The sequence below is a fragment of the Panicum virgatum genome, chromosome 6K (assembly GCF_016808335.1).
Source record: "Panicum virgatum strain AP13 chromosome 6K, P.virgatum_v5, whole genome shotgun sequence".
Lineage (NCBI taxonomy): Eukaryota > Viridiplantae > Streptophyta > Magnoliopsida > Poales > Poaceae > Panicum > Panicum virgatum.
The window spans coordinates 40967125-41035629 of NC_053141.1; the positions used below are offsets into that span (position 1 = coordinate 40967125).

General features: G+C 47.8%; 7 protein-coding genes, 1 long non-coding RNA gene and 1 pseudogene across 21 annotated transcripts in view; 7 read left to right on the top strand and 2 right to left on the bottom strand.

The window, feature by feature from the left end:
* The first annotated feature begins 10389 nt into the window (after window positions 1-10389).
* LOC120712684 (U-box domain-containing protein 15-like) lies at window positions 10390-12868 on the top strand. Its single transcript, XM_039998526.1, has 4 exons — window positions 10390-10866; window positions 10967-11083; window positions 11162-11590; window positions 11701-12868. The coding sequence occupies exons 1-4, from the start codon at window positions 10537-10539 to the stop codon at window positions 12742-12744; spliced, it is 1920 nt and encodes a 639-aa protein (XP_039854460.1). The 5' UTR covers window positions 10390-10536; the 3' UTR covers window positions 12745-12868.
* Window positions 12869-13155: 287 nt separating this feature from the next.
* LOC120712685 (pentatricopeptide repeat-containing protein At1g09410, mitochondrial-like) lies at window positions 13156-25493 on the top strand. Of its 2 annotated transcripts, XM_039998527.1 has the most exons (4): window positions 13156-13930; window positions 23363-24598; window positions 24685-24743; window positions 25355-25492. In XM_039998527.1, exons 1-2 carry the CDS (start codon window positions 13204-13206, stop codon window positions 24313-24315), a joined length of 1680 nt encoding a protein of 559 aa, XP_039854461.1. In that variant the 5' UTR covers window positions 13156-13203; the 3' UTR covers window positions 24316-24598; window positions 24685-24743; window positions 25355-25492. The 2 variants fall into 2 exon arrangements, with proteins under 2 accessions (XP_039854461.1, XP_039854462.1); XM_039998528.1 differs by lacking the exon at window positions 24685-24743 and having other exon boundaries at window positions 25355-25493.
* LOC120712686 (WEB family protein At4g27595, chloroplastic-like) lies at window positions 24981-27106 on the bottom strand. The gene is made up of 2 exons (XM_039998529.1): window positions 26768-27106; window positions 24981-26574 (listed from the first exon to the last, which is right to left on the bottom strand). Exons 1-2 carry the CDS (start codon window positions 26785-26787, stop codon window positions 25275-25277), a joined length of 1320 nt encoding a protein of 439 aa, XP_039854463.1. The 5' UTR covers window positions 26788-27106; the 3' UTR covers window positions 24981-25274.
* LOC120712688 lies at window positions 26968-27554 on the top strand. The gene is made up of 2 exons (XR_005690980.1): window positions 26968-27114; window positions 27227-27554. It is a non-coding gene; the product is annotated as an uncharacterized LOC120712688 (long non-coding RNA).
* A 1323-nt stretch (window positions 27555-28877) lies between these two features.
* Window positions 28878-31231, bottom strand: LOC120712689 (14-3-3-like protein GF14-A). Its single transcript, XM_039998530.1, has 4 exons — window positions 30521-31231; window positions 30297-30419; window positions 29297-29413; window positions 28878-29219 (listed from the first exon to the last, which is right to left on the bottom strand). The coding sequence occupies exons 1-4, from the start codon at window positions 31004-31006 to the stop codon at window positions 29166-29168; spliced, it is 780 nt and encodes a 259-aa protein (XP_039854464.1). The 5' UTR covers window positions 31007-31231; the 3' UTR covers window positions 28878-29165.
* Window positions 31232-33950: 2719 nt separating this feature from the next.
* Window positions 33951-35446, top strand: LOC120639234 (plant cysteine oxidase 1-like). Its single transcript, XM_039915218.1, has 5 exons — window positions 33951-34224; window positions 34309-34469; window positions 34599-34746; window positions 34833-35039; window positions 35135-35446. Exons 1-5 carry the CDS (start codon window positions 34080-34082, stop codon window positions 35260-35262), a joined length of 789 nt encoding a protein of 262 aa, XP_039771152.1. The 5' UTR covers window positions 33951-34079; the 3' UTR covers window positions 35263-35446.
* A 7633-nt stretch (window positions 35447-43079) lies between these two features.
* On the top strand, window positions 43080-46498 carry LOC120712690 (wall-associated receptor kinase 2-like). The gene is made up of 2 exons (XM_039998531.1): window positions 43080-44334; window positions 46130-46498. The coding sequence occupies exons 1-2, from the start codon at window positions 43437-43439 to the stop codon at window positions 46360-46362; spliced, it is 1131 nt and encodes a 376-aa protein (XP_039854465.1). The 5' UTR covers window positions 43080-43436; the 3' UTR covers window positions 46363-46498.
* A 12061-nt stretch (window positions 46499-58559) lies between these two features.
* On the top strand, window positions 58560-60083 carry LOC120712691 (annotated as a pseudogene).
* A 2955-nt stretch (window positions 60084-63038) lies between these two features.
* LOC120712692 overlaps window positions 63039-68505 on the top strand; it is a 14070-nt gene continuing 8603 nt past the window's right edge. Inside the window, exons 1-11 of one of the 13 annotated variants that reach the window (XM_039998534.1) lie at window positions 63039-63195; window positions 63272-63371; window positions 63431-63500; window positions 63580-63796; window positions 64687-64750; window positions 65119-65175; window positions 65561-65603; window positions 65634-66022; window positions 66120-66213; window positions 66331-66400; window positions 67042-67178. The gene's annotated coding sequence lies outside the window, so the exon portion shown is untranslated. Of the gene's footprint in view, window positions 63196-63254; window positions 63501-63579; window positions 63797-64312; window positions 64751-65118; window positions 65176-65560; window positions 66023-66119; window positions 66214-66330; window positions 66401-67041; window positions 67179-68505 lie in introns of those variants that run through there. The other 12 variants (XM_039998533.1, XM_039998542.1, XM_039998536.1 and 9 more) reach the window with 12 other exon arrangements.

The following is a 68505-nucleotide window of genomic DNA, read 5'->3' on the forward strand; positions in this document are numbered from 1 at the left end:
CATTTTCTTACCCGTATGCGGGTACGGGTAACCCGACGGGTAAAATTTAATCCTAACGGGTACGGGTATGGGTGGCCACTACCCGACGGGTATATACCCGTTGCCATCCCTAGTCTCCCCCCGCTGCCGCTAGAATATTTTGCTCGGCCTCGCTCCAACTGGCGTGGCGTGGGTGCGCTCGGGCTCCCCGCTTTCTCCGATCCTTTTGGGCTTGGCATCGTGCTCGTGCCCCAAGCCCCCAACCCCAAACCTGGAAGGTCCTCTCTCGCACCCTCTCGAACCCGCTACAGTTGAGAGAGGCGGAGAAGGGAGTGACACCGTTTTTGATGGCGATTCCGCCGGTCTCCGTATGCTCCGACGGCCGCTCTGGCGTCGGAGAGGGAGAGGGACCGCGGGGATCACCGTGCGGATGTATATAGGGTAGGTAGTTGTCTTTCTAGATCTAGATGGTGCTCGCCGTCACTCGTCGCCGGTGGAGATAGGGTTTGCCGGGGGATGTTCCTCTGCGGCGTGCTTTTCCTGGCGGCGGCGTCGAGGCGGAGGCGACGGCGGTGCAGGGGAATAACTTTTCCCGACCTCTTCTTCGCCCCGGTGGGGTCTTCCTCCGGCGTCAGCGGCGAGGACTGGGAGACCTGATTAGGAGTTCGTGGCTGCTATGTCCTCGCAACGGCTCATTCTTTCTTTCTTTCTTTTTTCTTTCTTTCTTTCTTTATTCATTCGCTCATTTGTTCTTTCTTTTCTTTCTTTCTTTTTTCTTTCTTTCTTCATGCATTCACTCATTTGTTCTATTCTCGTAGCTTGTCAGCGTTCATTGTTTTTTTATGTCTATGATGAAGTCTATATGATACTTTGTTATGTTCATGGTAATATATATTCTTTGCTAATCGATTTATTTATTAGGAATTTTTCATGTGAACAATTTCTCAGAACAACCTGAAATACTTTTTTTTTAGATCACACAGTACAACTTCGACACTCACAATGCACGCATACTCACGCCCCTATGAACACACGTACACAAACCCTACTTCTATAAGCATCTTTAAAGACCGAGCCGGCAAATCCTCGAGATTGACGAAGTCACCACAGGCACCTCGCTGTCAACGGAAACGTCGCCTACCACTGAATGCATAACGTCGTTAAATCCCAGAATATTCGCTCACATGGGGAGTCGAACCCAGGACCTCAGGTGCTACCGAGACTCTTGTAACCACTAGACTACAGGCCCTTTCGCGACAACCTGAAATACTTGTTCGAAACAAATCTGAAATGTTTTAAACATTCCAAACTTTCCAAAGTGTTTAACAAAATTTTATTGAGAACTTTTCGTTTTTCAGCACACTCTGAGATGTTCCCAAACAAATCTAAATGCTTCGGAACACTCTGAAATATTTCCAAACAAATATAAATATTTCAGAAGTAAAAAAGATTCCAAACGAATGGGTTTCAATGATATAGAACATTTTATTAGGAACTATGTAAACAATTTTCTCAAAACACTTTAAAAATTTTCCAAACAAATCTAAAATGTTTTAATCATTCAGAAACATTATGAAGTGTTTAACAACATTGATTGGGAATTTTGCAGATATAAATGTTTCGAAACAAATATAAATATTTCAGATATAAGTGTTTCAGAAACAAATATAAATATTTCCAAACAAATATAAATGTTTCAGAACAAATGATTCCAAACAAATAGGAATTGTTTTAATTTTCCCAGAACATTATGAATTGTTTCTGAAACAATTCAGAAATGTTTCAATCATTCAGAACATCATGAAATATTTACCAACATTTATTGGGAATTGTTTCTTGTAAAATATTTTTTCAGAACATTCTGAATTATTTAACAACATTTAGAAAAGTTTAAAAAAAATTCAGAACTTTTTTGAAAAATGTTGAATTGCTTTTTCGAAACAAATAGTTCAAAACATTCTGAACGATTTATTATTGAGAACTTCTGACACAAATAATTTTTTTAATACACTTTAAAATGTTTCCAAATTTGTTTTGGTAATTTTTTGGTTACCAATTTCTTCCGAACAATTTGAAATACTTTTGAAACATTAGGAACATTCTAAAGTGTTCAACATTTAAAAACCGAAGCAAATGCTACTTCTAAATCAAATGGCAGGCCTAAAATCCAATTAGCTTAATGGGCCGGGCCCGCTGCCGCTCGCCTGTGCTGGCGCGCATGGCGCACATCCCCACGCCCATGCTACCGCGATGCTATAGCCGAAATGGCACCGCTACAGTGCTCGGTGACATGCCTTCAGCAGGGGGCTCCTATTTGTCGCTTTAAGCGACTTCCGGCTATAGCATCGCGGAAGCATGGGCGTGCGGACGCACGCCGTGCGCGCCAGCACAGGCGAGCGGCAGCGGGCCCGGACCATTAAGCTAATTGGATTTTAGGCCTGCCATTTGCTTTAGAAGTAGCATTTGCTTCAGTTTTTAAATGTTGAACACTTTAGAATGTTCCTAACGTTTCAAAAGTATTTCAAATTGTTCGAAAGAAATTGGTAACCAAAAAGTTACCAAAACAAATTTAGAAACATTTTAAAGTGTATTAAAAAAATTATTTGCGTCAGAAGTTCTCAATAATAAATCGTTCAGAATGTTTTGAACGATTTGTTTCGAAAAAGCAATTCAACATTTTTCAAAGAAGTTCTGATTTTTTTTAAACTTTTCTAAATGTTTTTAAATAATTCAGAATGTTCTGAAAAAATATTTTACAAGAAACAATTCCCAATAGATGTTAGTAAATATTTCATAATGTTCTGAATGATTGAAACATTTCTAAATTGTTTCAGAAACAATTCATAATGTTCTGGGAAAATTGAAACAATTCATAATGTTCTGGGAAAATTGAAACAATTTCTATTTGTTCGGAATCATTTGTTCTGAAGCATTTATATTTGTTTGGAAATATTTATATTTGTTTCTGAAACACTTATATCTGAAATATTTATATTTGTTTCGAAACATTTATATCTGCAAAATTCCAAATCAATGTTGTTAAACACTTCATAATGTTTCTGAATAATTAAAACATTTTAGATTTGTTTGGAAAATTTTCAAAGTGTTTTGAGAAAATTGTTTACACAGTTCCCAATAAAATGTTCTATATCATTGAAACCCATTCGTTTGGAATCTTTTTTACTTCTGAAACATTTATATTTGTTTGGAAACATTTCAGAGTGTTCTTAAACATTTAGATATGTTTGGGAACATCTCAGAGTGTGCTCAAAAACGAAAAGTTCTCAATAAATTTTGTTAAACACTTTGGAAAGTTTGGAATGTTTGAAACATTTCAAATTTGTTTCGAACAAGTATTTCAGGTTGTTGCGAAAGGGCCTATAGTCTAGTGGTTACAAGAGCCTCGGTAGCACCTGAGGTCCTGGGTTCGACTCCCCATGGGAGCGAATATTCTGGGATTTAACGGTGTTATGCATTCAGTGGTAGGCGACGTTCCCGTCGACAGCGAGGTGCCTGTGGTGACTTCGTTAATCTCGAGGATTTGTCGGCTCAGTCTTCAAAGATGCTCATAGGAGTAGGGTTTGCGTACGTGTGTTCATAGGGGTGCGAGTATACGTGCATTGTGAGTGTAGGAGTTGTACTGTGTGATCTAAAAAAAGGTATTTCAGGTTGTTCTGAGAAATTGTTCACATGAAAAATTCCTAATAAATAAATCGATTAGCAAAGAATATATATTACTATGAACATAACAAAGTATCATATAGATTTCATCGTAGACATAAAAAAACAATGAACGCTGACAAGCTACGAGAATAGAACAAATGAGTGAATGCATGAAGAAAAAAAGAAAAAAAGAAAGAAAGAAAGGAAAGAAAGAACAAATGAGGGAATGAATAAAGAAAGAAAGAAAGAAAGAATGAGCCGTTGCGAGCAAACGTGAAAAGAAGGAATGAGCGAATGAAACGAAATAAGGAATGAACGTGAAAAGAAGGCGGAGGAATAGATTTTTTTTTTTTTGAGAGGAGCCGGAGGAATAGATAAGAGAGGAAAAAACATGACCAGTCTAAATGGGCCCGCGGGCTAAATGGGTCTCGGAAACGAAATGAAGAGCGGAACGCGGGGAACGAAAGGCTTCTGCGACGAATCGTCGCACAGTAACGCGCGCGATGAATAAACACGCCGCTTGACCATGTCACCGAATCTGAGTCCCGTGACAAAACGTCGGCGTTGGATGGGATGGGTGCCGGCCCGGCTTGCGAGCGACACGGCAATGGACGTTGCTGCCTTGTTGGTTGGGAGTAGTACGTTTTTTTTTTAAAAAAAAGGAAGAGTATGTGGATGTAGCTTTGGGCAGGCGGAGAGATGATGGAACTCGTGGAGCTTACGGTGCTCCTTTTGTTTCATATATCCAGCAGAAACATGCTTGTTAACTTTTTTCTTCTTCTTTTGGGCAGGATCTATCTTTGTCGATGAATCCAAGGGAAATTCAGACACATCTCTTGCAGAGATTCGTGCAATTACTATTTTGAATTCACGTTTACTGTATGTCTTTGAATTCAAGCACTTCTATGCGGGCCGGTCGTCGTTTCCAGAAACTATGCTTATCAATTTCGAATTCGTGCACGCCTTTGAACTTTGCAAGAAATTTCCGTTGTAAACGGAAAAGTAGGGGAAAAAACATAAAAGTGGAAGGCAACATGAGCCTAGGTTCTATGTGGGCCAGTCAATAGGCTAACACCGGTCCAATCTTAAAAGTTCATTGGGCTCGTAGGAAAAGGCGGTTTTTTCTTTTTTATATTTAAAAAAAATTAAAATTTCAAAAATATATGTCGGTTTTGGAAAATTTCAAAAATATACCCCGGTCGCCCTATGGGGGGCGACAGGGCTCAAATGTAATTTTTTTCCTTCAAATTTGCAAAGAAGTCCCTGGAGAAAAAAAAAATTGGGGGGGCCTGTCGCCCCCCCCACGGGCGACAGGCCCCTGTCGCCCATCCCAGGGGCGACAGGGGCCTGTCGCCCGTTGGGGGGGCGACAGGGTCCCCGCCATTCCCTTTGTCATTTGAGCCTAAAAATTCAGAAAAAAAAGAGAGGGGTGAGGAGAAGAAAAGCGGCGAAGCTCTGCCGAATTATACACCTAGATGATTTCATGCCATGATCTATAACATATGATGTTCATCGGTTTAAGATGTATTCGCATTTAGTATTGTTAATCTTGTATTATGCTTGTATGTATGTCTCGTACCAAACTTGCATTCACTGGACATGTACATAATGTCGAGTTTGAATCGTACTTAGTCGTAATGGAGCATCGAAGTATAAACATATCATCTATTGATTGTAATGGAAAATACGAGAGTGATCAGAGACGAACGTTGAAGTGTATAAATAAGCGGTCCACAGCTATCTCATTACAAATAAACATCAGAGATACAAACATCAGATATGTCTAACCACCCCAATGGCGTCGGACCCTCTTAGGCCTCTGCTGGGCACGGACATGGCCCTCGGAGCTTTTAATGTCACTAGAATATTAAAAAGCACACATGTAATTAATATAACGATAAGAAATAAGAACTAAGAAATGCATTACGTAATGTGAACCACCAAATTTTACATCATAATACAACGATAATGAAACACACATCACACATGCAGTGGCATGTCAGAACCCGTTGCAAACTACGGTAAACAGATTCCGGACTAACCTAACATGCCTTAGGTAATTTAAAAAAAACAGAACAAACACAATGATGCAGCATGTCACTAGCACTAGGGTAGTCCTAGTAGCCGTACCCCCACGTAGCAAACTGCGTTGAGCCTTCTCCGCAGTATCCACCCATTGCAAGTGGTGCAGGCGGTGGTGCCGGAGGCGCATGGCCCTTCTTCTTGTGACAAGGGCAGTTGCAGTAAGGAATAGTGCATGGTTCATCCTGTGAACCGGCTGCATTGCTGGTATCATCATATTCGTCGTCTTTGTTACCCTCGCTCACTTTCTCATAATGGTTCACCTTACATTCCAGATCAAAGATCTTTATCTGGAGGTACTCGATGAACTCCTGAACAGAATCAATTGGTGCAGGATCTACCCACCTAGTAAAACCACAGTTTTCTGGAGCATCGGAAGACTGCAAAACAAATTTCATGTAAGGTGTCTCATTGAAGATAAAGAAATGAAACAACCGAGTATTACCCATGCGTGTGGACATTTAAAGAAACGCCGACCGCCATCCATCCCGTCGGTGCACATCTGCACTAAGCAGTCTGCACCATGTCTGCATTTTGGCCACGATTCTCTACGGTTATCGTATTGTCGAAGAGGAGTTTCATTGGTAAATTCACTCTTGTGCTGTGGCGGAAACTCAAACACTGGTTCCGGAAAGGAATCAGGTCCAAGAGGCCCCTCCCATATTATGGGGTCTCCCTTTCTTCCCCCTTTTCCTTTCCCAAAACCATAGTAATTCTTCCCGCTAGACCCACCTCTAGACATTGGGTATACAATGAGGTTTGGTGTTTGAGCTGTGCTGGGAGTTCACAAACTTGGGAGTATTTATAGGCGCACAAAGGTCTGATACCCGGAGTGTGGAGTGTAAATGCACCTAAAAAATCTACATGACAACACAGTGAAGAGGCTAGCTGACCTAACACTGAAAAGGCTAGATTCGATGCTCGAAATGACTACTCGATGCATCTCTGTGCATGCAGACTCACAGCACTGCATTGCTGCCGCTCGGTCGATCGCGCCTAGATGCCGCCTTCCCCACTACACGCCACAGACCTTCGCTGTAGAATGACAGGTCCGTCGTCCTCGCCAGAGAGACTGCTTTGAAGGTGAGCTGGTGTGGTTGCCGTCTTGTCACATCTTTTTGAAATGGTGGAAGAGCACTGCTATTGGGTTGTCGTCTTTTGTCACGTATGTCTGGGCAAAGAATGCGACATTTGGGAAACCCGTGATCGCCGTGCTGAGCAGTGGCAACCTGTGATCTCGTACTCGCAGCTAGATACACTATGGTTCCTATTTTGAGCTATTCGAGCTTTTTAGCAGCAGACCCTGATGTATTTCTTAGTTCTTAATTCTTATCGTTATATTAATGTGTGTTTTTTAGTATTCTAGTGACATGAAAAGCTCCGAAAATATTAAGGAAAAGTTTAAAGATTTCATAGACTCCCGGCTACAACTGCAAATTAATGGTAAAGGCTACAACACACAGAGTTAAGCTCTCAACTTAAAACATAAACAACTAATTGCAGTGGCATGTGCACGCGACAAGATAATTTCTTGTTGCATCTAAACCTACCATGCCTTATGGAATGTAAAATGCCGGGATTACATGGTACTACTCTATTGAGTGCACCTAGGTTATTTGCCCTTCCTAATTGCTTCGGGCTCGGCTTCCTTCGCACGGCGTGCCCTCTCTCGCTTTCTCTCCCTGTCAGCTTCACGTTCGGCCGCCGCCTTACGATCCACCTCCTCCATCCTCTTGCGGATCTCTTCTTGCTCTTTGTTGCGCTTCTCCTCTTGCTGTTCCTCGTGCTTCATTCGGCGCCAACGTTCTGCAGCCCATCTTGCTTTTTGTTCCACAATGTCCTTTGCCTGCTGCGACTGCACGGTGTCGAACCACTGCATAAAATCACAAAGAGGCGGAGGAGACTTTGTCCAACACAAGTTAGAATCATAACTCAATGTTAGGTCATATAGAAAAATAGCGTATGTTGTCCGCTACCTTGGCCCGGTCTTTGCCATATCGCTTATGTGGATCATATTCGTAGTTCTCACACATAAATAACATCATGCCGTAGTCATCTCCTAAAACCTCAGATTGCATGAACTTGCATAACGAACCGCAGAAGCACATTGGCACATCAAATTCTTTGGGTACGGTGGTTTTACACTTGCTCCACGGAATGTAGGTTGATCCTGACGAAGACATTGGCGCTATAGTGTGGTGCGCCAAATAACAAACAATAATTTAAGCAATGCACATATCGTATACCAAATCGATGCGTGAAAATATAGGTACTGATATAATTCTATTGTCTTATACTGCAATATCAATAAGGTACTATCATAATTCTATTCTAATGTATAATTATTTTATTTGAAAAAGTCTGTAATAGTACTCAAATTGTAATACTAAACCAGTGTTCTAAAGCACCAAATCTAATTCAGCTAATCTGCTAATTAAATCAAATTGTTATACAATATCAACGAATTTATACGGAAGTTACCGGTAGATCACAAGTGCAGAATTCGACAGAGCTTCGCCGCTTCCCTTCTTCTCACCCCTCTCTTTTTTCTGAATTTTTTTGGATTTTTTGAGGTCAAATGAGAGGAGGGAATGAGGGGGAGGCCTTATATAGGCGGCCTGACCCGGTCGGCCGTGGGGGGGGGGGGGGGGGCGACACCCCCTGTCGCCCGCAGGAGGGGCGACCGGCCCCCCTGGCGCCTGTAGGCCAGGCCCACCGGCTGGTGGTCCCCCCTGGGATGGGCGACAGGGGCCTGTCGCCCGTTAGGGGGGGGCGACAGGCCCCCCCCAATTTTTTTTTCTCCAGGGACTTCTTTGCAAATTTGAAGAAAAAAAATTACATTTGAGGCCTGTCGCCCCCTATAGGGCGACCGGGGTATATTTTTGAAATTTTCCAAAACCGACATATATTTTTGAAATTTTATTTTTTTTAAATATAAAAAAGAAAAAACCGCTAGGAAAAGGATACGGGCTGACTTAGCTTACTTTCATTTTAGGCCCAGTTCTCTCGATAACGCAGACAAACATCCGGCCTCTGGTTAAGGCCCTTGTTCTCCCTAGTGCAACTTACACTACAAAGGAATTACATGCATCGAGTATTAAATGGAATTTAGCTACAACAATGCTGTAATAACAATTCTCTAATCGTGCGGTCAAAGATCTCATTAGATTCGTCTCGCGAAGTAGTACATCCAGAAAATTGGCTATTTGTACCGGTCATGGGGCTTTGTTTGTACCGGTTGAAACCGGTATCAGCTGGCCGGTACTATACTAAATCCACCACCCCAAAGAAGAAGAAAATACATGCAATTGTGAGGATTCAAACTCACCCTCAGACTTCACATGTAACTTCCTTTAACTTCCCACCAATATATCATATGTGACTATGTGCGAAATGCTTTCCTTTTAAATAAGCCGTGAAGGTCTATTTAGTACCGAGTCAAGACGTCGACCGGTACTAAATGGCCGCGTCATTTTATTACCGGGCCAAAATAGCAACCGATACTAAAAGATGGCTTTTAGTACCGGCTGGTGTTATGGTCCGGTACTAAATGGCATCAAAGGGTGTCAAAATTTAGAACCGGTAATAAATGCACCCTCGAGACCATTTAGTACCGGTCCTAAATGCGATCGGTACTAACACTCATGAACGTATGGCTAGTTTTCTTTTAGTATAGCGTAGGGGTTGTGGAGTTAGTTTTCTAAACCGCCTTTATTTGATACCCATAGTTAATGGTCAAAATTGACTACAATACCTAACGCTACTAAACCAAACAAGACCTAGCACAGATGAAGTATGCAAGTAGGAGTACGGCACAATTTGAAGTGCAAGAGATGAATAAATGTTGCAATAAAAAAAAGCCACAAGACTATGCATGTTTCGTTGATAAAGGAGGAAGATTATTACAACCCGGCTAGCCAGTAAAAGACCGAGTAAACAATTAATCTTAAGCTAACAAGGACGCTACCCTGATTGCTCTTTGTAGAAAAGTTGCTTTGCTACAAGAACAACAGGTCTCTTTTTCCAAAAAAAAAAACAGCAGCTCCGTAGCAACAAAACATGGCAATGCAATAAAGCTTAACTGGATGTCCGTTAAACAGAAGAATCTCTTGTAGTACTCGTGACGTGCCAATATGCCATTAACAAAGATAAAAAAACATTTTATTTCCCTGAATAATTCACTCTGTTGTTCAGACACCTGTAGAAACCCTGACTCATTTTGCTACCCCGGACACTTTAATACTGGACACTTCCATTCACTTTCCCGTTTTGTATGGTTGCTTCACTAACGTGGACCCGACTTTGCCTACATGAACTGCACACATGACAAGCAACACCTCTATAGAACCCGTTCAACTCATGACGACAACAACTAAACAAGGTTTGCAAATTGTATGCTGCACCTGTATTTGCAGTCATGTGCTAGAGGACTGGAAGCTGGAAGTTTTTTTTTTTTTTTGGAAAGTTGAAGCTGGAAGAAATCAGGGCTACTATTCTCGGTCTCTTAAATAACATAGTAGTGCTCCTGCAAACTTTTCAAAAAAAAAAAACTATTCTCGGCTTCCCTTCTTCCATGTCCTACAGGAATCGAGTATGCATTTTGGCCCTGCAGCATGCAAGTGCACGCACTATTCATAGCATTCCCCAAATTTACTTTGCGCCTTGTCTGGCCCAGGGCGTCGGAGCACTCCCCCTGGAACTCGCCGTGCGAGATCCCCTGCACTTCCCCTGGCATTGCCTTCCCTGTTCTCCCATCTCTTCGTCCCGGCCGTTCTCGTGCCCTCTGCGTCGATCGCCGCCGCTTCATGCCGCATGCCGCCACCGACGCAGCCGCCGCCGTCGTCCCCGGACGACCCGGAGCCCTCGGTGGCGCGGGAGATGGACGACGAGGACCTCGTGGAGGAGCTCCTGGTCACCGTCAACTCGGCCCGGGCCTTCGCCGAGTTCCGCCGCGCGCAGCGCAAGGAGTGCGCCAACCTCCTGCGCTGGCTGCAGCTCGTCCTCCCGCTCCTCGAGGAGCTCCGCGACGCCGCGCCCCGGCTCACCGACGACGCCTACCGCCGCCTCACCCTGCTCGGCCGCGCGCTCGCTGCCGCGCGGCGCCTCCTCCGCTCCTGCCACGACGGCAGCAAGATCTACCTGGTTCGATCGCGCTCCATTCCTCATCGTCAACCTTGCGTTGCGTGTTCGCTGCCTTGACCGATCGACCTGAACCAACCAACCGATCGTCCGCTGATTTCAGGCGCTTGAGAGCGAGACCGTGCTGGCCAAGTTCCGCAGCGTGTACGAGAAGATGCACAGCGCGCTGGACGGGATGCCGTACGCCGAGCTCGCCATCTCCGACGAGGTCAAGGAGCAAGTAAGCCGCCGGTTGCACCTGCACGTTCCCTGGTCCATGCGGTGACATCAAGTGCGTGTTTCCGCCATTTATTTTCAGGTCGAGCTGATGAACGCGCAGCTGATGAGGTGCAAGAAGCGAACGGACACGCAGGACATGGAGCTGTCGATGGATATCATGGTGATCCTCCAGAACAAGGAGGACGAGAGGAACGCCGACAGGGCGATCCTGGAGAGGCTGGCCAAGAAGCTGGAGCTGCAGACGCTGGCGGAGCTGAGGGCGGAGACCAAGGCCGTAAAGAAGATCATCAACGAGCGGAACGGGCAGCAAGGCGACAGCACCAAGCAGATCATCGACCTGCTCAACAAGTTCAAGGAGATCGCCGGCGTCGACGAGAAGAACGTCCTGGGCGATGTCTCCATGCCCAGGAGCTTGGACAAGTGCCCCTCCCTGATGATCCCCAACGACTTCCTCTGCCCAATAACGCTGGAGATCATGACCGATCCTGTCATCGTCGCCAGTGGACAGGTGACTTTTACTTACATCCTGATGACATTGAATTCGACTTTCAAAAAAAAATTCAATTCCCCACATATATATAGTCTCAAATTTTAGAGTGAATCCCTTGCATTTTGCAGACGTACGAAAGAAGAAGCATTCAGAAGTGGCTGGACAGCGGAGAGAGGACGTGCCCCAAGACACGGCAGCCACTGGCGCACCTGTCGTTGGCGCCCAACTACGCTCTGAAGAACCTGATACTGCAGTGGTGCGAGAAGAACATGGTGGAGCTGCAGAAGAGGGAGCCAGAGCCCGCCGCCGGCGAGCAGGACGACAAGCGCAAGGAGGACATCCCGTCGCTGGTGGAAGGCCTGTCGTCGCTCCACCCCGACGTGCAGCGGAAGGCGGCGAAGAAGATCCGGATGCTCTCCAAGGAGAGCCCCGAGAACCGGTCGCTCATCGCCGACAGCGGCGGCATCCCCGCCCTGATCGGCCTGCTGGCCTGCCCGGACAAGAAGGTGCAGGAGAACACGGTGACCTCGCTGCTGAACCTGTCCATCGACGACAAGAACAAGGTGCTCATCACCAGGGGAGGCGCCATCCCGCTCGTCATCGAGATCCTCCGCAACGGCAGCCCGGAGGCGCAGGAGAACTCCGCGGCGACGCTCTTCAGCCTGTCCATGCTCGACGAGAACAAGGCGGCGATCGGAAGCCTGGGAGGGCTGGCCCCGCTGGTGGAGCTCCTCCGGAGCGGCACCGCGCGGGGGAAGAAGGACGCCGCCACGGCCATCTTCAACCTGGTGCTCACCCCGCAGAACAAGGCCCGGGCCACGCAGGCGGGCATCGTGCCGGCGCTGCTCCGGGTGATGGACGACAGGGGGCTCGGCATGGTGGACGAGGCGCTGTCCATCTTCCTGCTGCTGTCGTCCCACGCCGCGTGCCGCGCCGAGATCGGGACGACGGCGTTCGTGGAGAAGCTGGTGCGGCTGATCAAGGACGGCACGCCCAAGAACAAGGAGTGCGCGCTGTCCGTGCTGCTGGAGCTGGGCACCAACAGCAGGCCGCTGCTGGTGCACGGGCTCAGGTTCGGCCTCCACGAGGACCTCTCCAAGATCGCCAAGAACGGCACCAGCAGAGCGCAGAGGAAGGCAAACTCGCTCATTAAGCTGGCGCGCAAGTGCTAGCTGGTTGTGTTGGAGGCGCACAATGTATTTGTAATCCATTTTGGGGGCATATACAGAATTTTTTTCGTGTATCTCGTATTCACGGCCAACAACAGATTTCTTGCGTTTTACTAGGGTGGAAGGAATTGGCTAACTTTGAATTGATTTTGTGTGTTACATAGAGCAATGTGTTGCTATTTTGAATTTCGAAACGGTTGGAATTTTGAAACAAAGAGGTGGTTAGGACTAGGAGCTCACACATAGCCAAATCCAAACACACCAACTGTCAAATTCATTTTTGAGAAGAAAAAAAAAATCTCAGGGCTCCCCATTATCACCAACATGTGGGCTCCCATTTTCTGGGTCCACAAGTCGGCGAGTCAACTGCTAATATCTGGTCTCTTTTTCTACCTTCCAAGTTCAACCAATCTTCGGTCAAGCTCGCCTCGAAGTGGCCTCGGCGATACCCATGCTGTCCCGATGCGCCCGCTCCCCAGCCCCGCCACGGTCGCCGCCCGCCGCCTCATCCGTGACAACCAGCGCATCAGCGAGCTCGCCCGCGCGGGCGACCTTGCCGCGGCGCGCCGGGTGTTCGACGCGATGCCGCGGCGCGACGTCGTCTCCTGGAACGCGCTCCTCACCGCGCTCTGGCGCGGCGGGCGAGACCACCTCCCCGCCGCGCGCCGCCTCTTCGACGCCATGCCCGCCCGCAACGCCATATCCTGGAACTCGATCGTCGCGGGGTGCCTCGCGCACGGGGACCTGGCCGCGGCCTCCGCCTACTTCGCGCGCGCCCCGGCGCGGAACGTGGCCACGTGGAACGCCATGCTCGCGGGGCTCGTCCGGCTCGGCCGCCTGGAGGACGCGGAGAGGCTGTTCGGAGAAATGCCCGCGAGGAACGTGGTGTCGTACACAACCATGGTGGACGCCCTCGCCCAGCGCGGGGAGGTGGCGAGGGCGCGGGACGTGTTTGACACAATGCCCGAGAGGAACCTCGTGTCGTGGGCAGTGATGATCAGCGGGTATGTTGAAAACAGCATGTTCACCGAGGCAAGGGAACTGTTTGAAGCTATGCCGGAGAAGAATGTTGTGGCGTGCACTGCGATGATCACGGGGTACTGCAAAGAGGGGGATGTGGAGAGTGCAAGGAGGCTGTTTGATGGGGTTCGTGTTAAGGATGTCATATCCTGGAATGCTATGATCTCAGGTAATTTGTACAGGCCAGAATCCTTTCTTATGCTTCCATTTTGCTAGTATAATATGAGCGAAGGACTACTAATTGTGAAATAGCTTAGATATGCCAATTGAGCAGTGTAACTTACCTGAATGGTCATGTAGCCATGGTGGCCTTCTATATCAAGCTCGATATGGGGCTGTGCATCCCTTTCCCTCAGCTATTCAGTGGCTTGTCAGTTGTGAATCTGCATCTGTATTGCTATAGCTTTGAGTTGTTTCAAACAAATGATAATAGTTGATGCTATTTGATATCTGCGACAAATTCTCTTAATAAGGTGCAAATAAAAGGAATAAAGTTTTCTTTTTGTGCTACACAATATATGTCACCTGTGCTACTGTCAAGCAATAACTTCTCTGGGGAGTCCACAAAATGTATGCTGGGCATTTTCTTGACCACTTCAAAATTTTGGAATTGATATGAACTCAATGCTTCAATTTGTTAATACCTTGTTAACATACCTGATTGCCAACTCTAGAGTGCAGATTGCGACAAAGTGTGATAGTTCTTTTTGGCTGTTGAATGCTTGAAGCATTGGACTGTAGTGTTTGAAGTTTTCAGCTGCTATGATGTTCTCATTTTTACGAGTTTCTTCTCTTTTTCTTAGAAAATTGGTAGGGCCTCTGTGATTTGATTAAGAGAAATAATACCTTTAGAAGCCACTCCCTCCAGTTGAAATTATAATGCATATTCTGTTCTGTTAGGGACTTGGATTGACAGCTACTCCATTGATATGTCATTTGTGTGATACAAAACCATAATCACAATTAAGTATTCTTTCAATACAAATATAGTATAATCAATTTTGTGTAAAAAATTAAATGTATTTATAGAGTAGTTATTGGCAAAGCCTTGTCCTAACAAAATGAAATGTGCCTTGTAATTTCAAATGGTGGGAGTACTAAACTCCCAGGAAACCTATCCAACCACATGGAGAAAACAGGCCAAAGCAGCGAGAAAATATTCGGTGCAAACCAATTTCTCGGTGGAAACGTGAAAACCCCTTCAAAAATTATAGTTGCATGTATCCAAAAAATTTCAAACTATGCACATCCATAATGCATCATTAAATGTACTTTGTGTCAAAAATTGAGATGCAAACTCAATCTAGAAAAATTCAAACAAAAATGACAAACTCAAAGTGCATAAGGCACTATTTTTTCTCGAACACGCAGGAGAGCTGCGTATCTTTGTATTAAGAGAGAAATAGTCCAATTACAAACACATCACCTTACCTTGGACTACAGTAAGGGATGCCAATGTTTTAGAAAAACAAAATATTACAAGCAACAAGAATTTGGGACCTGACCACCTCTAGACCTCCTCTAACTAGGTACTGCAACTCCCTCTAGGCTCAGGGTAGTAAGCCCTTTAGCACCAGAGATTTGCCATAAGTGAAATTCATCCTTAAAGGCCTGGAGAGCTCCGTGCAAATTTGGTGCTGCACCATCGAAGATGCAAGCATTCCTGTGCTTCCAGATGATCCAAGCTCCAAGGATTACAAGAGAATTGAATCCCTTCCGTAACTGCTTCTGTAATTTTTTCCAAGATTTCTTCCACCAATCTGCAAGAGAGCTAGATGTGCGACTAGGCACCAAATGAGTTAGGTTCAGTGGCTGGAGAACGCTGAACCAAAATTGCCGTGCAAACACACAAGTAGTGAGTAGATGTTGGATAGTCTCATCTTCTTGGTCACACAGCGGGCAGCGGGCAGGGTGAGGTAGTCCTCTTTTCTGCAGACGATCAGAAGTCCAACATCGGTTACGAATGGCCAACCAAACAAAGGTTTTGCACTTGCTGGGTGCCCAGGATTTCCAGAGCCTCTTCCAAGGTTCAAAGCCAATGGCTCCTTCAAAAAAAGTTCTGTATGCAGATGTAGTAGAGAATTTTCCTGAGGCTTCAAACTTCCAGTGATGAATGTCTTCCGTGTCATTTACAGCAAACTCAGCGAGGGCATCCCAAAGCTCTAAATATTCAGCAAGGCCCTGCCAACTGAGGGCTCCTCTTATGTCTGACACCCAGGAAAGCTCAATCATAGCATCGCTCACAGTTCTAGATTTTCTTAATCTTGGTGGTACAGCCTTGAAGACATTAGGTGCCAGATTCTCAATACTGCAGCCATGTAACCAACGATCAGTCCAAAACAAAGTGTTCCTACCATTGCCCACTGTAGTCACAACTGACACGGCAAACATAGCAGCGGTGTTGGGGTATTTTGGAACTTCCAGACAAGCCCATGGATGGTCCGGTTTAGTCTGCCCATGGACGGTCCGGTTTAGTCTTCTCAAACCAAAGCCATCGCATTTGCAATGCCCAACCCATAATTTCCAGGTTATGGATTCCTAGCCCCCCAAGATCGAGAGGTCTCATGACCTTTTCCCATGCCACTAAGCAGCTGCCACCATTGATCTCCTTCCTACCCTTCCACAAGAAACTCCTCCTGATTTTGTCTACTGCTCGGATGAACCATTTAGGGACTTTAATAGCGATCAGCAGATATATAGGAATGGCAGTTAGGACAAATCTCACTAATACAGCCTGGCCTGCCAAGCTCATCAGAGAAGCCTTCCAACCAGGAAGTTTGTTGGCAATCTTCTCAATCCAAGTCATCAAGTCACTGCGTCGCAGCTTTCTATCCGAGATTGGTAATCCCAAATAAGTGGTGGGGAAAATAGTTGTTGTGCACTGCAGGGTGTTGTTTACAATCTCCACAATTTCCCCATCACAATGAATTGGAATCACACAACTTTTCTGTAAGTTAGTCTGCAGTCCAGAAACCTCACCAAATACATGCAGAAGTTCCTTAGTAATCTGAAGATCCTCTTCCTCTGATCTAATAAAGAGTGCCACATCATCTGCGTATAAGGACATCCGCTGACCAGTAGAGAGTGTTACGAATGAGAAAGGGAGAATGGATCAGTTGTATTGAGGCCCATAGGGGTGCATATATAGAGAGTACATGAGGGAACCCTAGACTATAGGAAATGACTCTAATACCCTTAACACCCCCCCTCAAATACAACGTGAATGCAATGGCGTTGCATTTGAAGAGTGGTACTAAGTACATGAGTGGAAAGAGAATAAGAAAAAAAAAACACTAATACATGACTAATACATCCAAAGTCCTAAAACAACAAGGATGTCGTTGAAGCGTGCAGCTCCTGAACATGTCTTGTAAAACGATCTCCTCCACAAGTGGTGAACCAACCAAGTCTTCACAAACCAGTACATAGCTTGCTTTGGAGACTTTCAACTTGACAATGTGTGAGATGCGTCAAATCGAACCAAAATGGATGATGCATAAGCCACTGCTGCAAGACGGCAAGCAGTGCACTGCTGCAAAACGGCAGGCAGTGAGACGATGTCATGATGACGACAAATATGGCCTTTGGTCATGACGTGTAGCAAGACGGCTACGAAAGAGGCCAAGAGGCAAGGTCGCATCAAGAGCGATAAGATTAGCTAAATCGACGTGACTTAGCCAACCATAATATGAAGGATAATTGGTCGATTGACAAAGATTATGTGGACGGGCACAGCTTCTATGAATTTTGAGCATGAAATTGGACTTGGATGAACCCTAGACTTTGACACGGGGCGGATCCAGCTCGGGAAGGGCCGGATCTGGCCCGAGGAGCCGGCGGCGGCTGCCATGGCGGAGGAGGTAGGGCGCGGCCGCGACGGCGGCGGCCAGACGGGGCCATGGGACAGCGACGGCCTGACGGTGGCGCGGACGAGGATGGGCGCCAACGGAGACGACGACGACGGGTGGTGACGACGGCTGCTGCTGCTGCTGAAGAAGGCGGCGCGGAGAACGGGCGCCGGCGGGCTGCTGCTGCTTACGACGATGGAAGGGGAAGAAAAGAAAAAAAAGTGGAGATCGATGCTGCCCCTCGGGAGACGGAGATCCTCCCGGGGGCAGCGCAGCGACGGGAAGGGTGGAGGCTCTCGATCTAAACCTGCTCTGATACCATGTTACGAATGAGAAAGGGAGAATGGATCAGTTGTATTGAGGCCCATAGGGGTGCATATATAGAGAGTACATGAGGGAACCCTAGACTATAGGAAATGACTCTAATACCCTTAACAGAGAGGAGGGGTAGGAGCAGGCCTTCCGCTTCAGCTTTCAAAAACAGACTGTTTAGAACATCCATGACCAAAATAAACAGCATGGGGGAGAGGGGACCCCCCTGCCGAAGCCCTCACCGATGATTAATGAAGCCTCCCGGCTCTCCATTTAGAAGAACTTGAGTTGAGGCTGATTGTAGGAGATTAGAGACTAGATTACGCCATGCAGCTCCAAAGCCCAATTGTGTTAAGATCTCTAGTAAGAAAGCCCAATCCACTGAATCGAATGCCTTGGAAATATCGAGTTTCAAAAACAGGTTTGAAATTTTTCGTCGATGTAGGATCTTGATGGTCTGCTGCACCAACATGTAGTAATCATGAATGCACCTGCCTCTTATGAACGCACTTTGATTCGAAGCGACCAAGCTGTCCAGCTGAGGAGCTAGGCGATTCCATCATCTTGGTAACCAGCTTTGCGAAGCTGTGCACGAGACTAATTGGACGATAATCCTTGGCTTCAACCGCATCAGCTTTTTTGGGGATCAGTGTTAAATATGCGGAGTTTAGCAGCCCCAGCATCCTTGTATCACCTTGTTGTAGAGTGATGATCGCAGCCATGAAATCAGCTTTGATGATTGACCAACAGGACTTGTAGAAGCATCCTGTAAAGCCATCCGGCCCTGGAGCTCGATCAGCCGGGAGTGATCTGATAGTTGCCCAAACTTCCTCTTCTGAAAATGGCGCCTCAAGTTCTGAAAGGTCAATTCCTGCTCTATGAAATGTAGATAGATCAAGAGTAGTAGTTCTGGATCTTGCAGTTCCCAACAGACCATCAAAATGCTTGAAGAGGATCTGGTGTTTATCTTCCTGAGCAGTGGCTACCCGGTCACCATCTATTAGTTTGGAGATGAAATTTTTTTTGCTTACGGAAACTAGCTTGCTTGTGGAACAAGGACGTGTTTGCGTCCCCATCCTTCAGGTAGTGAATCCGTGATCGAAGCCGAGCAATCGTTCTTTCGAGAGTGGCAAGCACTAAGCAGTGCCGCTTGAGCTTACATCACAGCCAATTCTCTTGTCCAGACAGAGCACGGTGATCTTGTGCTATCTCCAGGTGATGTAGAACATGACGGGCAAGGGCGAGCTGTGTTTTTACATGCCCAGTTTGCTTCCGACTCCAAGATTGCAGAGCTCTTGTGAGACGTTTCAGTTTAATGGATATTCTTTCTAGGGGGCATCGGCACTGAACAGGCTGGTCCCATGATTGTTGCACCGTTTCATGAAACCCCGGCAGTTTTGTCCAAAATCTTTCAAAGTTAAACCTCTTTTTCCCTCTGATTCCTTCCCTGAGTCCCAAAATCAGCGGGCAATGATCAGACATTTCAGTGGCATGGCTTTGTAGAATGTTCTCTGAATAAATGTCATCCCAATCATTAGTACAAAGTACACGGTCTAACTTGACAAGAGTAGGGGACTCTCTCTCGTTTGACCACGTGTAGCATCTTCCGAGCAAAGGGATCTCCTTTAACTCCATCTCATTCACAAAACGACGAAATCTCCCCATCATTGCTTGATTAACATTTCCATTGTTCTTGTCCTCAGAGCAATAAATCATGTTAAAATCACCTGCGAGCATCCACGGTCCAGGGCAGCCAGCTCGTACCTCACGTAATTCATCTAAAAAGGCCACCTTTTCAGCATCACTTTGGGGGCCATGAACTCCCGTAAGCCACCAGGGAGGGAGGATCATCGTTGCTGCTAAGCAGAACTGACACAGAGTGACGATGGACACGATGGTGGTCCACCCTGAAAGTTCCTTCTCGCCAAGCCACCAAGATCCCACCTCTTGTTTGTTGTGCTGGTAAAAACACAAAATTAACAAACTCCTGACCAAGAAAAGAGGATACATCTTGTGCCGAAATATGTGATAACTTTGTTTCTTGAAGGCAGACCACTGCAGGTCGAGACTCATCAACCACTTTTCGAAGGTTGTCTCTTCTAGACTTGTCATTGAGACCACGTACGTTCCAAATAAGAATACAGGATCTATTCATTGGGGAAGGTAGCGCTGAGACCTGACCACATAGCAAGAATAACCCTCAAGCAATAATTACAGGATCGGCTACAGCACGAACCTGATCCTCAGGTGGGACATCCCAGCCAAAAAGAGCTGAGAGGGCGGTCAGATGATCCTGACCCAGAAGATGATTGTAAAATTTTGTATAACGATCAAGCGCTTCATCCGAGATTCGTCCTTCCTCATCAGTTAAGCCAAGTTTTCTGCAGACAGTAGAGGCCAAAGCTCTATCTATTTTAGGAGGTAGTTTAGCAATTCGGCGGCTGCGACGTGGTAGGCTGATAGGTCCTACCGTTTTTGGTCTTCTCTTCTGAACAACCGGGGCAGGCAAGATGGATTCCACAGGTTTTGAAACCTTGCTAATAAACTCGGCCGTCGGGTTAGACGAAGCTGCAGCTTTTCGTGGCGTTCGGCTGTAGACGATCAGGTTGTCCGGAAGGACTCTTTGGGATAACCCCATGCTTGGAATTGTGGCCGAAGACGCCCCCTCAACTGCCGCACCCACGGTGGTCGCAGGGGCATGAGGTGCGTCCTCCGGCAACTCGGGAGGCAAGGCATCAGAATTGTCCATCGGCAGTGTAGGGGCAGGGGGCATCACAACGAAGGTGGAGGCCGCTCTCATCGGGGAAACTTCAGTGCCGGGGCAGAGCAGCCCGGTGGTCTGCGAGGTCGCCGTCACAGGAGATGCATCCCACACCGAAGGTGCTACCTCGACAGAGCCGACCACCGGATCCAGCAGGATATCCGTGGTCGCGACGGCGGCGAATGTTGGAGCAGCTTCGATGGATGTCGCTGGGCCATCATGTCTTGCTGGGCCGGTTGTTGTAGGCAGGCCAGAGCCCATCATGGAGGCCGAAGCAACGGGCCCGTCTGTGCCAAGATGGCCTTTTTCTTCAACAACAGGTAGGGTTAATGCCGCGGGAACCCCGGGCGAGGCGGACAACTCGACAGGCGAGTCATCAACGCCTCCAGCCAACGGGATTGCCGCATCTCCAGGGGACACATCCCCATTGCCCGAGGGAAGATCAAAGGCGAGGGACACGTGATTAATGGCCTTCACGGAAGATGGCGGGCAGCATGGGGAAGCCGCGACAGCCACCGCCTCCTTGGCCACTGAGCGCACCGCGTCTCCAAGTTCCTGGACTCCCGTGCCGCCGCCAACAGGACCCGGGCCCGCAAGTAGGATACGGGGTGGGGGCCCATCCCCTGAGCTTCGTGGAGAGTCGCCAGGAGAACGAGAGTTACGTCGCCGGCGCCGGCCACCACCATGGCCGGCCGGAGGAGCCAGGGGTGCACCAGTACCTTCAGATCGCCCAGCATCCGGCACCACTGTGATTTGGACTTCATAGGATAGGGCCCGCTTCAGTGGAGGAGCTTCATCAACCGGGGCAGGTGGTTCCACCACAACAAGATCCATTGCAGCCGGGATCTCATCAGGACGAGAACACCAGGCGGAGAGCCGGAACGTAGAGTAGTCCCGGTGGTCCACCGTTTCGGGGTGCAGTGCACGAACCCAGCACCATTCATCTAGGAGGTGTTCCGCCGTATCCAGCTCCCAGACATGCGCCGGAATTCCACGAACCTCAATGTCGACGAGGTGTGGTAGGGTGACGCCTGTCGCATTCTTGAACCGAGACCACCGCCGGCAATGTAGTGTGATCTAAGATATCCGGATTGGTCTCTCTTCGTTGTAGACACGGATAGCATCATCTTCATTAGACAGAACCAACAGAAACTCATGAGGGCTCAAGCGATGCATCACCATTGAGCTGGTCAGGAGATCATAGCGGCGAGCAAGCTCAGCCACCAGACCATCAACCGAAACAGCTGTGGGGTCGCCAACCACCAGCATCGACAGAGCGTAGCGAAGCTCATCCTCGGCCCTAGCGATCCTTTCTGAACGATCGATGATACGCATAGGCCGAGGGGCGGCGTCGGCGCAAACCACCCTGGCAGACCAGCAGCCGAAGCCGGCACAGGAGAGTGGTCAGAGCCAGTCGCTGGCGGGTGATCAATCTCATTGCGCCCAGCAGTGTGTCGCCGCCTGACACGTCGGCGATGACGGCGCCGGCTGCCAGCACCCTGAGTTCCATCGCCACCGGCAGAGCATGTAGCAGCCAGCGGAGGATCACTAGCCAAAACCCCACCAGCAGAGGGAGGAGTCAAAGCAGCATCGCCGCCGACCCCGTCACCCCCGACGGCAGCAGAGTGGCCAACATCCTTGTGTCTCCAGATAGTAGTCCGTGGCCGGTCCACCGCCGGAGGACGAGAAGTCGCTGAAGGGCGAGCGGCCATGCCTGAAATGGGGCACCAGAGGGCCCGATGGCCCAGTCGCCGACACTTGAAGCAGCGAGTCTGGTTGTTGCAAGCGGCCGCTCGGTGGTCTGGCGAGAAGCAGTTGAAGCACTGCCCACGGAGGTCAACAGGAACCTGGCGACGAGGACCTCGCTCCGCCAGAAGGCGGGCCTTGCGGGAGCGGCGGCTTTCCACCTTCAGCTAGCCCTCAGCGTCTGGACCACGCACCGGCGGGCCCGATGAAGATGAAGAGCCTGCAGGGATCGCCGCCAGGAGTACCTCCTTGAAGGATAGGGGTGTGGCGCCGCCGCCAGGCTTCCCAGATGGTGGAGTGTCACGACACCAACGTTGGGCCTTGCTGCGCCCAGTCGCCGTCGCAGGGAGGGGCCTCGACTCCGGTAGAAGAGAGGGAGAGGTGGTCGCCGGACTCGGGATGAGGGCCGGCATGGGGCTGGTGGGGTTGGGTGTGGCGTCGAGGCATAAGGCACTATAGGACAATTTTGTCTTGTAGTGCACTTGCATATGGAATTTGTTATTTTCATATGAATTTTTACAAAATGATTTTACATCTCAAATTTTGACACAAGGTACATCTAATGATGCACTATGGATGTGCATCGTTTGAAATTTTTTTGGATACTTGCAACTATATTTTTTGAAGGGGTTTTCACGTTTGTGGCTAAATAGCAAAGCAAGCATTAGATATTGTAGCAGACTGACTAGGCAATTTAAATTGATAAACACAGAACACCAATGCTGGTCTCTATTGCCCAATGCCATCCCTGTTTCTCCATGTCTTCCTTAATTGATATAGTCCTGTTATGTATTTTATTTGCTTTGCATAAAGACGGTAGTTCAGTTATCAAAAACTGAAGATCATGTGCCTAGCCCCTTCTCTTGATGCTATTGCTGCCACTGAACATGCGTTGAGGAAAATTATCACAGTTCACTTTTGCAAATTTCTGCAGGATATGTTCATAATGGATACGGAGAAGAAGCTATGAGACTGCATATTGTAATGCACAAAGAAGGTGTAAAACCAGATCATGCAACAATTATTGCGGTCCTGACTGCATGCTCTGCTCTTGCTTTGCTCAGACAAGGAAAGTCCGCACATGCTATTGCCATCAAAACATTGTTAGAATCTAGCACCTCTTTTTCTAATGCTTTGATGACAATGTACAGCAGATGTGGCAGTGTGGGTGAATCAGAGTTAGTCTTCGTAAATCTTAAAAGCCAGGACATTGTTTCTTGGAACACAATAATTGCCACGTATGCACAACATGGTAAATATCAGAAAGTTATCACACTATTCCATGAGATGGGAGTCCGTGGGCTCACACCTGATGACATTACCTTCCTTAGTGTGTTATCAGCATGCGGGCATGCTGGCATGGTGGATGTAAGCTTGAAATTGTTTGATCTGATGTCATCCAAATACGGAATATCTCCAAGAGCTGAACACTATGCTTGCATTGTGGATATACTGAGCCGAGCAGGGCAGTTGGAGAAAGCTTGTAATTATATAAAAGAGATGCCATTAGAAGCTGAGAAGAATGTTTGGGGTGCCTTGCTTGGAGCTTGTCAGACACACGGTTATGTGCAGCTGGGCGAACTTGCAGCTAAGATGCTTGTTCAGTCAGACTCCGAAAATTCAGGGCCTTATGTGATGCTTTCAAATATATATGCTGCTGCTGGCATGTGGGGTCAAGTCAATCAAATAAGAGGTCAGATGAAAGAAAGAGGGGTGAAGAAACAACCTGGATACAGTTGGACGGAGATCGCTAATGAAGTTCATATGTTTGTGGGTGGAGATGCATCTCATCCAGAGATGAGCAAGATCATATCTGAGCTGAGAAAAATCAACTTCCATATGAAAATGGTCACCAATGAAACTCATATAATGGCAGAACTGGCATAAGAATGTGGCTGCTACTTCTGATGGTCTCCAAGTTTTGATGCCATTTGAAACACCCACTCTAGCCAATCGCTAGTCTTGACTCATGAATTCAAGGATCGGATTTCTACGGAGTAGATTATTCACCTTGGTTACATGGATATCAAGCATGGCTTCTAATCAGACAAGTCTAGTGGGTATCGCAATGATGACAAACTAGGTTCTTTACAATAAATAAATGAGGAGGTCGTGGCAACTTGATGGATGGAAGTACAAATTAGAAGGAACATATGAACAGTTTTTTCAGGTAATAATAATCATGTTAATTTATGTTCTTCTTGGAAGTACTATTGTTTTACAAAATAAAATATAGATCCAACTTTCTTATTGCAGGCTTCCCAGAAATATTTAGTAAGATGGATGGCTAATTGGATCAATTGATCCAAATTAAGGTGATATGGTTCTCTGGAAATAATAATGCTGGTCCTCCACAGAACCCAGTTTTCCTTAAACACCTTAATGAGATAATGCAATGTTACTTTGGTCCATTCAACTGAAATAATGCAATTTTACTTTGGTCCATTCGACTGAAGGGCACTCTAGTGCTACATATGTAATTAACTTAAAAGTTAAAAAAGGTTGATAGCTTGCCAAAGTTCTTTCAATCTTCTTTTTTTTCCCCTTGAAGATGCAGGAGAACTGTGTATCTTTATATAAAAAGAAAGAGAAAGGTAGAGAACCCTTACACCACACCCAAGTTAATGTGTGGGCTACTTAGGAACATCAAGATACAAAGAACATATTGCAAGCTATTCCACTTTTCATGTTCTATTCTCTGTACATTAAATCCGTGACACAAAGTAAAACAAAAGGTCACCGCAAATAGCTTTTCATCTCTTGGAGTGAAATCTTTGGCATTCCATATGTCATGTGCTCAAGGGCTTTGAATAAAGAAAATGGAACCTATACTGCTTTCATAAATACTAGATTGCATTTTGAGAGTTGCTTTTCTTCATTATTTCACTAAACTTTCTGAGAATTGTCTTCTTTTTCTGTTTTCCAGGATTCTTGATGTCCTCCAGGCGAGTAGATCTTTGGCCATCAAAATACACATCATCTGCTGCCACTGAACTTACTTTCATCTCACCTCGCTTGGCATCCCGAGGAGATGCTTCTGCTGAGGTTTTGGTCGATTCTGAACTGAACATAGCATCAATCATATCCTTCAACTCTCTAATACTACTCTGTGCTGCTGCCTCACTGACCTTAAGGGATTCATATTCTTGCTTGATACTCTGTAAGGCACTCTCTTTCTCGAAGATCTGTTCATTAAGGCGAGAGTTCTCCACCCTGGCAATCTCCAGTGATTCCCTTGCTACATTAGCTTCACCCACTGCATGCTTCAGCATTTCCCTAAGCCTAGAATTTTCATCTCTGATCACCCTCTGTGATTCAATCAACTTTTCATTCTCTTGCTTTCCTTTACTTAGCTCCTCCTCAAACATCTTGATGCAATCAACGAGTCCCCTCTCTTTCTCTTTTGATGCTGCTGCCAATTCATCTGACTCAACCTTTAGTCGCCCTGCCTCTTCCACTGCCATCTGGAGCTTGTCCGTTGCATTTTCTAACGAGGCTTTCAAGCTCTCCACTTCAGTCCTTGCATTATTCAACTCAGATTGTGCCAATAGAAGCTTCCCTTTTGCCTCTCTGGCCTCTGTGCTTTGCTCTTTCAAGGCTATGGCCAGGTCATCCATGGCCTTCTTGCACTTCTCCTCGGATTCCACAGCGAGTTTGAGCTCTCGCTGTAGTGACCATGTCTCCACTTCACCCGGATCAGCAAAGGAGAAGGACATCACGCCCCTTTTCCTCAAATTCTTCACTGGCTGCTTACCGGGATTAAAGGCTTCTAAACTTTTGCTGCTGTCTCTTAGTGAAGCTATCTCAAGCTTGGCCTCCTCCAGAGATACCTTAGTCTGCTCAAGCTGCTTTGTTTGGGCCTCCAAAGACAGCAGCATCTTCTTCTCTGAATCTCTTGCAGCCTCCAGTTCACCTTCCAACTGCTGTAATCTGTCTGCAAGGTCCACCTGCCCTTCGGCCCCATTGCTTTTCAACTTTTTGTTCCTATTCGTGTTCGTCTTCCTGAGCTCTTCGATCTCATCTAGGGCACGCGCCTTCTCCTCTCTCTCCTTCCTCAGCTCCTCCTGCAGTCTGTTCAGTTGTTTTTGCATGTCTGATTCGTCCAAGAAGCCCGAGTCTGGGACTTTGTTTCCATTGGAAGATGGCCTGACGCAGTCAACAGAAACAAAACTCATGTCGGTTCATGGACTGATGGCAGGAATCAAAACAAGAAGGGGAGGAAAATAAAGATCAAGAAGAGGTCTCAGTTCATTGAAGGTCGACTTGCCATGAAACTTGATCCCTCGATCCAATCATCCAAGAAAAACTTTGGGAACTAGTAGCAGTATCATCTACATACCTGGACCTGAAAGAAAACATGTTCTCCGATCGAGAATCCTGCAGGCTTCCCCTCCAAAAAGAACTGCAAGCTGCAGCCTGGCTCAGACGGAATCAACCGACCATACCACTCGCGCGGATCCTATGAAACGAAGCCCCAACTTTTATGTCAGATGATCACCCAGTTGGTGTACGCAATACGCGTACAGAAGACCAGGTGTTATCTTGGAGAGAGGAACTCTTCTCTTTTGGTGTCGTCAGAGCAGAGGAGGATGAAGCCAACTCTTATTGGTGAAGGATCGCGGCGGATTCGTGTTGAAACGGTCGCACTCTCCGGAGCCGTCTCGACGGGAGGGAGGATACGCACAGGTACAGAGACGGTCCAAGTTTTATACTATTATATAGATTTTTTATTTATGCTGCGTACCAGTTGGGTTGTGCTTCTCTTATCTGACTCTCGTCATCAACTGGGGCCCAGCAGTCAGCCGGTGTGACTATTGCTTGACTCGCCTTTTACGCGGTTCAGGGGATGGAACAATGACATACTCCCAGTTGATGTTCACATGAGTACCTCCAGGTTCAGATCCTATATTCATGTGAGCATGCGGCTCGTCATGTCTTTCCCCTTTCTTCCGCCGTCCATGCCAATCAGGAAGCAATTGTTTTGGGAGTGTGTTAGTAGCGTGCACGTTTTTGCCCATCACGGTATTTAATTGACATCCCGAAAGAAAAAGGAAATGATGTGCTAATGCAATGATGTGCACGTTTTGATGCCTAACAAATTGGGCCCAATTGCCCCCTTTAACGCACCTGCTGTCTGCTGATCTCGTTAAACGTTTTTGCAAAGATGTGCAGAGCGTAGATCAGGATGCGCTGGCCAATATAAATGGCACCTGCGAATGGTGATTAAGTTTGCCTGTACTGTACGCAAATACCGTTTAAAGCCTTGATTTTGCAAAGTTTGTCATGAAGCACTGACATAACTAGAGCTACTCCACCTAGTTGCATTTTAGATCGTAAGGAAAAAAATACTAATGTCTATCGCATAATACCAAATAAATGAATTCTAAGACGTATTTTATGGTGGATTTAATGACACTAATTTGATGTTAAATTTCAAAGTTAGATGACTGTGCCTTAAAACAAGACCAAAATCTCTTGCATTTTGAAACAGATGAGTAAATTTAACGCTCGACCTCTCTTGTCGTCCTCTACAAGTGGTGGCCAAGGAGTGGGCACGTAGTGCGCGCTATTGCTGTCACGACCACAAACGCCTATCAGAATATTTGTTTAAAAAAAACACCTATCAAAATATCAGGACAGCCATGGCTAAAAAGAATACTTCAACAGTGGAGCGACCACAATGCCATCGCTTATCGAAGCATTGTTGCTGTCGCTCTCTCTCTCTGTTTTTTTTTTCATTTTTCATGGCAGCAAAATCATAACCGCGAGTTAAAAATGCTCCGCAGTTTAGCTGCATCTGTCATGAGTGCTAAGAAGCACCACGAGATCAAACTAAGAGCAAAGCCAGAAAAAAAACAGGAAAACAATGCAAATACTTTTGAATTTGAACACGGAGATTGTTTGAAAGAAAATCATACAGATATTCTAAAATAATTCGCTTCACTAGTTTTCCTATTGGTAACAGCATGGTAAGCACATATGAATATATCAGTTCAAATTTCAGGAACAAGATTAAAAACAGAAGACAAATTATGACTGCAACAGTTTACGATGGTGGCCTTACTATAGTCTACATCGCACGGCGTTCTCATTCCTCAAAACAGATATGCAGAATGATTAGCTGCAGTGAACCCTTCTTCACTACCCCACAAATGCGATCATCACATCTCACGATGACGATTCCAGCAGAAAATATCCATCACAGCACGAGTACAACTGCTAGCAGACAGACCATGTTCCCCTAATCCTCTCCTAGATATCTTTGGCTGGAAAGCCTACAGAACAGCAGAAAAGCTCAATAGTACAATGATATATAGTAGTCTAATTCATCACCCATGTAATACACATGATTGCATTTTTTGTGTGGCTCCAGCTGTGATCCATCTCAACCAAGATCAAAAGGGTGATGATAGCAATCACACAGCTAACAATCCACAACCTAGCCATCATTAGGATTTGCTGGATATATATGGAACATGCATAACCATTCAATCATAGTACAAAAGAGTTGACAATCCTTGTACTAGTTAAAGGCAGGCTTAGGTTATTCTCTCCCACACACTAACAGGGTTCCAGTAGGAAAGTAAAACAATACATGGATAACACAATATAGGAATATAACAAAACGAAAGGTAAGCAGACCCGATGATAAAGGACACACGAAAATGGTCCTTGTACAAGCATCACGACTACCCAAAGGGTTAAGAGATAGAGACGGCAGTCACTTGGATCGATGGCTACTGCTCATCCTCGGGCTTGCTGGCATCCCTCATTTCATCGCCGCCATCATCCTGATAAACAGCATGATTAGCATTATTGACAATAGAATTCCAAGTGTTTTGCATTGTTATGTAGTTCTCTGATCTACCTGCATGTCAGAAGTCCACAAGGTGAGGTTGTCACGAAGAAGCTGCATGATCAGGGTGCTATCCTTGTAGGACTCTTCCCCAAGAGTGTCCAGTTCTGAAATGGCTTCATCGAAGGCCTGGAACCAAGTAGTGGTATGATGATCACATAAAACAGCATGTGCAAACTCTATTGGTTAGTTGGTAACTACTAGGGATGCACCAAAGCTTTACAGGATTGTAAGCTCTACATCAGTAAGACTTTTACAAGTAAATGAAATTAAGGATCCAATGCCATAGAATAGTCAGAGGATTAAAGAAAGGCCTCGTCAGTCATCACAGATTGGAATAACACCTGACTAAAAAAAAGTACTCAGATGCACAAGCTGACCAGCAAATGCAGCCAAAGTTTTTTTGGACTCCCGAATCTGGATTTAGCAAGTTGCAGCTGATCCCGAAAGGCAGCATGGAACTCTCTTGATATCAATCAAGCAGCACATGTAATGACTACTTGCCACTAGCATGCAAGCCTGTGGGACAACACTGTGCAAGATACTTAAGAATCACATCTTGGAAGCACTCGGCAATTTGAGCCAGCATGGCCGCATGGGACGCAACTACAACAGGCTGCCAAGAAACCGGCGGCCAAAGCATCCAATTTGAGCCAGCATGGCCGCATGGGACGCAACTACAACGGCCGCATGGGACGCAACTACAAAATGCAACTGTAACCGAAGAATATTTAAACAAGCGCATACATGGTGAGGATCTGAGTCTTACTTATGCAAGCAGAGTAGTTAATCTACCATCGCAAAGAGGAATCTAAAATACAGCATGGTGCATTGGTTCGAGGGAAGTGAATCAGCCTAAATCATCAATCAGCAAGCACAATATCAAATCCACAGCCTGCCCTACAAATCTTAGGGGTTTAGCTTACTACTTAGCAACTACCATTACCCCCCACCAAAATACAGATCTACACGCAACAATCGCGAAGATTCCGAGCAAGAAGCATCGGCTCACCTGCTTGGCGAGCGAGCACGCGCGGTCCGGCGAGTTGAGGATCTCGTAGTAGAAGACGGAGAAGTTGAGCGCGAGGCCGAGCCTGATGGGGTGTGTGGGCGGCAGCTCCTTTATGGCTATGTCCTGGAGAAAGAAATAGGAAAACCACACGAGATCCAATCCAGCCATGTCGAGTCAAGTCAGTAACAGAAGGACGACGAGAGAGTTGGTGGACGGGACGGGACCTGGGCGGCCTGGTAGGCGGCTAGGGTGGAGTCAGCGGCGTCCTTGCGCTCGGCTCCGGTCTTGAACTCGGCGAGGTAGCGGTGGTAGTCGCCCTTCATCTTGAGGTAGAAGACCTTGGCGTCGACGGCGGCGGCGGCGGGGACGAGGCGGTCGTCGAGGAGGCGCAGGATCCCCGCGCAGATGCCGGAGAGCTCGGCCTCGACGCGGCCGCGGTAGTCCCTGGCGGCAGCGGCGTGGCCCGCGGCGCCGCGGGCCTCCTCCTTCTGCTCGATGGAAGAGACGATGCGCCACGACGCGCGGCGCGCGCCGATGACGTTCTTGTAGGCGACCGACAGCAGGTTGCGCTCCTCGACGGTGAGCTCCCCGGCGCCCGCCGCCGCGGCGACCTTCTCCATGAACTCCACCATCTCCTCGTACCGCTCCGCCTGCTCCGCCAGCTTCGCCATGTACACCATCTCCTCCCGCGTCCCTGCTCCCGCCGCCATCTCCGCCGCCGAGGCGCCTCCCCTCTCCCTCTCTCTCTCGCGCGCGCGCTCGGTAATGGAGTACTGGAGTGGTGGTGGGACTCCGCGCGCGGCGGCGGCGGCGTTGGCGGCGGCTGTTCCCCCCCCTTTGAGTTGGTTGGTGCGCGGGGCGTGTGGCTCTTGCGGTTTCCTGGGTGGGTGGGGGGAGGGGGGGGGGGCGGAGTGGGAAGGAGCGGCTGCGGTTTTAAAACGGACGAGGGGTGGGGGGGCTTTCGGCTTGGCTGGGCTGCTGCCTATGCGTCGCCTTTTTCCCCTCCGCTTTTCCTTGGCGGAGGAGAGAGAGACGAAGATAAGAACGAGAGAGAGAGGTCAGTTCAAAAACGAGGCGGGTGGTGACGACAGCGGCGGCGGCGGCAGGAGGAGGAGCCGACGAGGAGGGAGCGCCGCCGGCCGCCGAGATATGGGGGGCGGGGGATGCGGATCGGATCTCCGCCGTGGCGCGTTCGCACGAGGTGTCGCCGTGTCGGCTGGCGATTGGCCCTTCTGGGGTTCTTCCCCTGTGGGTGGGATGCGTGGGGGCGGCTTTGCCGGCGTGGGCCGGGCCCGCAGATAGTTGGGCCTCCGTCCCGTTTCGTCTCGCGTGGCCTGCTGAGTCGGACAGGATGGGCTCAGATTGAAGCGGGCTAGATTATCACCGGCCCACCGGACAGATTGAACCAAGCCCGGTCGCGCGGGCCTGTTTATTATTCTTTAGCTCTTGAATCCATCGGCTGCCTTATCCACCCGCTTGCAGTTTGCATATATTAGGAGCAGTTAAATCATCACACAAGATTCAATAATTTTTTTTATTCTGAAATAATTTTTTGCTACAACAATATTCTAGAAAAAAAGATTTGTTCTAGCAACAAAACACAAGTAGACCGATTTGTTGAGTCGATTTTAGGTGCAAAATACATAATTATGGAGGCATGAAAGTGGTGTGACAGATCCACTCAAAGTCACGCGTGAACCCAAACAACACTCGCTGCGGTTTCTGGATTTACCACAGGCAGCAGGCAGAGGCTCCTCTCCTCTGGTCCTCCCGCTGCGCACCCCACGTCGGATCCACTGTTCCCAAGCACCGCTCCGCAAGCTCACCGAATCGCGTGCCGGCGGAAGAAGGAAAGGATTGGACGAGTTCCGAGCGGAGCGAAACTACCGGAGGGAGAGGTAACCCGGAGGCCGGATTGCGGCGCATGGCTTGTTGCGCCGCGCCCTCGTCGTCCGCAGGCCGACGGCGCGCGCCCCATGTTTGTGCTTGGCCCGCCCTCCGTCACCCCTGCTGTTTCTCTCGCGCGTCCGGATTCCTGCGAGTCTGTGACCGGATCGTGTGGGGGCGCCGCGGGCTGGGGCTGCCCGAGCGTGGGAGATCGCAGACGAGAATGCGACGCTGCTGCTGGGAGCCTAGGAGTCTAGGAGTGACATGGCCTGCATGCGCGCGTGCTGCCGGTTGATCCGCGCCCCGAACCGGGAAGCGTTTGCCCTGTTCCCGTGTTCCCGATCGGCAGCAGAATCCCTGCACGCACTGAACCGCCGGAGCACGCATGGACGGCAGGCGAATCCGGGCCGGACAGAGCGCGGCGAAACGGTCAAAAGCGGCGAGCACGCGCGCTGCACACGTAGTCACACTCTCCCGCGCCCGGGGCACGGCGCACCGGGACCTTGACACCCAAGTCAAGCCAAGTCTAGCCAGACTCTGGACTGCAAGCACGAATGCACGGCCTGCCGATCGAGCTTTACGGTGCATGGCCCAAGGTTCCAAAAGGGCGAGGTGACAGCGACAAAAAGGTCTTGTCTTTTTCTTTCTTCCGAGCAAACAACAGGGATTCTTCTCCGCTCGTGAGCGGCGAAAACAACCTCCGACCCACGTCTTTCCCGTTGCAGCCGGCAATGCTTGTTTCGCGTCTTGCCACTAGCACCAGCAGCGTGCATGGAAAAACTGCGCAGAAAGGAGAGAGAGAAAAAAAGGGTGCCTCGGTGCGTGGACTTGGATGGAGGAAATGCGTTCAGTTTCTTCTCACGCTATCCGTTTTCACTATCTGTGTTCGTGTGATTGGACTCGGTGCGTGGAATAACAGGTCTTTTCGGCCGCGAGAGGATAGGATTCGTGCCGTCGCCGTATAGACTAAGCGCAGGGGACATGCGCGATGAGGCTTGAAGCGTCAGAGATAATGCGGTCATCTTATTCGCAGTGGGATTACGATTGAAGCGTGCCAGGTTTTTAGCCGGAGTGGCTGGCGGTTTTCTCCGATCTTTTTACTGCTGGCTGAAGCAACGGGGTACACTGGACTCGCGTGTTCACGTACTAACCAAGCAATTCTCTTTCTCTATGGTATTTTTTTTGTCAGCCACAGACACACGATACTTAATTCATAAACTTCTCTACCAAGAATCAGTGCGTAATGAGCAAGCTTTGCTGTCAAGGTCGTACTAGGATCGAATCGTTCCTGAAATGAAATAAAACAAGGCACTGTCAAGTGGTGCTATGGTGGGCGCTGCAAGTACAGAACCCAAGCCCAAAACGGACGCTGTCGAGATCCCGAGCGACAAAACAGGGTGCACGGGCAGCAACTTGTTTTTATTATCTCGTTTTTTCGTCAGAATTCCGCGGTGCACGCGATCCTGCGACCACACCGCCGCCGTCAGAAACAGCAGGGCGCGGCCAGCCCGAGCCACCGGGGTTGCCGGCCGCGGGGGCCGGGACGGCGCGGTGGCCCCAGGAAAAGCAGAGGCGAGGCGCCGAGGCCCACGGTTTTCGCGGCCACGGAACGTGGGCACGTGCCATGCCAAGCTTTATAATCCCGAGCCGCGGGGGCGTGCGGTGCGGTGGTGCTGCGGCCTCCCAAAATTTCCAAAGCCCTGACACCTCTTGATCGCAAAGAGCACACATCACACTCTCTCTCTCTCTCTCTCTCTCTCTCTCTCTCTCTCTTTCTCTCTATTTCTCTGTCACTCGCGACTCGATCGCCGTCGGCGTCAGACTGGTCGTTCCGGGCGTGCGCGCGGGGGCGGCGGGTGGGCGACGAATCGAACCTACAAAATTGTGCCGGTCCTCATGGCCGTGGCGTTCCCGCCGCACATCATGGCGCTGAGCAAGGTGCAGCGGCTGTACGACGCCTGCGACGTCGTGTTCGCGTCGCCGGCGGCGGGGGCGGGGGCGCCCACGCTCGGCGAGATCAGGTGGCTGCAGAAAATCCTCGGTGAGCCCCCATTTTATCTTGTTCGTATCTTGCGCGTGGTCGTGTTCGCCGGCAACTTACGGTGCTGGGATTCCGTGCGCTTAGATGGCGTCGAGGCAGCGGACGTCGGGATCGACGACGGCGAGAATCCGGAGGCGTCGTCGTCGTCGGACGACGAGCTGAGCCCCAAGGGCGGCCGGCTCCTGTCGGCGCGGGCGTTCACGCGCATCACCTACGTGCACATCCACCAGTGCGAGGATTTCTCGGTACGCGCGTGCTTGGGTTCCAGTCCGGCACGGTTGGCCAGCGAAATCAGCGGACGGCGCTGGTGGTTTGGGCCGGGTTGTGTCGGCGGCGTGCTTACTGACCATGGGCGCCTTGGTTTTTCTCTTCAGATGGGCGTGTTCTGCTTCCCGGCCGGCGCGACGCTGCCGCTGCACGACCACCCGGAGATGGTGGTGCTGAGCAAGCTCCTGTACGGCTCCGTGCGCGTGCGCTCGTACGACTGGGTCGCCGCGCCGCCGCGCCCCGCCGCAAGAAAATGTGCGCCGCCGTGCTCCATCGCACACTGGTCTCGTTCGTCTTTCGTGGCGCCGCCGCTTGGGCTAACGGCCGGTGTGGTGCTGCAGGTGGGCTGGCCAGGGTGGTGGCCGCGGACGAGGTGCGGCGCGCGCCGTGCGAGGCGTCGGTGCTGTTCCCGCGGAGCGGCGGCAACCTGCACGCGTTCACCGCCGTGACGCCGTGCGCGATCCTCGACGTGCTCACGCCGCCCTACTCGGAGGAGCGCGGCCGCCCGTCCACCTACTTCAGCGACGTCCTCATCCCGTCTCTCCCAGGTACGCTGCAAATGCGAAGCATGCGACCAATCGACCATTGGTAACTTCACTCCCTGACAGACTGACACGGTGCCTCTTATGATGTTCATGTTCAGGTTTTGCGTTCTTGGAGGAGACGGATCTGCCCGAGGATTTCAGTGTCGCTGGGGCGCCGTACCTTGGGCCTGAGCTGACGGTAGATATGGATGATTACGATGACGATTACGATGACTACGACGAGTAGCTAGATCCAGATGCTAGCTATAGAGATAGCTGGGCCCACACGCTCCCTGTACATAGTACCATGTTTGTATAGTACTACAGAGTTTTCAGAGAAAAGTTTCACTGCTGGAGTGCTGGCTGGTTCGTAGTCTAGCACACAAGTTTCACATACGTACCGACAACCGTGTAAAATAAAGGACGTTTCGTTTCCATTGGCCTGGTTAAAACTTGGTGCGCGGAACAACAAGCCCTTCCGGAAATGAGAAGAAAACAGCAGCAAGTGGCCACGTTCATCAATATTCAATGGAAAGTGGGCAGCACAAGTACAGACACCATGCCCGAACCGGGCCGTGCCACGATCCCAGGCGACTGAGCAGGCCACACCACGGACAGCAACTTGTTTTAGTTTTTTTGTCAGAAACGGCGGTGCCCGCGCCCGCGACCCCCGCGAGCGCACCGCCGTCAGAAACAGCACGGCTGGCGTGCGCCGGTCACCTCCAAACCGGTCACCGTCGTGCGTGCGCCGGAGCGTGCGCGGGCGACGGCTTTACATAGCGCGTGTGCGTTACGGGCTTCCGGCAGTGGCGTCGGCGAGATGGCTGTGGCGTTTCCCGCTGCACAGCATGGCGCTCAGCAAGGGGCAGCAGCTGTGCGACGTGGTCTTTTCGGCTCCGGCAACGACGGCGCCCACGCTCGGGGATGCCTTCTCCCTTCTGTTGTTTTTGTTTCAGGTTTTGCGTTCTTGGAGGAGACGGATCTGATCTGCACGACGATTTCAGCGTCGCTGGGGCGCCGTACCTTGGGCCTGACCGCCTGAGCTGACAATCGATATGGATGGTGGCTACTACGATGACGACTACGAGGAGCAGCTACTAGCTAGATCCAGATGCTAGCTATAGAGACAGCTGCGCACACACGCTCTCTGTAGTCTGTACATGCCGCCAGCGTACAAGTTCTTCGGCCCCTGTTTGTATACTACAGAGTTTTCAGAGTAGAGTTTCACTGCTAGTTCATCGTCTAACGCAGAACTTCCCCATATTTACCAACTGCCGTGTAAATTGAGGGACGTGCTATTATACTCAGCCTGCCACTGCATATTAACCTTACTTGAACTTGAACATTGCGAAGTGAAAAAAAAATCAACAATCATTCTGCAAAAGTTCATGGACGAAGCCAAGCAAGTCTAGCTAGGCCAAGACCACAAACAGAACGCATGACGGTCTGATGATGGATTTTACAGCGTTCGAAGATTCCAAAAGGGGCAAGTGATAGCAACAGGTTTTTCCCATGGTGAGAGGTGCCATCGTCTCCACATCCCTTTCCGCTTTCCATGCTTGGTTTGCAGCTGAATTACCACTAGCACACGGTAGCACCGTGCTGGTCGGGAAGAAACGCAGAAAAAGTGTGCTCTGGACTAAAGGTGGAAATGCATGCAGTTCTCGGTGTAGTTTAGTCTATATAGAACAAACACAAGGGAGCAAAGCGATCGAGCTGAATCAAGCACTAAACCAGCTAGTGTGGTCAGCTTGATTTGGAGTGGGTTGTAACGTGTTTAGACAGTGCAGTTAACGTACTACTATTAGACAACGGTGTCGGTTCAGTCGGGTTGTCGAACCTGAAAAAAAAAACGAGAACAAAACTTTTGGCTGGACGGCTCCCTCCCGTATTTATCCCGCATTTGCGCGACGATTCTATACGCCCAAATCAACGACGATAGCAACATCCCCATTTTAGTAACTACAAACTTTGCTGACATTTGCTCAAAAAAAAAAACTTTGCTGCCAAGCATCAAAACCATTCCGGAAATGAGCAGAAGCAACAGCAAGTGGCCACTAGAACACTTGTTCACCAGTGGAAAGTGGCCACTACAAGTACAAACATCGTGCCCCAAAACGGCCCGTGTCACGATCCCAGACGACCCAGCAGGCCACACCACAGACAGCAACTTGTTTTAGTTTTTTGTCAGAAACGGTGGTTTTATCCTGTGAACGCTCTCCGCCGTCAGAAACAGCACGTTTTTTTTATATAATAAGAACACGGCTGGTTTGATCTCTGCTCAGCTCGTGGCGCCAGGGTTGCGGAGGCTGTACGGCGAAAACGGAAAGCCCCTGGAAAAGGTCGCGAGGCCCACGGTTTCCACGGCACCCGCCGGGAATGGGCAGAGCTTTGCTTGTGGCGGAGATGGCCGTCGCGTTCCCGCCGGCCGCCGCACACCGATGGACGGCGGCATCCCGGCAGTTGAATACTGACTCACTGGACATGATCAGACGATGCTGATAAAATAGCGTGCATTTTGAGATATCTTAGGCCATCCCAACTCAAAGTGTCTACAGGTGATGTCTAAGAAAAAAAAAGAGTAAGAAACTACTCATGGACACTACCTCTCTAATGCATAGTGTCTATGATAAATGAAGAAAATAAATCTCATTCAATCCTTTCTCTTCTCTCTTCTTGTCGCACCCTATCACTCTTTTTTCTTTCTTGGTTCTTGTGTAGACATGATATCTTGTATGAAAAACTATATTTATTTTTTTCTCGTTAACTCCCATACAATGTTACCAAATTGTTTATACGGCAGCCACATTAATTTCCGCGGCCCCGCCGGAACGTGCAGCTACCGGCCGCCGCGCATATGCCATGATGCCATGCCGAGCTTGCATTTATGTATCCGAATTCCAAAGCCGGACGACCTCGCATCCCAGGTTGAGAGAGGAAAGGAATTCAGGATCGGACCCGTCTTCGTCTCGCCTCCCGGCGTCACCTCCAAACCGGTCACCGTCGTGCGGGCGCCGGAGCGTGCGCGGGCGACGGCTTTATATAGCGCGTGTGCGTTCTGGGCTCGGCTTCCGGCAGTGGCGAGATGGCTGTGGCGTTTCCCGCTGCACACCATGGCGCTCGGCGAGGTGCAGCGGCTGTGCGACGTGGTCTTTTCGGCGCCGGCGGCGCCCGCAGGCTCGGGGATGGCAGGGTGCAACAAACATGGTCTCAATAGACTACTGTTTATAATTTCGGAGATTGTGTGACAGTAATAATTATGGGACTGATAAATTTATTTATCAAATGAATGATATAAGATTCTAAGGATGAAGTACAAAGCTCTAATAAAATAAGAAATGAAAGAAGAATTCAAATAACCGTCGAATTGGATGAGCTGTAGAAAAACAGAGTGCCGGTTAGTTCATGCGTCGGTGCATAGATTTGACCGTCTGAGCATTGGATGCATAGGTGCACCAGGAAAGACCTGATTGGTTAAACCAATGGGATGATTTTAGAGAGGGTCGGTGCATTAGATGGGTGCATTGCTGGCCAGATGAAGAAACTTTTCAGCACCGGTTAAACCGACGGTATAAATAGAAGACGTCGGTGCAATAGTCTCACCATTCTTCAGAGAGAATGTCAAACTGCAATAACACGAGTCCTCACGACTGGTTAAACTGACACCATGTTGGTACAAAGCGTCGATGCAATGACACAAGTAAAAAGTGGCTTGTCAGTGCAGAGCCAGCGGCTATATGCAGCATGAATAGGGTGACCGGTTGAACCAACACACCCACATGCAAAATGTCGGTTCCACCGTCACTTGTGCTAATTTGGCTAGTGTATCATCCCAAAAATTTACCAAATCAAATCACACACTAAAAAAAATAATTTTCAAAATTTTATTCGTCGTTGAGCTCAATCCTTCCTGTCCAAGCTCTATTTCCCCGAAACCTTTTCCTGACCCAACACCCGAATCCGACCGCTGTCCCGTCTCTCTTTTTCTCCTCGCTCCGCGTGCGTCGTCCGACTGGACGTCGCGGCGCGCGTGGCGGACCAGGCCGCCGTGAATATCGCCGGCTCTCTCTCTCTCCCTTTCCCCTTTTTCTTTTTCTTTTTCTTTTTCTTTTCCTTTTCCCATTTTCCTTCTCTTTCTCCCTCTCCTCTCCTTCTCCTTCTCCTCTGCCGCGCGCCCGCGCGCACGCTCGGTCCGCCACCGGCCGCTCCCCGCCGCCCGCTCAGCTCGCTGCCGCCCACGCGCGCTCGCGCTCAGCCCCGCGCGTGCACCACGCGGCCGAGCCGCCCGCCGCTCACGGCTCAACGACGGCCGCCCCCTGTCCCGCTCCTGCCACGCTCCCGGCCCCGCACACGCGCGCCAGGCCTGCTCCCACGTGCACTCGTCGCGCCGCCCGTCGCCAAGCAACAACGCCGCCCTGCTCACCCGTCCCACCCCTCACCGCGCCGCACAGCACAGCGCCGCCGCCTCAGCGCTCGCGCACACTGCGAGCAGAGCCCGCACGGCCGCCGCGCATCGACCTCCCCTGCGCCGAGTACCTTCCCCGCTACCGCCCTCCCTGCTACGCGCCACCGCCTCCCCTGCTCGCCTCGACGCCCACGCCACTCTGCAACGCCACGCGAGCTCTGGGAGCCATTAAAGGCCGCTCTGTAGCCCGCCGACCGGCCGCTGCGCCCCGTCCTCCTCGTCCACGCCTTGGACTATAAATCGGCCCATCGCGTCGCCCTCGAGCTCCACATCCCAGGCCACCACCGCTCGCCGCCTCCCTGACCTCCCAGCGCCGCCGCCAGGGCTGCCTCCGCCCGCCATCGCCGGCCCCCGTGGGCGTGTCTCCTCCCTCCACTCCAGCCCGAGCTGGTAGGGGCAAACGAACTCCCTCGCTCCCCTCTCCATTTCGCCCCTACCCCCGGCTGCCGCTATGCCCCATGGCTGCCGGCCCATGGCCGCCGGCGCCCCATGGCCCTCCTCTGTTTTGGTCACGGGAGGGAGGAAGGAGAAGGGGCGATTTTGCCCTTAAGCCCCTCCATTCCTTCCATTTTAATTAAGAGCCCCCCCTATATGTCCTTTTTAAAGAAAAGCCCTCCTCTTTTATTTATTTAGCGAACTAGTCCCTCCACCATATAAACAAAATTCCAAGTATGCCCCTGTCCCTTTTCAGAGTAACCCACGTATTCCTAGAAGTTATAATCAAGTCCTTTCACTCTCAAAACTAATTACAAACAAGCCCCTAGATCCTTATTTAACCCTAAAATTTTATGCGCCAAACAATCTCCGATCGACCTGAAACTTTACCACGCCAAACCTAACATAGTTTTGGCCATGCCATTAGGAAACCGCCCAAAAATATTACTCCTATCTCCATATCTCAATTTTTTCCGATTCGAGCTCATTTTATTTTATGTTTATACTTGCTTATGTTGTTCGTCGGTTGTGCTGTTTCCGCCGCGTATGACGAAGTAGAACCGATTCCAAAGGAGAAACCAGAGGAGCCGGGAGATCAGGAAACCGCCGCCGCCGATGCGTACGAAAGCGAAGGCAAGTCTCATCGATCCCTTACGTTGACTATGATTGATCCCAAGTAAGTTTAAATATAAAATTTTCTAGACTTAGGGATTGCATGAGACGATACACTGAGGGATTGAGAGAAACCATTGACTAAAGCCATGTTGCATATCGATTTATCGATTTACTGTCAGACTGGCATATTATCAGATCTTGTTAATTGATGAAACTGGAATGGGAATGAGACCAGGGCAGTGTGGAATGTGTTGGAGCATGCGCTACCGTGGTGGTAGACTTGCGACCGAGCTTTGTCGTGGTGACACCTTGGGTTTGGTTGGTTATGGTTGTTGACTGCCCTGATGAACCTTAAGGACCGTGTGTTGTGGTGCCATCTCACCTAACCTACTTTCAGTACGACCACATGAGTTTGTATGGGCAAACCTTAGTCTAATCCCACTGGCTAACCTGGTAGTCGTCCGGGGTGGATATATTTTAGGGTGATACCTGGATTGGTCAAGACCCCGGGGGTTTGTGGGCGACTAGTCGGGGTTGAGCCATGGCTGGGTGTCGGCTATGACGGAGCCGTCTCTGGACGGTGAAGTGCGTGTGGGTAAAGCGTACAACCTCTGCAGAGTGTACAATCCATTCGAATGGTCCGTGTCCTCGGTTTGGACAGGTTACGGTGTGGACATCTCAACTAGTTGAGCCACCTAGCCCCTGAGATGGATGACTGTTTGGGTTACCTTTAATACTACATTTGTTATTTATTCTGGTTGATTAATGGACCTTTGCGTATTAATCTGTAACTCCCGCCCCGTAAGGGTGAGGTGAGACTTGCTGAGTACTTTCGTACTCAACCCTTGTTGATTTTTTTTTCCAGAGGATCCTGACTTTGTGCCTGAAGATTACGAGTAGATCGTGTCCGCACCCAAGCTGATCGAGTGGAGCCGTGATGGACGAAGAGCTAGTCTTGCATGTCGTTATGCTACTCATTATCCTGTGGTTATTTGTGGTAGCTTTGTGTTGTCACTTTACTCCTCGTGTACGGGTTGAATAAAGCTCTGTATGACTTTGGACTCCACTTGATGTAACATGTATTGTACCAGAGACTTGCTTCGGTTATTAATACATGGTTTAACCTCGATCTTTGGAGTCGGGGCGCTTCAGCTAGCCGTTGGAGCAACTGCTTTATTGAGTTGTTGGGCAATACATATGCCTTATCCCGGATTATTTGAGGTTGCTCGAGTCCAAAAAAAGTACACACCAGAGAAGACCTCAAAACCATTAGAGTTCAAATTGATCACATCCTTAGTCCTTAGTATATCTTTGATAGTGTTAGTGTTAGGTTAGCTCTTGAAAGGGTGTGCTTTGGTTCTAGAGTGAACCAACCATGTATCTCGGAGTGCCGGCTCCTTGGAGCTTTGGTGCCTCGCTGGCTAGCCTTCAACCATCTAACTTGGTATGGAGCAGCGTCGACAATCTTTGTTCAGGGGACATGGACGTGGAGACCTCATCCTTCGTGGAGAAACTCCTTAGTTGAAAGCGGGATCAAAGTGTCCGGAAATTTGATGTGGGCCTTGGTGGCCTAGCCTTAGTGGCAAGTCCAGAGATCTCCTAAAGAGACTTGGTTGCCGAGAAGTAATACTTTTGATTGAGTGCTTCAGCAATGTAGACTAGAGGTGGCTTAGTGCCTACTGATACCATAAATACATCCTTGTGCGAAGAGTTCACTTCCATTTATCATCTATTTATGTTTCGTCAACTCTTACTTGCAACATGTGTACCTTTACATTTTTAGTGTAGTATCTTACTGACTATAAGTTTCAAAACTCTTTTAAGATAAGTGTTTCACATAGAAGAACTATAGTTGCATATTTAGATAGCATGTTTTAGTTCAAATTTTGTGCAATTTAGTTGGAGCCATAGATTAAGATTTTAAGTTTACCCTTCCCTCTTAGACTACGAGCACCCAATTTCTTCCCCAATGGCTGCAACTTGTGGCATGCTGACTAGTACAACTATGGTTAACTAGATTAGTATGTCGGTTAATCCAGAGTTTGAGCATCTGTCATTATAATTCAACTAACAACGATCGGAGGGAGTAACTTCTATTTTTTTAAGGAAAAAAGAAGGGATACTACTTTTTGTTATTTGTGTTTTACCGAGGGATTAAACAAAAACGGACGACATCATCGAGGAGATTGAACTCCTAAATAGGCTGAATCTGTGATGCTAGCATAACCATTACTGAGTTCTATTTCAGAGCACGAGCCTGGCGATCCGGCGAGCAAGGCCTTCAGCTCCTCACCAGAAGTCTCTTGGCCCCAAGGGTGCTCCGACAGCTTCCTGACTCTGTCAAGCTCTTCTGCAACCTCCCGCATCGACGACGGTCTCTTCTCGCTCGCCATCTCCAGACACTGCTTCGCCAGCTCCGCCACCTGCTCGATCACCTCGATGCTCTGCTCGCCCTTTATTTGCTCGTCCAGTATCTCACCAAGCCTCTTCTCGTCCAGTTGTTGATGCTGCCCGGTTCGCCAACTGTACTGCTGGACATTTTCTTCGATAAGGAAAGCCACTTCCGCCCTTGTTTGAACTCTTGCTGAAAGCAGGGGGTTCTTCTATTTTGCTGTTTTTCCAAACGTGCCAACAAAAGGAAATTGATATGCCGTCAAGGAGCTTGTGTCTTTTTTTTTTCTGAACCTTTCCCAAGCACTTTTCCCACCTCTCGTACTGATAGATTGATTCTGCGGAAATTTCCGCATCATACAATCGCTGTTCTGTGTTAGAAATTTCCACCACTGTTGAAAGCTGGAGCATAGCCACCAAGCGCAGCTAGCACAGCTTATAGCAACCGAAAGGCAAAATCCGAGCTGCGTACTAGCTAGTAACCGCTACTCATCACGCAAGCAAGTCACCGGAAGATGCTCCTTACACTGACAATAATCGCCGTGCTCGTGTCGGCACGGCCGGGAGCTGCAACCGCACCGAGGCCGAGCGCGGCTCCCTCTTGCCAGCGCCGGTGCGGCGACATGGAGATCCCTTACCCGTTCGGCATCGGCCGCGGCTGCTACCTCTACACCGGCGAAGGCGACACCACCTTCGGCCTCACCTGCAACCTCACCGCCGACGGCACCTACAAGACCTTCTGCTACGAGGTCGAGGTCATCGGGATCTCCCTGCGCCGTGGCCAGGCGCGCGTCCGCAGCGACATCCGGTCCTGGTGCTACAACCGCACGTCCATGTCCATGGACGAGAACAACGGCTGGTGGGTCGACTTCACCGACTCGCAGTTCCGGCTCTCCGACGAGGACAACCGCTTCACCGTCATCGGCTGCAACTCGCTGGCCTACGTGGGATCCGCCAATACCGGGTCCAAGTACATGACCGGGTGCATGGCCACCTGCCCGGCCGCCGGCCGGCTGGAGAACGGCTCGTGCTCCGGCATGGGCTGCTGCCAGGCGGCCATCCCCCGGGGGATCAACACGTACGAGGTGCAGTTCGACGACAGGTTCAACACCTCCAGGACCAGCGGGTTCAGCCGCTGCAGCTACGCCGCGCTGGTGGAGGCCGCGGCGTTCGACTTCCGGATCACGTACGTCACCGACGACGACTTCATGGAGTCGACCGGCGGGAAGGCGCCGCTGGTGCTCGACTGGGTGGTCGGGAAGGAGACGTGCGCGGAGGCGGCGAGGAACACGACGGCGTACATGTGCGCCAGCAGCAACAGCGAGTGCGTCGATTCCAGGAACGGCCCGGGCTATCTCTGCAACTGCTCGAGAGGGTACGACGGCAACCCCTACGTCCATGACGTCTGCCAAGGTGTGTTCTTCAATTCCTCCTTGGAGATTCTGAAGGCTCCGACTTCATCGATTTTTTTTCGCAAACTATATTATTGACACTCTTTTTTGGCGAAACTATATTGTTAGGCCCTGTTTAGTTTCGAAATTGGCCAACCGGGCCGCACGGCACGGGCACGGTCACGTCGGAGCACGGCGGCGCTGCCGTGCTGTGCCGCGTAGGGCCGCCGTGCCGGCGTCCTGGCCCAAGCACGGCCCGATGAGGGCGCCGGCGTGCCGTGCCATGCCCCTGGGCACGACGGCACGACAGCAGCGGCCGGAGGGGCTACGACAGCGGCCGGGGAGACGGGGGCGACGGCGGCGGCCGGGGAGACGGGGGCGACGGCGGCGGCCTGGGAGCCGGGGGCGACGGCGACGACGGTGGCGGCAACTGGGGAGCAAGAGGAGGACGGATGACGGCGACGGCGGCCGGGGATGACCTGCGCAGCGGCGGCCGAGGGCGACGGCGGCCTGTGAAGACAGGGCAGGGGCGCGTGGCAGGACTGCCCATGCGAGCGGCAGCGGCGGCGTGAAGAAGAGAGGAGGGAGGGGAGAAAAATGAAAAGAAGATTAGAGTTTTTAGTTTTTTTGGTTTTATCGGGCCAAGCCAGCTGGCACTGCGGGCCGACATGGAGGCCCAGGCACGATACTACTATTGGGCCGTGCCTGGCATGGGATGGGCACGATGGCCACGGGCTGTTCCAGTGCAGTGCTTTTTCGGCCCGTGCCCGTGCTGGCCCAGCGGGCCTGGCCCATTTGGCCACCTATATCTACAGTATCCGTCGAATTTTTGGATACATGCATGGAGCATTAAATCTAGTTAAAAATAACTAATTACACAGTCTAACTGATTAGCACGAGACGAATCTTTTAAGCCTAATTAGTCAATAACTAGCCTATCAACCCGTGCGGGAGCACGGGCTAGTTAGAGATATCTAATAATTATTTATTTCACGTTCTCTTTGACCAATTACATATTCTAATACAGTGCTGCAAAGATACATATTTATTATTATATATTTATAATAAATGTGATAGATTTAGTTACTAACAATTTTGTTTCACTTTGCATCACACCTCCATATATATTTGATATGTGTTTAATTGAACATTTTGTTTGAGCTATATGAACAACATAAAAATTGGTATTCTTATCTCTTCTCTTGTACATGAATATATGGCAACAAACAGCTCATGATTAGTATATATGTTTATATAAATAATAAGATAAATAATGTATTAATAATGATAGGAATAGTAATTTAGAATTTTATATTGATACGCTTTAAGATTTTATTATAATAACATAATTTTGTTTTAGATTTGGGGTTGATTTTAACTTTTATTATCTTATCATTGGATAATATATATGAAATTTTAGGGGTTATTTGATAATACTTTATAATGACATAAGTGGGTAATTTACATGAAAATTATGGGGTTACTTTAGATTATTTTTTATTAATAGCAGAGGTGGGTAATTTAGATACATGTGCTAAACCCAAACAACGAAAGTGCTACAATATTAAAACCCAAACATTTTCGCGAACTAAAGCTGTGCATACCCTGCCTGCGCTGTGTATAGAGATTCTGAATTCTTGGAGTCCATGACGTTTTTGTACTTCTATAGTTCTATTATGTTGGAGATCCTAAATTTCTGACAATAGGATTCTAAAGGCTAGATTACCGTTACTTGTTGATGCATACCCTGCGATGCTCTGTTGCTAGATTTAATTACCTGCAAGAGTTTTTCGATTTGGTTGCGCTTTGGTTTGCAGACGTTAACGAGTGCACAAGCTTCAAGTACCCCTGCTCGGCTGCTCTGTTCCTGGAACCTGTGTCAACACTCCTGGAGGTTTCGTCTGTTCTTGCCCTGACAAGACAAGAGGCAACGCTTACAGTGGCACGTGCGAGGCTCATAATTCTCAACTTGGTGTGCACATGGCAGTTGGTACGTCACCGTCCACGCCCACTTACCTCAACGAGCTTTTTACCGTTCTTGAAAAGTTGACTACCGGTACCGGTTATAATGTGAGAGAAGTAAAAGTTGATACGTTAGGTTCTGAAGTTTACTCCCTAAAGTCAGAATTTGACCTGCAATTAGTTACTTCTTGCTGTCTGAAATGTCAACAATATATGACTAGAGGTAGCAAATTCAAGCTATAGTTTGACATCAGTTCCTATGAGCACTAGTAGAATTTTCTATAACTAGTCTATCAACTCGTGCTCCTGCACGGGCTAATTAGAACTAATATAAAATTAAGATTTATAGCTAATAATTATAATTATTTATCTCATGCTCTCTTTCATCTATTAAATATTCTAACACATGCTTTATAATACATATTTATCATTATCTAGTTGCAATAGATTTTATTTTGTATCACACCTTCATGTATGTTTGATATATATATTTAATTGAACCATTTGTTTGTGAATTAATATTCTTACATCTTCCATCATATATGAATATATGGTGATATATTATATAAATAATAATAAAAATAATATATTAATAATGATAGAAATAGTAAGTTAGAGTTTTATATTGGTGCACTTTGATATTTTATTATAACTAAATTTAGATTCAGATTTTGGGGTTACTTTAACTTTTAATAATGACATAACTGGATAACTTATATGCAAATCTAGGGTTGTTTGCATTACCTTTTATAATGACATAGGTGGGTAATTTACACGAAAATTAGAGGATTACTTAAGATTTTTTAAAATGATAGAGATGGGTAATTCAGACGCATGTTTAGGGGGTTACTTTAGTCTATTTTTATAATGATGTCAGAGGTGGGTAATTTATTAGAAAAAAATAACAGATCCAATAGCTATTATAATTAGAGTTGTCGGATTGATGGCCGTATGTTTCCGGTTTTTGTGAGCATTTCTAGAATTTTTCTATTTTTGCAGAGAGTCCACCTAGGTGACTTAAGGTGGAGGCTTGAAAGGATCATCTAATTAGTAATAGTAGTAAGATTTCTACCTGTCACACCCTGAAATTTTTGATTTCAGGATGTGGTTAAAATTAAAAACAAAACAACAATTTTCCCATAATTCTAAAAATTTTGCCAACATTTGTTTTCGTCACAGGGAATTTAGTGTAAGAGAAAATAAATATTGGTAAATTTTCAAAAACTAATTGATGTTGTTTGGTTTGTTTTGCATTCATGCTGCAGTGCATTTTTTATTGTTTGTTGGTCAATTTAAATTTGAATTCGTTTGAGTTTGAATTTAAATTGAATATGTTTGAATCCTTTCAAAAATGGAAAAGCCTTTCCTTTACCCCTTCCTCTTTTCAGCCCAGTCGGCCGAACTTTCTCTCTCCCTCCCTCTCTTTTTCTTTCTTTCCCGCGGCCCAAAACCCCTTCGCCCGGCCCAGTTTCTTTATCCGTCTCTCCCGGCCCGGCCTGCTCCGCCTTCCTTCTCTCTTTCTTTTCCGCCGGCCTATTTTTTCTTTTTGCTTCCGGCCCAATCTGCCCCGCCCTCTCCTTCTCGCCCTGCCACCGACACGCGGGCCCCACCTGTCGGGGCCTTCCCCTTCCTCGTGTTCGAGCCGGACTCTGATTCCGACCCGAAGCCGCCGTCCGCCCGCCCGCGTTTGCCGCGCCTTGGCCCGCACGCCAAAGAGGCCAGCCACCCCTATATAAGCGCCCCTAGATCCCCCCTGAACCCTATCCTGAAGCCGCAGCCGCAGCTCTGACAAACCCTAGCCGCCGCCGCGCCTTTGTTCCGCTGCTTCGAGTTCAAGCCTCCCAGGAGCTTCGCGCCAAGGTAGTGGAGCCCGCAGGCTCGTTCTCTCCCTCCCTCTTGCTCTTTTCCGCCCGGAACCGCTCGCCGGAGCTCCGCCGCGTCTGCTCGCCGCCGCGCGCCTTGCTCCGCTCGCCTAGGCCCTGCACAGGTGCCCTAGATGGCTTCGCCGCATCGCGCGCGTGCTCCCCAACCTAAGCCCGAGCCGAAACCCTGCCCGGATGGCCGTTTTGGCCTGCGCCGGCGACCCTGCCGCCGCCTAGCTCGCCGCCGGCCGCGCCCAGCGCCGTCGCTACCCGCCCCAAACCGCCCTGGCCGTCCAATTTCCATCCGACGGTCGAGATCCAATCTAACCTAGGTCAAACCAGTGTTGTACCGGTCAACAGTGTCCTTTTGCAAATAAGCCCCTTGGTTTTATCAAAATCAACCCGCCGACCCTCGCAGTTGAAAAGTATTTACAAACCAGTCCTTTGTTTTCTGTTTTAGCCCCTGAGCTTTTCTAAAATAGAACCCGTCGTCCCACGCAGTTGTATGTTTGCCCATGATTGCTCCGAGTAGAAGAATCGCTGTTCGAAGATTGAAGATCAAGTTTTCCATGCGAGCTAGAGCTGAAGAGCAGTAAGAGTAGCTTTTCGTTGGAGAAAGGCAAGTGACCCTAACCATACTTCTATCTATGCTTATTTACAAGAGTATTATGATTTAATTGGAACATGGAGAACCACCCAAGAAAACAGTACAACCACAATACTACATGGCTCTGGTCCTGGCTAATTAATTAGAGACTCTAGCCTGTGACAATTTTACCGAAAGGGCAAGAGGGGATGCATCGATGGGGTATAGCTCGATCCTCTTGGAGCAATTGGTATTGTTTAATGGTCCTTTGGCAAGGTACCACCTCATTAGGACAGTGTTATGACCACTTTGACTTGAAACCTTAGCGGATTGTCATATATTAGGGAATCTTTGTAAAGGCCTCGTAGCATCCCTATGCAATTACATCTCGGAAGTGTGGTATTGTGCCTAGCTAGCACATGCGTGGTTGGGTTTAAAGTTCTTCGGGACTTTTACGCGAATTGTGGTGAAAGTGTATAACCTCTGCAGAGTGTAAAACTGATATATCAGCCGTGCTCACGGTCAAGAGCGGCTTGGACCCTCACATGATTAATGAACTTAAAGATGGATATAAATCACATTCTGGTTATTTCTTGTGGCCTTGCTGAGTACCAACCATAAGTGTATTTATCCTTATTTACTGCTGTTCAGAAGAAAAAAGGTGTATCAAGTTCCCTAAAGATGTTGCTGAGTTCTAGGCGTATGCAACCCCCAGTCGATTGCCTGTGAAGTTTGAAGCCTTCGTTTCCAGGATAAGCTGTATAACTCTGATAGTCTTTTATTTGTTTTAATTCTCTTTTTCGTGATACTGTTATTGATTATTCACTTATATTGTCTCTATATGTATGGAACTTGATCCTGGCATACATATAGTTATGCATTCGGTTTTTCCTTAAAACCGGGTGTGACAGAAGTGGTATCAGAGTTGTATCGACTGTAGGATGTAAACCTAGATAGCAATGGTCATGTTCTAAGGTTTTTTTTATATCAAATCTATTCCTGCTTGTTCTTTGACCCCCTCCATTGAATATTCTCTCTCCTTAACTATTTTCTTTTCTCAATCAACCTTGACAATCTTTTCTCACCTATCTATCTTATCATTTGCACCTTCTCATTTGCAAATGTAAAAAAAATCTTAAACTTTCTATTGTCCTATTGTCCTCTTGATAAATTTTCTTTTTGATAATCAATTCTTGGTCAATTACCCTTTGTTGTTTCTCAACACCCTCAATCCTTCCGTTTATTCTTCTCTCTCCTGGACACTCCTTGATTTTCTTAAAAATTTATCTTTGTTGATATATCTTTCTTTTCTTTATTTTATCTAGCTTTCTCCGTTGAGCCTCTCCTCTTCTTTTCAAATAAATATCGTTTTGAATTCATCTCTTGACTTGGATTTCAAAGTATCTCTGCTGATTCAAAGTTGTTTAGATTATCCGTGCCATATATCCTAATGCCCGTCCAAGTCATCTGAAGGTTTGAGCTGCTAGTTCATCATGAGGAGTCAAGTCGAAGCGATTGGAAATTGTACCACTTACCCACATTCTTGCTCAAGTTAGATGAAGGATTCAAAGCTCCACCAAAGAATCAAGCCTGAGCGAGATTATGACACTCCCACTACAATCACGAAGGTGGAGTCAACGCTAGACAAATTGAAAGAGGCACGTGTCATCAACGACGGAGCTGGAAGATGTAACCATGCTTAGGAGTACCCCTTGTAACTCTATTAACAACGTTTAGCATCGTCTTTGATTGTGTTGACTGGTGGAAATCAGTGTTTGCATGATGATGCTTAACTTTATGACCTTGTCTGATTCGTTTCTTTGTAATGATTGTTGGTGTGTTGTGGGTCTTCTACCTACAATGACATCAGTTGCCTAGATGAGTTCTTCTTTTATACCTCTCCCTCCTTGTTATCCTCTGTCTTTCTACCTAATCCTTTGGATGTCAAGAAGGAAGTTTATGGCAACATTGGCAGCAATAGTAGAAACCTCCCAGTGTCTACAATGATCGACAAATGAAAGAAACTTAAGACAAGAATGATCTCTTCTCCTTGTTGTTACCCTCATGTCTTTCTCCCCTCCATCTTTATTTATTTAAGTTGTGACCACCAAGAGCTGGTGAAAAGGATATCATGGACTCTGCCTTGTTAATTCAATCTTCCTTTATCATTTATTCTCTCTACTGACCTTATCCCTACCACCCAACCAGATGGTGAGTCCCAGCAGAAAGGAGAATGAAGACTTCAACATCCCAGCGCAAACTCAGGGACTACAAGCAATGATTCCAATCAGGGTCAACATCCAACAGCATGTTACAGAGCAAGCCTCATTTCCTAGGAGCCATAACCCTGTTAGCAGTGATAATCAAGTCCCAACCGGTCTGCCAGCGTTTGATAAAGAGAAGTTATTAGCTATGCAAGCTCGTGTCTTACAAGAAAGTTTGCAGCCTAATATAGCATCACCTCATAGCATGGAGTTGACCAAACCAAAGATCCCCACCGGGCCAGTAAAGAGGCAAGTTGCTGAAGCATGGAACAATGAAAAGCGTAAGAGAAACTATGAAGCACCAAAGCCACTAATAGAGGAACGTCACAAGGATAATAAGACTCCGGGAACATGTCAGTGCTGCGAGCATTATGGTCGTCTGTGCCTTCCAGAAGATAGCTTAATGACAGTAGAAGCAAGACAACATTATCATTCAGATATCAATAGGAAGCTATCTACCCAAGATCCGGTTCTAGAAAGAGCTGCCCAAGATGAAGACCGTACTCAGACTATAAATCTCGACGATTGGACTATCTCTTTCAAAGAGTTTCAGCCTAAAAGAAGCAAGCAGTCTGTAACATCCCGAAAACTCACTAAATTAAATCATGCGCTAAAACTGTTCCTCGTCGTTGAGCTCGACCCCTCCTTAAAGCCCTAACCCTAATTTTTCGGGAATTTTCCCTATTCCGCCCGATCTCCCGATATCCCAGAGAACCGAGCTCGAGATCTGAATCTCCCGCTATCACATCTGCTTTTTTTTGGCCCTCGTCCCGCGCGTCACGCGCGACCGGCGCGCGTGCGCGACCAGCCGCGGTCGGCGCCGCGAATCCCGCCCCCTCTCTCTTCCTTTTTCTTCTCTCTCCCTCCTTTTTTTTCTTTTTTCTTTTCTTTTTCCATTTTCTTTTCTCCATTTTCTTTTTCCTCCTCTTTTCCCTCTCTCTTCTTCCTCCCCAAGCGCGCACGGCTCGGCCGGCCCTTTGCTCCCGCGCGCGCCTCTTGCCCCGCTCGCGCACCACCGCTCCCGGCCGTGCACCGCGCCCCGCCAAGCCGCCCTGAGCCACGCCCCGTCCCAACCCCGCCTGCCCCGCTCCCACACCACCGCTCCCGGCAGTGCACCGCGCTATGCCGAGCCGCGCGTCCACGCCACGCCACGGCTGCCCGGCCGTGCTCGCGCGTGCCCGCGCCGGCCGCACCACGCCGCCCGGACCCACTCGCTCGGCGCCCACGTGCCTCCCCCGCGCCGCTCGCTGCCCCTGCCCACGCGCCGCGGCACACGCGCACGACGCCAAGACGCGACGTCGCCACGCGCGCACGCACGTGCGCGCACACGCACGTGCGCGCACACGCACGTGCGCGCACACGAGCCTACCACGGCACGCCGCGCCGCACGCCGCTGAGCGCCCTGCCGTGCCACGTGCGCATGCCCGCGCCGCCCGCCGTTGACGCCCTGCCTCGCCGCCGGCCGCCCTATGCTCACCCAGCGCCGCGGGCCCGCCCGCCAAGCCTGCCCGACGCATCACGTCCCGCCTCGCCGCGTGCGCCGCTCCACGACGGCCGCAAGCGGTCGGAACGCCATTAAGGCACCCCGCTGAACTCGCCGGACCGGCCACCGGCCACACCTACCCGCCTCCGCCACGCTCGGCCTCCCCACCGCCTCCCCGCCGCTATAAATAGGCCCGGCGTCGCCCTCAAGCCCTCGTCCCCGACCGCCATAGCCCACTCCTCCCCAAGGCTTCCAGCGCCGCCACCGCACGCCGCTAGTGCCGCCGCCGCCTGCTCCCGTCGCCCCGCCTCTACGCGCCACCCCCGCCCGAGGTGAGGCAGGGAATCAACTCCCCGCAGCTCCCTCTCCCTTTTCCCCCAACCCCGAGCCGCCGCCGAGCCCCCACGCCGCCGAATCGCCGGCGCCGAGCGCCGCCCTCCCCATCCCCTGTTCTGGTCGAGGGTAAGAAGAAGGAGAGGGGCAGTTTGCCCAAAACCCCCTGGGCCTTCTTCTATTCCCTCAAGAGCCCTCCCATTCTTCTAACCCTTTTCAAAAGAAACCCTTCCATTGTTATATATTCCAAATAGACCCTTCCACTATAAACTTAATTTCAAACGTACCCCTATACCTTTCCAGAGTGGTCCTGAAGTTTACTAAAATTCCAACCAAGCCCCTGTTATCTCAGAACTAATTACAAACAAGTCCCTAGACCCTTATTTAGACCCTAAACACCCCATTAACCTATCATTTCATGCGCCAAAACAACTTCGATCGACCCCAAACTTTACCATACCATTTCTAATATAATTTTGGGCCGTACCTTTAGCAAACCACTCAAAGATATTACTTCTATCTCCATATTTTATGTGTTCCCGATTCGAGCTCAACGATAAATCTTTTATTTCTTTTTCTTGATTGTGTGTTTGTTCGTATGCGTCGTAGACCACGGTGTGAACGAAGGAGAGCCCGTCGACGAGCAGTTCTGTGAGCAAGCGAACGAGGACCAGTTCCGTGACCCCGAGCCCGAAGGACAGAACCTCCCCGAAGGCTACGAAGACGGCAAGTTCAATCCCATCCTTTGATGCATGTTTCTGTCCTAGTTTTTATAAACACAAACCAATAGCCTGCTTTATAAAATTGCATATGTTTTGCTTGCATGAAAACACGGTTGGATAGCCACCCCTTGATTTGTGATGACCATTCCTTGACATCGAGATTAATGTCTGATTTTGCTTGGACGTTAATCGATATTAGAACGTTTAGGACTTTACTCATAATACTACTTGTTTTATAAAGAAAATGTGTGCGTATGTGGGGAGGGATAAATGTGGTGTTTTTGTAAAGAAAGTTCAGACGGGATGGATGGCATTTCTACGGATTTGCCATTTGGTGTGCTCGTGCCAGTGTGGAAGGGCAAGGAAGGGAGATATCCATCTTGTCGTGTCTAAGGACCGAGTTGGTGTGTCATCTCACCTAACTCCACTGTCGTGCAAACCACTCGACCGTTGAATGGGCAACGGCTTAGCATAAACCCCACTAGTTGATGTGATAGCCATCAAGAGGGCTGAGAGCAACGGGTGACCAAGGAGCAGGGATATGCTCAGTGTGACTTATACCCCGGTTATACCTCAGAGTTAGGTCGATGACCCCTTGGTGAATCCCGTGATGGCGAACCAGGTCTAGCTAAGGTGGGTAATGGCTATGTCGGGATCTACACCGACACTACGGTGTTCGTGTTGTGGTAACCCGCTTGTGGGTAAAGTTGCACACCTCTGCAGAGTTAAAAGCTATTCGAATAGTCGTGCCCACGGTATTGGGCGAGTTACGGTGTGGTCACATAACTAGTGTTTTATTGGGATGGGCTGGTGTGAGTTGTTTTGGAATTGTGTCAGGCAGTTGTGCCGTGTGCTACGACGGACGGGGAGTCCGGTAGCAGTTTAAAACTTAAACTCCGGGTTACTCAAAACAAAAACTGGTTTCTGAAATGTTTTCCGCTAAATAAACCCCTGCATAAAATTTAGCTTTCTGCAAACTAAACCGTAACCTACCCTTGATTTACCTGTGCATATTATTCTGATATAACCCCCTCCGTGGGTGTGGTTGGACTTGCTGAGTACGTTTGTACTCACCCCATTCTTACTTTTTACAGAAGAAGACCCAGACTTCGTACCAGATGACGCCGGGTAGGGTTATCGTTCTACACCCAACCTTGCCTGTGGAACCGGCCCTATTCGAGATGTTTTCGCTGATGCAGTACTCTGAGCCCGAGCTAGACCCCATGTGGGTTGCGGTCTAGTGTTATGTCGTAGCTTGGTTACTTATTATCATTATCTGTATCGAGTGTCCTCCAAGGTTTGTACGGTTATGAACCATCTGATGTAATAAATGTGGCATCAGCCTCCTGGGACTGGTGTTTTGTATCACATTTAAGTTCTCTCATATGAGGGGACGCTTCACAGTCCAAGAAACAAATTAGTAAAGCAAGCCAAGAGAAGGTGGAGTTACCACAACCATTGGCAGATAGAAGTGTTCAACCCAGTTCCAACCAACTACAACCTGAAGTGGTTCAACCTCCATATGACAACTCTATCAAGAAGAATTCTGGTGCACAAGCCATTCCACCAAGAGTGGAGATGGAGCATAAAGGTAATCGAGATGGACGTGTTAAAAGAGTAGTGTGCTTTAAATGTGGTGAAAAGGGTCACTATGCCAATAGATGTTCCACAAAGCGAGGAAGCCAGGATGGGTATGCCAAAAGAATGTGTTCTGTATGTAGTAAAGAAGGGCACTATGCCAATGGATGTCCAACAAAGCATAAGATGACTAGATCCCGTGATCTTGGATTATACTGCCTCAAGTGTGGAGAAGATGGACATATTGCCAGTTGGTGTGAAAAAGAAAATGATAATTAACTCCAGGATAGAAGTACATGAAGACTTGAGAGGTGATACAAGACCCCGAGCCAGAAAGAAACAACCAAGATCTATTCAAATCACTTTATCAAGGTGCGAAGGATGTTCTTCGAAAGATGTGCTAAAGATACCGAGGAAAGAATGGATTGTTAAAAATGGAGTTAAGTTGAGTATCTATGAAGTGTTTTGTGTGAGTTACCAGGAATTAAAAGTATACATTGTAAGAAGGAATGACCGAGAAGAAAGTTAATATGTGTTGGAAACTACCCACCTAAACCTTTGTCTCATGCTAGTCTTGTGAATCTCGGGACGAGATTCCGTTTAAGGGGGGTAGTTCTGTCACACCCTGAAATTTTTGGATTTCAAGATGTGATTAAAATTAAAAACAAAACAACAATTTTCCCATAATTCTAAAAATTTTGCCAACATTTGTTTTCTTCACAGGGAATTTAGTGTAAGAGAAAATAAATATTGGTAAATTTTCAAAAATTAATTAATGTTGTTTGGTTTTTTTTTGCATTCATGCTGCAGTGCATTGTTTTATTGTTTGTTGTTCAATTTAAATTTGAATTCGTTTGAGTTTGAATTTAAATTTAATATGTTTGAATCCTTTTAAAAATGGAAAAGCCTTTCCTTTACCCCCTTCCTCTTTTCAGCCCAGTCGGCCCAACTTTCTCTCTCCCTCCCTCTCTTTTTCTTTCTTTCCCGCGGCCCAAAACCCCTTCGCCCGGCCCAGTTTCTTTTTCCCTCTCTCCCGGCCCGGCTTGCTCCGCCTTCCTTCTCTCTTTCTTTTCCGCCGGCCCGTTTTTCCTTTTTGCTTCCGGCCCAAACCGCCCCGCCTTCTCCTTCTCTCCCTGCCACCGACAGGCAGGGCCCACCTGTCGGGGCCTCCCCTTCCTCGTGTTCGAGCCGGACTCTGAGTCCGACCCGAAGCCGCCGTCCACCCGCCCGCGTTTGCCTCGCCTTGGCCCGCACACCAAGGAGGCCAGCCGCCCCTAGATCCCCCTTGAACCCTATCCTGAAGCCGCAGCCGTAGCTCTCACAAACCCTAGCCGCCGCCGCGCCTTTGTCAAGCTCCAAGTTCGGAGCCGCCACCGCGCCGCCATTCCGCTGCTTCGAGTTCGAGTTCGAGCCTCCCAGGAGCTTCGCGCCAAGGTAGTGGAGCCCGCAGTCCCGTTCTCTCCCTCCCTCTCGCTCTTTTCCGCCCGGAACCGCTCGCCGGAGCTCCGCCGCGTCTGCTCGCCGCCGCGCGCTTTGCTCCGCTCGCCTAGGCCCCGCGCAGGTGCCCTAGATGGCTTCGCCTCATCGCGCGCGTGCTCCCCAACCTAAGCCCGAGCCGAAACTCTGCCCGTATGGCCGTTTTGGCCTGCGCCGGCGACCCTGCCGCCGCCTAGCTCGCCGCCGGCCGCGCCCAGCGCCGCCGCTACCCGCCCCAAACCGCCCTGGCCGTCCGATTTCCATCCGACGGTCGAGATCCAATCTAACCTAGGTCAAACCAGTGTTGTTCCGGTCAACAGTGTCCTTTTTGCAAATAAGCCCCTCGGTTTTATCAAAATCAACCCGCCGTCCTACGCAGTTGAAAAGTATTTACAAACCAGTCCTTTGTTTTCCGTTTTAGCCCCTGAGCTTTTCTAAAATAGAACCTGCCGTCCCTAGTTTGCTCTTTTGCAGATCTAACCCCAAGTTTAACCTGTTTTGCGAGCGCAGTTTACTGTGTCTTGCAAATCTCCTTTGCTAGCCCCTGTAGTTTAGGTTTAAACTCGTTTTAGTCCCTGGTTTCTTTAGAGCTAGCCCCTGGAAGTTTAAATCTATCGTAAACAAGTCCTTAGAACCTTGTTTTAGTCATAACTTCTTCGTTTTAACTCCGTATTCATCGATTCTCGCACTCACGTGATCCTTGCAACGTGTGCGATAGCTTTATGACCTTGTTATCCTCTGTGAGCACAGTTTGCTGTGTCTTGCAAATCTTTCCAGCTAGTCTTCAACTCTATAGTTAATCGCGACTAGATCGCTGAAGCACCATTTAGTCTATAGAATCGCCGTTTTAGTTCCGTTTTCTGTGTTTCTTACGCTCTCGCAACCGTAGCAGCGACCCCTATCCTTTAGTACGCTCTTTTAAAGCCTTTCTTTTGTTTTGGTGTATTGTTCTTAGATGTATTTTCTTGTTTGCTTTGTATGTTTGCCCATGATTGCTCCGAGTAGAAGAATCGTTGTTCGAAGATTGAAGATCAAGTTTTCCATGCGAGCAAGAGCTGAAGAGCAGTAAGAGTAGCTTTTCGTTGGAGAAAGGCAAGTGACCCTAACCATACTTCTATATATGCTTATTTACAAAAGTATTATGATTTAATTGGAACATGGAGAACCACCCAAGAAAACAGTACAACCACAATACTACATGGCTCTGGTCCTGGCTAATTAATTAGAGACTCTAGCCTGTGACAATTTTACCGAAAGGGCAAGAGGGGGATGCATCGATGGGGTATAGCTCGGTCCTCTTGGGGCAATTAGTATTGTTTAATGGTCCTTTGACAAGGTACCACCTCATTAGGACAGTGTTATGACCACTTTGACCTGAAACCTTAGCGGATTGTCATATATTAGGGAATCTTTGTAAATGCCTCGTAGCATCTCTATACAATTACAACTCGGAAGTGTGGTATTGTGCCTAGCTAGCACATGCGTGGTTGGGTTTAAAGTTCTTCGGGACTTTTACGCGAATTGTGGTGAAAGTGTACAACCTCTGCAGAGTGTAAAACTGATATATCAGTCGTGCTCACGGTCAAGAGCGGCTTGGACCCTCACATGATTAATGAACTTAAAGATGAATATAAATCACATTCTGGTTATTTCTTGTGGTCTTGCTGAGTACCAACGATAAGTGTATTTATTCTTGCTTACTGCTGCTCAGAAGGAAAAAGGTGCATCAAGTTCCCTGAAGATGTTGCTGAGTTCTAGGCGTATGCAACCCCCAGTCGATTGCCTGTGAAGTTTGAAGCCTTCATTTCCAGGATAAGCTGTATAAATCTGATAGTCTTTTATTTGTTTTAATTTATTTTTTCGTGATACTGTTATTGATTATTCACTTATATTATCTCTATATGTATGGAACTTGATCCTGACATATATATAGCTATGGATTCGGTTTTGTCCTTAAAACCGGGTGTGACACTACCTTGTTGCAGGTATTAGCATCGGCCTTGTGCTTACATGATGCACCAAAAGAGGAGCCTTGCCGCTGTGAAACAGAGGTACTTCAGGCAGCACGGGGGCCTCTTGTTGTTCGAGGAAATGAAATCAAAGCAAGGGCTGTCCTTCACATTGTTCACCAAGGATGAGCTCGAAGAGGCGACCGACAAATTCGATGAGCGACATGTGCTTGGCAAAGGAGGGAATGGCACCGTCTACAAGGGAGCTCTGAAAGACAAAAGATTAGTTGCAAGAGAGACAGGAGAAGGAGTTTGGGAAGGAGATGCTCATCTTGTCCCAGGTCAACCACAGGAACGTTGTGAGGCTATATGGATGTTGCCTTGAGGTGGAAGTCCCCATGCTTGTCTACCAATTCATCCCAAACGGCACGCTGTACCAGCTTATCCATGGCCGGCCCCATGAGACACGCATTTCCTTCACGACGCGCCTGAAGATAGCACACGAGACCGCTGAAGCCCTCACGTACCTGCATTCCTGGGCTTCACCCCCAATCATCCACGGAGATGTGAAATCACCCAACATACTAATCGTTGAGGATTACACCGCAAAAGTTGCTGATTTTGGAGCTTCGACATTGGCTCCAACAGATGAATCTCAATTCGTCACATTTGTCCAAGGGACTTACGGTTACCTCGACCCAGAATATATGCAGACCAGCAAGTTAACGAGCAAGAGTGATGTATACAGCTTCGGTGTTGTTCTCCTAGAGCTGCTCACCTGCAGGAAGGCGATGAACCTTCAGGCACTTGAGGAGGAGAAGAACCTCTCATCACATTTCCTCCTGGCCGTGAGCGAGAACAGGCTTGGTGAGATACTTGACGAACAAATAAAAGGTGAACAGAGTGTCGAACTGATCGAGCAGGTGGCGGAGCTGGCCAAGGATTGTCTGGAGATGGCTAGTGACAGGAGGCCCTCTATGCGGGAGGTTGCAGAAGAGCTTGATAGGGTCAGGAAACTGTTGCAGCATCCTTGGGGTCAAAAGACTTCTGACGAGGAAACAAAGGCCTTGCTTGTTGGATCACCAATCACGCGCCCTGAAATAGAACTCAGTAATGGGTATGTTAGCCTCACTGATTCAGCCTACTTGGGAGTTCAATCCCCACGGTGAAGCCATTTTGATGTATACCGATATGTGTGGGTAAGTTCCTAAATAATGAGGAGTTGACCAAAATGAGCACTAAAGACTTTTCGGGAGATCTTCTCCAAATCATCGGTATGACTATCGAAATCATGAGCATCAGTGGTAGTGAATTGGGAACAAGAAGAAAAAGAGAAGGCTTGTGCTTCTTTTGTTGAGATAAGAACAAATTATCTGATTCACGATTATCTAAGAATTGAGTCAGTCTATTATTGTAACTAGATAATGATAAATATGTATCTTAGAGTATGTGTTGCAAATGAAATCTATTGTAACTAGATAATGATAAATATGTATCTTAGAGTATGTGTTAAAATATTTAATAAATGAAAGATGACGTGAGATAGACAATTATAATTATTAGCTATTGATTTTATTTTTATATTAATTTTAATTAATCCGTGTGGGAGTACGTGTTGATAGACTAGTTTGCAAAAGTTCATGGACGAAGCCAAGCAAGTCTAGCTAGACCACGACTACAAATAGAATGCATGACGATCTGATAGATTTTACAGCGTTTGGAGATTCCAGAAGGGGCAAGTGATGGCAACACTGCAACAGGTCTTTGCCATGGTGAGAGGTGCCATCGTCTCCACATCCCTTTCCGCTTTCCATGCTTGGTTTGCAGCTGAATTACCACTAGCACACGGTAGCACCGTGCTGGTTGGGAAGAAACGCAGAAAAAGTGTGCTCTGGAACTAACGGTGGAAATGCATGCAGTTCTTGGTGTAGCAGGTCCCTTCGCTTCCACGGACAGGATTCGCGCCTCCCGTTTATATAGAACAAACACAAGGGAGCAAAGCTATCGAGCTGAATCAAGCACTAAACTAGTGCGGCCATCTTGGTTTGGAGAGGGTGGTAACGTGTTTAGACAGTGCAGTTAACGTACTACTATTAGACAACGGTGTCGGTTCACTCGGGTTGTCTGAACCTGAAAAAATTTCAGGACAAAATTTTTGGCTGGACGGCCTCCCGTATTTATCCAGCACACTTTCGCAACGATTGTATACGCACAAATCAACAACGATAGCAACGTCCTGATTTTAGTAACTGCAAACTTTGCTGCCATTTGGTAAAATAAAAAAACTTTGCTGCCAAGCATCAAAACCTTTCCGGAAATGAGAAGAAGCAATGGCCTTTGGTTCTCAGCGCTAGTGAGTGCTAGGAAACTTTGACTACTAATTATGGTGTTAAATAAAGTCAGTTTACAAAACCAACTTCAGAACCCCTGCGCTAGGAACCCTGAAGAATCTAATGAGGCCTTTGATCGCGTGATTAGAGGATGGTTACTGTACCATCACTGTAGCCAATAATCGATTAATTACCGTCATTAGATTCGTCGCGAAAAGTTATATCCATCCCTAAAAAAGTTTTGCAAATAGACTTCATTTAGCACTCCATGCATGCGAGATTTCTTTCTTGACTTGTGTGCGCTCGGAGAACCAAACAAGGCCAATAGCAAGGACCACTTCACCCTGGGCATTCAGTAAATACCGAACCGATCGGTTCGGTTCTTTGGTACCATTGCAAATTCAGTTCTTCAGAAATTGGTACCGATCGGTTCCTAAAAATCCTTGGTACCGAAGAAATTTGGTATCGGTAAATTCGGTTCGGTTTCGGTATTTACTGAACAGTACCGAACTGATCACAGAGATGATGTAATAGTAGGTTCAAAGACTAATTTTAACATTATTTCATAATAATAGTGCAAAATATAAATATATATAAAAGTCCACATGACTATAATTGTGAGTGCCAAAATACGTAATATAGTAATTTACAATAGTACAATCACTAATATAACAACACTCAAACTTATCACATTTCATGTAAGTTCGGTAAACTCGGTTCAGCTTCGGCATTTACCTCGGTAATTTGGTTCCTGAAAACTCGGAACCGAAATAGGAACCGAATATTTCGGTTTCGGTAATTTCGGTTCGGTTCTCGATAATTTCGGTTCGATATTCAGTTCTCGGTATTTTGTGCCCAGGCTTAGGGCCACTAGTGGAAAGTGGTCACGACAAGTACAAACACCATGCCCCAAAACGGACCGTGTCACGATCCAGACGACCCAGCAGCCAACACCGCAGACAGCAACTTGTTTTAGTTTTTTTTTTGTCAGAAACAGTGGTTTTATCCTGCGAACGCTCTCCGCCGTCAGAAACAGCACGGCTTTTTTTTTCTTTCTTTTTTGGATACGCCAGGGTTGCGGAGGCTGGACGGCAAAAATGGAAAGCCCCTGGAAAAGGTCGCGAGGCCCACGGTTCCCACGGCACCCGCCGGGAATGGGCAGCTTTGCATGTGGCGGAGATGGCCGTCGCGTTCCCACCGGCCGCCGCACATCGATGGACGGCGGCATCCCGGCAGTTGAATACTGACTCACTGGACATTATCAGACGATGCTGATAAAATAGCGTGCATTTTGAGCATCTACAGAGGTGCATTTTTTTTTGAGTGTGCTCTACAGAGGTGCTAAAACGAGGTGCGTGATGCAGCGGGCCTAAAAAAGTTTCAGTGCAGCCTACAGAGGCCTAGTCAAGGCCCAGAAAAATGAAGCCCGGTGATGATGCCTGGATACCGAGCAACCTTTTTTTTTTAGAGCAATGCCGAGCAACCTTAAGAAGGATCCCGATTCCATAAAAAAAACTCTTTTTAAGAACGACAGTTCTATCCATCGGTCGGATGTTTTGTTGTGCTATTTTCACTCGTTTTAACTAAGGATGCAATCACCCTAGGTTCATTCCCTCTCTCGTTTCACTGATTCGGTTGCTTCTTTCGCTCTTGACGACTAGGGGATGGTATAATTAACCACAAGCAATTTTTGTTATCATGTTTTGATCTCAAGTTTCAAATAAGATTAATTTGGTTTCAAGGGTCGGTTAACCGTAATAATCGAATGGATCAAATCTATACTATAAAAGTTGAAAGAATTAAAATCCTTTCTCACCAAGATTAACCTACCCATACTTCTCACAAAAAACATCTTTAGGGCCCACATGTCATGCCAGTTGTTTGACAGCCACGGAGGCAGACCGAAAAAAACAGGCGACGCGGGATGATTCCGCCAAAACATAATTTTTTCGTCACCAGGAAGTCTTTACCCGCCCGCGGTGTACCCGCCGCCCGCCCAGCGATTGATCGGGATTGATCGGGGCAGCAGTTTCCTTTTTTTCGGCAGCCCTTCCCTTTCGTCCGCGCTTTCCTTTGGCCGTCGTGTGCCGCACGCCGCCAGCCGCCGCAACAGACCGTGCCGCCGCACGCCTCACGCCGCCGCGTCGCCTCGCCTCGCCTCGCCCCCGGTGCCGCCTCGCCTCACGCCGCCGCGTCGCCGCACGCAGCCGCACTGCCGCACTGCAGCGGCGGGGCCGGCGGCGCTGGAGCTCGGGACTGGCACAGTGACGGCCGTCGGCCTCTATCCTTGCGCTCTCCATCTTCGTATTCGAGGACAGCTTCTCCCCTACCGGCCAAGGTGACCCTTTTTCCCTTCTATCTTGAATCGAAGCAACATGTTTTTGTGCTTGTGCGTGACAATTGGATATGAGTAGATCTCAGAGTGCTTGGGTGACACAATTGCTCAGGATAGAAGCATCCTCACGACAAGAGCATCCTCCATCATGACATCCGTGCTCACGAGGATTATGTGAGGTAATCTATATATTTTTATTTTGATAATGTATGGTTTCATAATTCCACACATCTTGTAGGTTTGTGGACTCAAGTGGTCATATGACAATCGTTAGCGGCTTTCTTGCATCTGATGGCAATGACAACAAAGTAAGATGCCTATCCATATATTTCCATAACTTTGGAATGCAGTGTTTTTAGGATTTTACAATGCTATTTCGACTGGCAGGCAGCAGCACCAAATCTATAACGTAGGTACTTGCCTCCCTGCACGCAATCAAATTTTCCTCATTCTTTTTATTTCTCCATGAAACCATCTTTCTTGGATCCTATGGACTCATGACATGGAGTAAGATGTAATGTCTATTTCGATATGAAGCTTTGTGCTTTTCGGTGGGCAGAGGATGAGAGTCTTTCTGTGTATTGCTGGTGCGTCCACGCACATCGTGGTGACCTAGGATGCACGGATACGGGTACGTGTATCGGATACGATACGTATCGGATGCACGGATACGGGTACGTGTATCGGATACGATACGTATCGGATACACGGATACGCTATTTCAAGAAAAACACCAATACGCGGATACGGATACAAATTTTTTAATAGAAATAAAAACATACAGCAACTTGCAGTCTTATAAATAATTTAAAACTTAGTTCCACAATGGATTCTTGTTCATTTGCTGCGCATCAATTTGAATCGGAGCATGTTCATCACGTTCAACCATCTTCTAGAGTAGGTGCTAGTGCTACTGGGAGAATGCAAAGCCAAAGGAAAAACCTATCACTATCAGATCAGAGGATGAATGTAAAAGCATAGAAGGGAAGGGAAGAAGGACTTACCCAATAGTCAGGAGCAGAGGTGGAGGAGAGGCCGTGGGGCCGTGGGGGAACAGGGACGGCGGAGGAGAGGCCGTGCGGGTGCAGCAGAGGCGGAGGAGAGGCCGTGCGGGAGCAGGACAGGCGGCCGGCGCGTCGGCGGCGTCGCACGGGGTCGCCGGCGTCCACGGCGTCGGGCGGCGTCGTAGGTTGCGCCTGGCGGATGCGGGAGCAGGGCACCCCTGACCCCTGGCGGCTGCTGCTCGTGGGATACTGGGAGAGTGGGAGGCCTTAGGGAGTTAGGGTTATACCTGTTTGTGGGCTGAATGGGCCAGAAAATATGTTGGGCCGTATCCAAAGTGGCCCATACGTATCCATACGTGTATCCTATGCACAGAAGTATCTGAAAATAATAAAAATCACTGGATACGTATCTGCGACGTATCCCGTATCCGTATCCGATACGTATCGAATACGGGATACGCTAGGTGAGCGGAGTATCGACGCATCATAGGTGGTGACGAACAGACGGGGATGTTGAAGAAGGGAACCGGCTCCTATCTGCTGCTCCTATTTGTGTACGTGTGTTTTCTGATCCTTTAAACTTTTTCCAATGCAACCACAGATGGAGTTCTAAAATGTTGCAGAAATTTCATGATCCATGAGAATGTTGTTATCATATATAGTTGGTTATGGTGGTGAACATTAGTATCGCCATTATGTAGCTTTTAATAGAAAGAAAGAAAATGCTTACTTGGTGGAAATAGTTATATTGATGGTTGTACCTGAACCAAAACATGCTTTTAAGAATCATGACTATGTTCATGACATTGCTGCTCTGTCTTGTATTTATTCTTTTTTCCACGATATTTCTTTATAATGTATTTTTACATCTCGAGGATCTTGCTTTGTGATCCTTTATTTTTTTTGTCCTTTGCATACACAGCATCTGTAGGCTACATTCTAGCAGTACATGAAGAGAAATAATGAGGTGCCTCTGGAGGTATGATGCTGCTCATTATTTCTAATAAGCCAAAACATTCAATGAGAGTAGTTATCCTTAACATATGAAAACTGGTCATTTTGTGAAGCAAATTCAATTTTAAAAGGCTCTATCACATGGTCTCTGAATGTCTGGATTCTTGGGTGCCTATAAATTGTTGTGTGCCTGGAGGCTTATATGAGGTCTCTTTCTGGTTAGTGGTTAGATAACAAGAATGCTCAAAATGTAGTTGCTGGTTTCTGAATGGTGCCTATTTGGGGGGCATATATGCTACATATGCTTTACACTCTTCAGAAATATAATCTTTCATTATATTATATTTAAATAATTGGTATAGTATTAAATTATATTTTGCTGAATTATATATTTCTCTCATTTTCTGAAGGGATGGTGTGTGTTGGCTCTGGGCTGCATGGAATCATGGGGAGGTTTAGTCAACTGGTTGTTATTTTGGGGAGGTTTAGTCAACTGGTTGTTATTTTGGGGAGGTTTAGTCAACTGGTTGTTATTTTTCATCATCTAAATTATTTTGTGAGACAAAGGAAGCAACAATGTAGATGAATTTTGTCCGAGCTGAACAATACCATGTATTAACTCCAGATTGTTCTCGATAACTTACCTTAGAATTCTTTCTGCTAAATTTCTATTTTCCTTGGACCTTTCCAAGCTGAATTAAATTCCTTTTCTAGGTCGTTTCATTCTTATCGCAAATGTTGGTTGAACATATAACTTATGGGTACTCTCGTAGTGGTGGTGGCAACATTCGGATGATCTAAGATTAAGGCAAACAAATTGATGAACAACAAGGAATCAGTGGCGGGTGCATCATCGATGGTGCGCGCCAAATGTGAGATCTTCCATTCTCCTCCTGGCCTAGATATTTCTCTTCCTGAATTTTTTATTTCTCTTGTTTTTCCATTCAACGTGGACGGGCTCTTTTCCAGGAAGAACATATCAACTATCCGCTCAGCCTCCTTTCCCCACTCCTGTCCAGCAAGAACCCGTAGCATCTATTCATTTGATTGGTCGGAGGATGAGGTGATTGCTTCCATGATGAACTGATTAGCGAACTAGACACGAACTGCTAATATGTTTATTACATGTCTAATCCATTTAAATTTTTTCTTGTGTGCTAATCCATTTTAACTGTTGCAGACACTATCACCCATGACGACATCTCTGAAATTATGATTGGAGATGATCAGGATGGTGAAATCTCACTCAGGTAAGTCTTCAGCTACACATTGCAATTATATTGACAATAAGACAATTTGACAAGTCAATCATTTGGAAACCTTGTGTTTATGAATTATGATGTATGGTTTAGTTGTTGTCTTTGCTGTCTTTGTGATGAGTGAACTGCAGTGCGCAAACGCTATGTATGTCAAGTATAATTTGGCATTTCCTCTGTGTTGATATATGTAACTTTTAGCTTGTAAATTGTGCTCCCTTGTTAAAATGCTGCTGTTAATCGATCTGGTAGATTGCTTCAAGCATACAACTGGAAAAAATAACTTTTAGTGAATAAACTCGAAGTATTCAGTTTGGATCTGTGATGATGTTCATGATCTCAGAACCACTTCTATCGTTACCTTGCTTCCATGTATTTTGTTCAGCCAGATTCATGCATGTATGAATATCTGATGTGCTTGTGAAGCCCAAGATTTAGAGGGACTGAAATTTAGATTCTTTTGATGCTACTGTCCCTGCCTTGCAACATTTTTGTCTTCAGAGACTCATCTTGTAATCACCGTTTCTAATTTATCAAATATGTGTTGTTTATTTCATTTACTGCACAAAGTGTGTTCAGAGATTCATCTTATCATCACGGACTCTAATTTGTTAAACCTGTGCTATTTATTTCAGTTACGGTGCTACTCCGGTGTGGCAGGGATAGGGCTCGACTCTGATGATCCCCTGCCTGGTCACTAGGAACGGTTCTGCTCCCGTTGTTCTTAGGGTTGTATCCTGCTCCGGCGGTGGCATGCTCCTTTGCTCCCAAGGTCAGTGGATCTCTTTCCTTTCCTTCTATACCTTGCCTGTCTTTAAAATGTTACATGTTTATCTGGCTTCTAGAGGTTTATCTGATTGATTATCGTGCATTAGCCGGAATGAAGTTTTTTCTTTGTATGTCTTTAGAATTATTTATTGTAAGAAAATAGTTTATGTGATTAAACTCTGTTCATGGCATGTCTGAATATAACTTTTTTTTAGATAACACAATATAACTTTATAAAGTACATGTGGGTAGAACTTTCTCTGTCTGAATGGAATGGTTGCTTGCCTGGTCCACCGATGTGTGTGTGGGTATGCTGCATTTTTGTGCAGGTACCATGCTTCAAATCTAATGTATGATAGCTCCATTTTTAGAAGGGAGTAGATTGCTCTATTTTTAATAAAAAAATAATTTAGTTGTTTTAGCAAAATTTAATCGTTTTAGTAGTCGGTCGATTCAATGTAATCCAACTTTGCTTTGTTATATCAATTTCAAATCTCATGTTATTTTTAAATATAATTATTTTTTAAACATGTGATATTTTTAAATATAAATATTCTTTAAACACATCTCCACTAGTTATATAAAAAGGCTAAGAAATATCTCTCTTTCAATTCCCATCGTAGCCTTATTATATCAGTCAAGACGGCGCAAGTCATTCTCCAATTTTAAGTACACATCTGTTTTATTGCAACCACTATGCTAAAAAAAGATCAATAGATTAACAAGGTTGTTCCAAATGGTGGGCCAAAAGACATTGATTGTTTCAATATTTCTGATAGTTTATTTCAGTAGCCTTGAAAAGTCGCCGTTAGTCAAAACATCATCTATATTATAATCACTAAATCAAACTGTTGCTCTGAACACTTGTATGATTATTTTGTTCTCAATCCCGAAAGGAAGTACGATAATGGTTAGAGAAGAGACAATGTATAACATGTTTTATTTAGCTAAATAAAGGAATTTAAAAAATGGTCAACTAATTTTATCGTTCCTATATAATATTAAAAATAAAAGATAGCTATATAATATTAAAAAAAGCTCGATTGCTCGAACTGCTAGATGATTAACGCCTGCTGGGCACTATACCGCAACCTAATATCAGCGTCAGATATCGACGCTACAAATAGAAAATCATGGATAAACGTTGGTCGGTATAGTTTTCTCCTCGAACCATTGGTTGGTATTTCTTGCTTTGCCGAGCAAGGATCGGTTGGTATTTTTTTTCACGGCACATCGGACAGTCGATCCAGACCCCGCTCAGTGCGGGAAGCTTCTGGCACTGGGTACGCATCGGACAGTCGATCGGTAAAATGTGTCAGTCGGTATAGATT

What these genes read in the sequence shown, in the direction of transcription:
- LOC120712684 (XM_039998526.1), top strand. Translation starts at nt 10,537, where the DNA reads ATGCCGCCACCGACGCAGCCGCCGCCGTCGTCCCCGGACGACCCGGAG. An exon ending in ACGGCAGCAAGATCTACCTG is followed by an intron (nt 10,867 to 10,966) that starts GTTCGATCGCGC and finishes CGCTGATTTCAG; the next exon opens with GCGCTTGAGAGCGAGACCGT. An exon ending in CCGACGAGGTCAAGGAGCAA is followed by an intron (nt 11,084 to 11,161) that starts GTAAGCCGCCGG and finishes ATTTATTTTCAG; the next exon opens with GTCGAGCTGATGAACGCGCA.
- LOC120712685 (XM_039998528.1), top strand. Translation starts at nt 13,204, where the DNA reads ATGCGCCCGCTCCCCAGCCCCGCCACGGTCGCCGCCCGCCGCCTCATC. An exon ending in CTGGAATGCTATGATCTCAG is followed by an intron (nt 13,931 to 23,362) that starts GTAATTTGTACA and finishes AAATTTCTGCAG; the next exon opens with GATATGTTCATAATGGATAC.
- LOC120712686 (XM_039998529.1), bottom strand. Translation starts at nt 26,787, where the DNA reads ATGTTTTCTTTCAGGTCCAG. An exon ending in ATGTTTTCTTTCAGGTCCAG is followed by an intron (nt 26,575 to 26,767) that starts GTATGTAGATGA and finishes TGACTGCGTCAG; the next exon opens with GCCATCTTCCAATGGAAACA.
- LOC120712689 (XM_039998530.1), bottom strand. Translation starts at nt 31,006, where the DNA reads ATGGCGGCGGGAGCAGGGACGCGGGAGGAGATGGTGTACATGGCGAAG. An exon ending in CCGCCTACCAGGCCGCCCAG is followed by an intron (nt 30,420 to 30,520) that starts GTCCCGTCCCGT and finishes TTCTTTCTCCAG; the next exon opens with GACATAGCCATAAAGGAGCT. An exon ending in TGTGGACTTCTGACATGCAG is followed by an intron (nt 29,220 to 29,296) that starts GTAGATCAGAGA and finishes GCTGTTTATCAG; the next exon opens with GATGATGGCGGCGATGAAAT.
- LOC120639234 (XM_039915218.1), top strand. Translation starts at nt 34,080, where the DNA reads ATGGCCGTGGCGTTCCCGCCGCACATCATGGCGCTGAGCAAGGTGCAG. An exon ending in GCGCCCCGCCGCAAGAAAAT is followed by an intron (nt 34,747 to 34,832) that starts GTGCGCCGCCGT and finishes GTGGTGCTGCAG; the next exon opens with GTGGGCTGGCCAGGGTGGTG. An exon ending in CCTCATCCCGTCTCTCCCAG is followed by an intron (nt 35,040 to 35,134) that starts GTACGCTGCAAA and finishes GTTCATGTTCAG; the next exon opens with GTTTTGCGTTCTTGGAGGAG.
- LOC120712690 (XM_039998531.1), top strand. Translation starts at nt 43,437, where the DNA reads ATGCTCCTTACACTGACAATAATCGCCGTGCTCGTGTCGGCACGGCCG. An exon ending in CGTCCATGACGTCTGCCAAG is followed by an intron (nt 44,335 to 46,129) that starts GTGTGTTCTTCA and finishes TTTGGTTTGCAG; the next exon opens with ACGTTAACGAGTGCACAAGC.